Here is a 72,089-nt window from a genome sequence, read left to right on the forward strand (position 1 = left end):
TAGGCAGAAGCTGACATACTGCTATTTTTCGGCCGCAGCGACTCTAATTTCTCCCAAACTATCTGACGCTCGGATGTCATGGGCCAAAAATAGTATACTTGCTACTGTCATAGACAACTTCTACGTTGTTGGTGGTTCTACAGAAGAACTAGTAAACCTTATCAAACTGGTAAAGAAGTATGTTTTCTTTTCCTTTATAAATTCCTGTTTTGAATCTGATGTAGTAGTACAAGTTGGGCTTGTTTGTGATCTAGACCGTTAATCTAATTGGACATCTTAGATGGGGGTTCCCCAAAATTTTACCCATTTTAAGATCTTAACCATCCAATCCTTGGATGAAAAATGTGTCACCAATTGTATCAGGACCCACTAAATCTACTCCACTTGATTGAAATTTTCACTGAAAAGAAAGTTGTAATGTATTGCACTGGCCCATAGGTGGGATGGAATGTCAGCAACTGATTGTTGCTCTGAACAAGTCGCAATCATATTTTCTGCACTTCACAGCATGATTAATGAAATTGGAGCAAAGGCATCCGCACGGCAGGAGCGTAGTGTCATGCACCACATAATTGAGACAGTGAGATCTAATGTCATTTATTTTTATTTTTTTCCTTAGTTCTCTGTCTGAGAGGGGGTGACCTGTGCTGTTTTTTCAATGGCAGTGGCTATCTTTTCTCAAATCTGCAATGAGAGAGGCAGAGTGGACTCGAATGAGGTTGCTGCCAACAATGGATGAATATATGATGAACAGTTATGTATCATCTGCATTAGGACCCATTGTTCTCCCGACGCTTTATTTTGTGGGGCCGAAGCTTTCAGAGAATGTTGTTGAAAATCCAGAGTACCATAATCTATTCAAGCTTATAGGCACATGTGGTCATCTTCTCAACGACATACAAAGCTTCCAGGTAGAGTTTTTCTAGCATCCCATGCTTCATGTGACCTGCATTCTAGTAATGGCATTACTAAGTTATAAGAACTATCTTTGGAAGAAGCAATATGGCTGGAAAAGCTCGAAATCATTCATGTTTTAGAAATAGGCATTGGTAATGCATTTAACTGTTGGAAAACGCTCCAGGTCTTTTTACACTGCCTATGTCAGATCGTGGGGCTTGGTTGGTTGGCCATGGGTTGATGACTAGTCCAAGTTGGATGCAACTTGTCCAAGTTAACCCAAACTCATTGAATCTGATCTAGTTCCGTGCCAAGAGTCAGCATTGAAAAATGGATGACTCGACTAAGTCATGACTCTATTAAGTATTGAATGATTCGTTCAAAGTCATGGGTTTGATGCCAACAACATTGTAAGAAGTCTACTGAACCTTATCATCTACTAGAAGGAGAAGCTTCCATGCTCAAGGGTCTCATCTGGTGGGAGCTTTGCCATGGCCAATTCCATAAACCCATTGACATGATTAAGGTTTGTGTCTAATGGGCATCTGATCAATTTTCCAATGGAGTATTTAAAAACAAACCCCAAAATTGCATTGAGAATGCCCTTTTCTTTTACACACAAACCCACCCCCCACCTGGGCACTCGAACCCATGACCTTAGTGTTGAAACGCACTCTATCTACCACTGAGCCATGGGTTGGAACCCACAACGAAAAATGCTAAACGACTATTTGGATGCCAGTTAAAAATGAGCTCATCTCATTTTAGTTAATCTTAATTAGCTATTAGAGATCACGATTGTTGGTTACCAAGATCATTTTCAATCTCCAGTAAAAATAAATATGATTTCTAATACTATGATTAACTAAAATGAGATGGACACATTTGTAAGTGGCACCCAAATAGGCCCTTAAGATGATGATGACAATTGATGCAAAACCCATTAGCAAGGATGGAGGCCTAGGCATGACCCGGGCTAGGTATCTACACCCCATGATTTCAAATACAACGGACCATCTGGTATGGCCATTAAGCTTGCATTGGGGCCACACTTAACCCAATCATCTAGCAAGAAACCACAAGTTTGGGCCTGGCCCCTAGGCCTTTAGTATCATCCCGAAGCTAGATCAAGGCGGATGGGGCTGACCACCCTTAATTGCATGGTAGCTTGTGATGTGGGTAGTGTGATGTATCCATCCTAAAACCTTAGTGACTTGATTCTGAACTCGGCTGACATAGGGATGGACGTGATGAGGTTGATCGCCATCTTCCTCAAGGGGATAATTACTCCGAATCCACGGGGCTTCTCTGGACTCCTCATAGAGATTCCTCGAATCCAAGAGGAGAGATAGAAAATAGAAAGAAATTCTAATAAATTCGAAAATAGATTAATTAATGATAAAAATGAATTTATAATCCTTTAAATAGTGATACCAAACCTAAAAAGAAGTTTAAGAATCAAACTCCCTAAAATTCGTGACTTACTATAAATAGTAAACTTACTATTTATAGACGGTCATGATTCCTACTAGACATCATGGTTTTCGGCGACAAATAGTAAGTATCCTATTTGGCCTAACCACATTATTCTCCTAAATTTTCTAAGCACTTCTCATTTTGGGCACAACTCCTAAAGCTCAAAAGATGACAAGTTATGATAGAACTAAAACTTGCTATAAATAGTAAAAACGAAATTAAAAAGGATTTTCGACTGTCAATCCGATGGAATCTAGAAAATTCAGCGTGGGCAACCCGGTATAAAGGGTTGGGTGGCTAAAGTAGCTTCTCCTACCCCAAAATCATATATGGTAAGTCGAATAACTCATTCCAGTTTGCGAGATATCACTTCCGCCTCCGATCAGGCATCCTCTGGTCCATCTTGGACATGAAAGTGTCCACGACCCACTCTACATCATCGGCCAAGTCAACTTGACTCAGCTGGGTTTTGGGGCGAGTTGTCCGGTAAATTCAGAATGTATGAGACTCTATTCACCTTTGACTCAGTTTATTTGCCTTTAACTCAATCAACTTATACTCAGTAATCAATTGTAAGATGCTTCTTTGGCAAAAAAAGGATTTGATCTCATGCCATTCCTAGAAGAAGAGACTGCTTTGACTTTAGCTATGATGAGATGGAGAAAATCTTTTAGAAGTAATTTTGCAAATCTTAAGATCCTTTGTTGAAATCACAAAGAGACTAATTACTTTCTAATTTTAACCATGATGGTTTCTTTTTATGTATGTACATATATACATGTGTATATGTGTGCATGTGTACACAAATATGAGAATGAATGTATATATATATATATATATATAGGGTAAAGGCACTATGCGCTCGACCTCACGATTAGCTCCCGTGAGGTCGAGCTGTGTGGGCCCCACCGTGATGCGTGTCGACCATCAACACCGTGCATTTGATGGGTACCCTCTAAATTATGGGTTATCCCAAATCAGCCGTATACGGAACTCAGGTGGGCCATACCATCTAAAATCATGTGAAACACCGTTAAAACATATAAAAGCACTTGGTGGGGCCCACCTGAGTTTTGAATTCTACTGAAACTTGGTCTGAACCCTCATGCAAGTGGGACACACATAATGTGGGCTGGATTTGCAAACCACATCTTTGTGGGCCCAAAAAACTGATTATGAATGTTTTAATGGTGCACGGCCCCTCCCCACTTGTATGTGGTGTGGCCCACACAAGTCACGGATTGACTTGATTTTTGAGACCTAGGCCCACGATGGAATGATGCATCTGACTGATGGGTTAGATGTTCGAAATGCATCACAGTGGAGCCCACACAGCTCGACCTCATGGGACGGACTCGTGAGGTTGAGCGCATAGTACCTTTTCCCATATATATGTGTGTGTGTGTGTGTGTGTGCACCAACTAGGTAGCATGTGGGGCCCATCATCATGTTTGTATGACATCTCGCTCATCTTGCAAGGTTGTCCCATCATGAAAATGGTATATGTGCTTAAAAAATCAAGGGATCGAACTTTCAGGTGGAGCACATCATAGAAAACCATGAACAACCGTCCAAAAAACTCCACATTCACATGGGCATCCCATTTTCATGATTGGATCGACCTGAATTTTGGGCAGCCCATTTTGACAGTGGGACAACTTTACTTGTTGAGTGGAGTGAGTCAAGTAAATACTTATCCCAGCCATCGAATCAACTATACCTGGCTGGACATCGAATCAAGCCCGAGTTTCCAGCTTCCAAACCATGAATGGATCAACATGGGACCAAAACCATTAAAATGTTATAATTAAGAAAGCGATTTAACACGAGTAGTTGGTCCATCCATCCATAATAACTGCTTGGGATGTTATTATGATTTTGTCACAGAGAGAAGCCAATGAAGGGAAAATGAATGGCGTGTCGCTGCGAATGGGAAGGGTGGAGTCACCAAGGAAGACGCTGTGAAAGAGATGAGGAGTGTCATCAACAGTAGTAGGAGAGAACTGCTGAGGTTGGTGCTGCAGACAAAGGGAAGTGTTGTTCCAAGAGCTTGCAAGGATGTGTTTTGGAAGATGAGTAGGATATTGCACCTTTTCTACATGAGGAATGATGGGTTCACTTCTCCACAGGAAATGGTTAGTGCCGTGAATAATGTCCTACATGACCCACTCAAAATCCACCATCCATTTGACAGAAAATATTAGAAACACCACATAGGAGTTGCTCAAAATGGAAGCATGGGTCTTTAATTGCTATGTTATATTCATCCATTGTAAGCCACACATGTAACTGGCCCAACTGACGCAGGGATGGACATGATGAGGTCGATCACCGTCTTCCTCAGGGGATAATTACTCCAAATCCATGGAGCTTCTCTGGACTCGTCACATAGATTCCTTGAATCCACAAGAAAAAATAGAAAATTAGAAATAAATTCTAATAAATTCGAAAATAAATTGATTGATGATAAAAACGAATTTACAATCCTTTAAATAGTGATATCAAACAGCGAAGTGTCAACTGACAGTGTTGTGTACTAACAAGCTAACTAAAAAAAACACTTAGGAAGAAGTTTCAGAATCAAACTCCAACTCAGACTCCCTAAAAACGTGACTTACTATAAATAGTAAACTTACTAATTATATATTGTCATGATTTCTACTAGACTTGATGGTTTTCAGTCAAAAATAGTGAGTTTCCAATTTGGCCTAACCATGTTATTCTCCTAATTTTTCCAAGCCCTTTTCATGTCAGGCATGACTCCTAAAGCTCAAAGGATCAAGATTTATGATTGAACTAAAACTTACTATAAATAGTAAAAACGAAATTAAAATGGACTTTCGACCATCGATCTGATAGAATCTCGCAAATACATAATGGGCAATCTAGCGTAGCGGGGTTGGTTAGATAAAGTAGCTTTGCCTACCCCAAAATGATATATTGTAGGTCAAATAACTCATTCCAGTTTACGAGATACAACTGCTTTAGGGTTCCGACTGTCCTAATCACTTCTGCCTCCGATCAGGCCTTCTCTAGTCCATCTTGGCCATGAAAGTTTCTACGACCCGCTCTACATCACCAACTTATCACAATCACCTGATAGTGGTGACTAATCAATACCAGAAAACACTGAACAATGAATATTCTTGTGTGGAGTGCAATGCACCTACGATTGCTTGCATTTGACTTTCACATGGAACCCAGATCACTAGATAATGTGTCAAGAGTGTGGGAAATCTGACCGTGCATAAGGTGTGCCCCACATGTGTGTTGAGTACGACTGTTGGTGAATGTGATACAAACAGTCCATTTTCTGCAGTGTCGGCACTTGTTAGTGATCTGGCCTTCATGGTGGGCCACTCAGATATCCCACACACTTGATCTTCCTATCTGCAGTTTAGGAATGATTTGAAGCACAGAAAACCATTAAAAATACAAACAAATAGCAAATTGTTAATTTAGACTGTCGTTGGGCACAAGATTGTTTAAAACCTAGAAAAATTTTGACTCGAGCGTGATTTTATTGTGATCAATGTAAAACTCGACCCCATTGTGACTCAGTCAAGACCCGAAAGAAAGACCTGATCCAAAAAAAAGACTCTAAAAGGAAATTAAATAATTTGACAAAATACAAAAAGGACACACACACATATATAAACCAACTCCGTAATACTTGTATGTTTACGTATTTTATGTTGAAATGTATAACCCTTTTAGTCCAATGAATTATATATTTTTTACCATTAATGCTTTGTTATTGTGCATGCACACAATGCATAACATTTTAGACGAATTTTGTTGAGAGACTCTTTTAAGGTCTCATTATTCTTGGAAAATGAAGTATAACAAATTCAACGACGTATGTTATGTAGCCTATCATTTACTATGCATGGGGTGATTGTTGGATGTATAGTGAGTCCCTACCATGGGATATATGTGGTGTGTGCATGCATACACTATTGGGGGTCACATAGAAGCAAACCCAAATTCAAACTAACAAGACGAAATTAAACAAAAGCAAAACACACATAAAACACATAAGTTTTAAGTGAAAAAAACCACCTCACAAAACAACAAACAATCCACTATGAAAGAAATATTACAAGAGATGGATGGACTTACTGATCCAAACAGCATCAAAAACCTCTTCGGAAACCCTAGCAATGCTCTTAAACCCTTAAGAACGTCTTAAAGAACCCTAACCATACCATAATCCCGATTACATTTGGTAGATATACTACCAAAATCGGAATAGGAAACAAATCACACTAACGCAGTTCTGCACACGCCTTCTATGGCATTGACACCCATCGAGGACCAGTCGATGACATCGAAGAAACTTCAATGTCATCGAGTAGCAACCTCCAAAACTGTCTAGCAATCAACTATGATTTTTCAAAATTTTCTCGATAGAATCGAGTGGTCTATCGATGACATCAATAGACTCTATTATAGACAGATTTAAGACAATAGGCAACCATCTCTACCATGTCTTCAATCTTCTCACTCCATTGCTCCTTGCCACCACCATCTCTAATCGCCTTTCATCATACATTCATTGTCGCTTCTCGTTCACACTGTCTTCATTAAGCCTTCGCCAAGCTCAGAGAAGTTGCACAGAACTTGAACTTCTCTGTAAGAACTACATTTGTAAGAATGCCAACCAGATTCACACTTGTGTAAATATTCTCTAGAGTCACGCCTCCTTCCTCAAGAACATGTCGGATAAGATGATGATGAACATCAATATGTTTACTGCGTGAGTGATAAAAAGAGTTCTTCGCCAAATTAATCACACTTTCGCTGTCACGATTAACTGGCACAGCGTCCTATTGAAGCCCAGTCTGATTTATCATCCCTCTCAACCAAACATCTTCCTTGAATGCTTCCGTCACTACCATGTACTCAACTTCAGTTATTGAAAGAGCTACTAAAGACTGAAGCTTCAACATTCAACTAATCGCTCCACCCACTAATATAAACGAGTAACCGAAAGTCGACCTCCTATTATCCACATTGCTCGCATAATCCGAATCAACATAGCTTATCAACTCGTCCTTTGACTTTTCAAACGTCAAGACATAGTCCAGTGTACCTCGAATATACCAAACTAACTATTTCACTACCTCTCAATGTTGCTTGCCAGAGTTAGCCGTGTATCTACTCACAACACCCACTACATGTGAAATATCTAGTCTCGTAGAAACCATGGCATACATCAAACCACCAACAACGCTCGAATAGAGTACAAGAGATATCACTTGCTTCTCTTCATCCGTAGTAGGGCATTGTTCAGAAGAAAGCTTAAAGCGAGCAGCATGGCATATGCTAATTGGTTTCGCCTTGTCCATATCAAACTTAACCAATAACTTCTCAAGGTATTCTGCCTATGATAACTATAACGTGCTCATTTGTCTATCTCTGTGAATATATATACATACATATATATATATATATATATATATCGAGAATCTTCTTTGCAGCCCCCAAATCTTTCATTTCAAATGTCCATGACAATTGAGCCTTCAACGTATCGATTTCAGACATGTTATGGCTAGCGATAAGCATGTCATCTGCGTACATCACCAGTACAATAAACTATCCATCATCCAATGTCTTAAAATAGACACAATAATCATATTTACTCCTGTTAAACCTCTGACTCATCATGAATGTATTAAATCTTTTGTACCATTGCCTATGCAACTGTTTCAGGACATATAACAATCTCGTCAACCTACAAACTTTATTCTCAACCCATTTTACTTCAAACCCTTCTAGTTACTTCATGTAAATCTGCTCCCCCAACTCTCCACGTAGGAAAGCAGCATTCACATCCATCTGTTCCAATTTTAGGTTGTATTGGATTACCAATGTCAATACAAATCTAATAGACACGCTTGGCTACAGGCGCGAAAATCTCGTTGAAGTCGACACCCTCCTTCTGCGCATACCATTTCATGACCAATCTTGCTTTGTATCTATCATGCTTCTTCTTGAAGATCCACTTACACTCAATCACTTTACACCCCATTGGAAGCTCCACCAGCTCCCATGTCTCATTCTTATGCAAAGAGTCTATCTCATCATGCATGGTCGTTGTCCACTTCTCATCATCAAAATCATCTAATGCTTCCTGGGAAGAAGACGGATCCCCCTCATCCATAATGAGGTAAAATACAACAATCGAGTTATCTCTGTATCTGACTAGTAATCCGCAATCTCTCAACGAATTTCTTCTAAGAGGTGGTTGCTTCACCCGCTCTTGTACCTCTGTTTACAAGTCAGTTTCAAATTATGTATCACCCCTTTCAATTTCAATGTCGATTACTGCCGATTTCTCTAGTTCCTTACTTTCATCCTTGCAGAATAAGGAATCCTCATCAAATTTGATATCGTGGCTAAGTGATTTTTCGAGTGACCTAGTCGTACAATATGTACCCCTTCACACCATCACCATAGCCCACAAAGGTAAGTTTCTTCACTCTTTGATCTAACTTATCTCTCTCAACTGACAGTAGAGGGTAAGCATCGCAACCAAAGACATGTAACCCTGAGTAGTCAACATCATGACCGTTACACACTTCTTTATGAATTTTACAATCTATCAGCTTAGACGAGGACCTATTCACCAAATAACATGCCGTATTCACGACTTCATTCTATAGCTCTTTGCCCAATTCAACATTACTTACATCTTTGGGCTCTCTCCAAAATAGTCTGATTCATGCATTCTTCTACACTATTTTGTTCATGTGTATGCCTCACTGTATTGTGCCTTATAATCACTTCATCATTACAAAACTAATTGAATTCCCTTAAAGTGAATTCACTTCCATTATTTGTCCTCGGAACCTTTAGTTTCTACCATGTCTACTTCTCAACCATTGCTTTTCACACCTTGAATGTGGCAAATACATCAGATTTACTTTTCAGGAAATAAACCAATACTTTCCTGAAGTGGTCATTTATAAATGAAACAAAAAATGATGACCCTTCAATGGAAACAACGGGCCTTATACATCTAAATGCACATACTTAAGCACTCTTTTACATGTATGCCTTTCATTCTTAAAAGTTAGCCGAGATTGTTTACCATATATGCAATGTTCACATATATGAAAATCAACGCTTTTAAAAATAAGAATCATGCTAAGATCAGAAAGTGCCTTCATACCGCTCTTGCTCATGTGACATAGACAAGCATGCCACAAACGTGCCAATGTGAGCACTACTACAGCCGTTACAGCTCCAACCGATACAGTATTCCTGAACAACCTATAAAGATTGTTATTCTACTGAGCTTTCATCATTACGAGAGCCCATTTAGAAACTTTAAGGACTCAATTAAAACCAGTGAACTTCTACCCAAGTGCCCCCCAATTAAGAGAGATAATATTCTTCCTAAGGTCAGTAACGTGTCTCACATCCATCAGAATATGTTCCACTCCATCAAACATACTTATCACACCGAACCAATACCAATCACCTTACAGGCAATGCCATTACCCATAAAAATCTATCCACCATCATTCTTGTTGTAGCTGGTGAACCAATCTTTATAAGAAATCATGTGGTACAAGACTCCCGAATCTAAAATCCAGTTATTACTGAGGTAACCAGATTTAGATGTAGTCAAGACATCACCACCATCAACCTCCTCGCTAGATTGTGTTGTATTGTTCTCTTTCGTCATATTATCAGACATTTTTTTTCCTTTTGAGCCTTATGATTCTAACAATCCTTCTTCATGTATCCCGTCATCCCATTATTCCAACACTTCATTTTGCCATTCACTTTCGATTTGGACCGCGATCGAGAATTACCATTTTCCGATTTAGAATTCCTTCCCTTGGCAACCAATGCATCTGTAGAGGTACCTTCGCTAATGTCTTTCTTTCTCAGTTGCTTCTCATGAAGGAGCTGAGATGACAGTTTCAACATCGATGGTATCTCAACCATGGATCAGCGTGTCTACCAGATTCTTGAAAGATAGTGGGGAGCGAATTCAAGAGAATCAAGGTTTGATCTTCTTCTTTGATCTTAACCTTCGCACTCGTCAGTTTGTAGAGCAATTCATTAAAAGCACTCATGTGTACATTGATATCAGACCCCTCTATCATCTTAAGATTATAGAATTGTTTGTTAACATACAGACGATTGTCAAGGGATTTCTTCATGTACAAATTATCAAATTTTGTCCATACCCCTACGGTGGTCTTTTGATCTAGGACATTATAGGGAACATTGCCTGCTAGACACAACTGAATTGAGGTTGTAGCCCTCTCATTGAGTTCATCTCACTTTCATCATTCATAAATGCAAGATCCTTCGCCTTGCTAAGGAGAACATGTTGCAATCCTTGTTGAACTAAAAGGCATCTCATCTTCACCTTCTACAGTTCAAAATTATTTTTACCTGTAAACTTCTCCATTTCATATTTCATGTTAGATCCCTTCGTCGACATGTTTCAATTTAAAACTCAAAACCCCAACAATAGCTCTGATACCACTTATTAGAAGTTGTGCGGAAGCAAACTCAAATTTAAATTAACAAGACAAAATTAAACGAAAGAAAAACGCACAAAGAATATTCTAGTTTTACATGTGAAAGAAATACTGCAAGAGATGGGTAGACTTACCGATCCAAACAATCCCAAAAAACTTCCTTAAAAACCCTAGCAATGCTCTTAAACCCTTAAGAATGTTTTAGAGAACCCTAAACATACCCTAATCCCAATTACATCCAGTATATATACTACCACAACCAAAATATGAAACAATTCATGCAATTCTATGCACGTCTTCAATGAGACCTTCGATGGCATCAACACCCATCGAGGACTAGTCGATGATATCGAAGAACTTTCACTGCCATCAAGTAGCACCCTCCAAAATTGTCCAGTAATCAACTAAGATTTTTTCAAATTTTTCCAAAGGGATCGAGCATCTATCGATGACATTGACAGGTGCTCGATGGAATTGAGTGGTCCATCGATGACATCAACAAACTCTATTACAGACATATTTAAGACATTATGCAACATACACATTGAATAGATTTAGGAAGTCAAGCTAGGTTGTCTAGGATTAGTCTATACTTCCTATGCTTATCACACTTATCCTCAAGTTGAATAGACCTAGGGTCATAGTGAGAACTTGATTGATTACTTTGAGTCACCAATATGTGAGTCTTTTACGCAAATCATGGTGAGTTGGGTTGTCGATCAAGTTTTGTCTGCTAGGACTAGGATTCTCAATGAAGGATATATGGCCCTTACTTTATGTGACCAATATGTGATCTTTATATCAAAAATAAAAATATTGACTAACATTGTCAGCCAAACTTGCTTTTATAAATTATTTTGATTAACAACTTATTTGAAAATCATTGTATGCATTGTCATGTAAAACAAATGGTTTTGATTTATTTTAGATGATCAATCATGGTCAAGAGATATAGTGGGCCCTATGTAGAGGGATATGTCCCTAATAAGACATACATATTTGAGCGGTGCATATGAGAAAATGTCCAAATTTAACAAGTATAATTAATTTGATGAGTTTGACTTAGTCAAAGTCCTTACTTATTCATGTGAGTATATTGTGTATTACTTGCAAATGAACTAACGTATAAGAATTATCCCAAAGAGATTCCTTGTGATAAGAAAAGCTGTGTACTAATAAACTGTAAAAATATGAATAAGTGGCGAAGGAAGTCCTAAAGAGTACTACACTTCAAGAAGGTTTCTTTGACAGTGTAAAACTTTAAGAATAGCTTACTGCAGCATTCACCAGGAAAAAGGAAAAAATTTATTATCAATCGTTTTCCAAACTCCATTGGAGGCACAATTTTACATTTGTATTAAATCATGCATGCTTAGAAGTCAATCTAAATTTCTTTCGAAGTGGTATCAAATCCATTTAGGTTTATACACATCTTTTAAAAAATTGAAAGAACATGGAAAAAGGTGTACCTTCTTAGATTTAAGGAAATGACCAATCAAGCCTATTGAGGCTAGGATTCACACTCCTTATGTGCAAGTATTCTGCATATGGCCCAGTTAACTAGTTTTCTAGTTGGTTCAGCTCCTTGGCCAGACTCGTGCACACATACAACTAGAGTGTAGCGTAAGTGTATCCACAACATTAAATGGAAAATGAACCTTTATAGGCATGACCAACTCTAAAGCTTGTTCTTACTTCAAGACATTTACACCTCTTTATATATATATATATATATATATATATATATATATATAAAGACATTTACTCCTCTTATTTCAGTTAACATTAAACATGCATATGGTATTTTGTATATGGTTTGATTATATTACATGATTATCCACTATATTTTGATATTCATAATTGCGGAGAATGGTTTTAAGGGTTTTCATTAAGAGCTTTGATCATGCTGGAACCATTTTCACTTGAAGTGCAAGAAAGATGTCTCAACTTCGATTCACTAAATCTTGTAGATCACGAATCCAATGAGTGTGAAATTTTAACCATAGTTTTTACCATGGGTCTAGATTCTTTCGAAAAACTTCAGCCCAATCCAACATATAGATCAGCTGCAAGTACGTTTTTACAGACTGTCTGCATAATCTAAACTAGAAATTACATTGTGTAATATCTTCCAAAATATGTATATGATGATTGCAAAAATTTGTATTCAAATACGAATATTTGTCTAGAATAAGCATGAAACATTTTGGCAAAATCCAATGGCCCGATTGATTCAGTCAGTTTTTAGTTTTCTGCAAGTAAAATCAACAGCAATAAGTTCAACTTTGTAAATCCAGTAATAGGTGGATCTGAAGAATGTGAAATTTGGACTATGGTGGACATGTTACTGGAGAAGAAGCCTTTAAAATTTCATATAAATCCGACGGTTGGTAAAAACCTGCAGGTACCTCTACGTGTAGTCTGCATAATAGAATCCCATTTTCATGATGATCCAGGGATGAAGATGGACACAAATCTAATTCTTTTGATGCAGGAATTAATAACAGTCCCCAAATAAGAAGGAAGCCTTAAGAGGATTCTATGATTTGTGAACTTTGTGGATATGGATGTTTCCTATTATGATTGATGATCTTATGGCCCACATCAATAATCAATTGACAAGTTAGTTTTTTCCACGCTTCTCGTTGGCAATCCTAGCATTAATGTTGAATGGGTCAATGGAAGTTCAAGATTATTCCTTGAGTGATTTTGCACTTAATGTTACTGGCTAAAGCCAGGGTAGTGGCATAGTAAAATGTTATGCTAAGATTACAGCAGATTATATATTAGACATTGGTTATTCTTGTGTAGTACATTGTGTAATTAACAATATTGGATGGCCAATTGATGATTGTTGTGTGCGTCGTATGGAGTTCATAGATCCATCTCAATTTTAGAACGTGGGATTAGGTGGTATGGAATCGCATTTGGTCTGATGTAAATTCTATCTAGCGTTTGGAAACAAAAAGAAGAAATGGATTAATCTAGGTATCATATCATCATCCACACCGTCCATCAATATGGGCCCTTTACTCATGATAATCAAGTTGCACATGCGTACATGTAACCGGCATGAAATCTAGTTCGTTGATTACAATCCTCATTCTACCACGCTAAGTTCCACTTAATAGTGCTTTACCTTGAGAAAGAATTTAATCCCAAATGTGGGATTGGATAGTCCAAAAAACGATGGTATTTCTAGACATATAATCATTATGCAATAATAGAGTTAATTCCACCTAATGTAATTCCATATCATTTAATCATGCATTCCAAACAAGCCCTTGAATGAGGTGGAATATACAAGACAAAACATGGAAAATTTTCTCCGAGGAACCGTTTAAATAACTCATCCCATGTGTTGCATACATGCAATCTAGGCATCCTTCATACAGCTTAGATCCCAATAATCGATTACCCGTCCCAGCTGGCACAATGATTACATGTCCCAGCAGGCAGGAATGATTTCAGTCTGAATACAAGTCCTAAGAATAATTATTGTCTGATTATAGATCTTGGAAATGATTACGGTCTGAATAAAAATCCTGACAACTACTAATTACAGGTCCCATGAACAATTACGGTCCGATTAAAAATCCCAGGAATAATTTGGAAATCAGGCTATTTTACAACTCAGGTGGATGCCAGTGAAAATCATGTCCATCCAGGCGACGTGCAAAAAACACATTCATGTGACACATCTGTTGCATTGGATGTCTTGTGCATTTGCAACTCACAAAACTTATTTAAGGACCGGTTCCTAGAAGATCATTACCTACAAAACATAGTGATAGTTGGCCCATCTACAATGTAGAAGGTTTATAATAGCAGGCATCTGCAACCCGGCTGTTCCCTGTGGCATGGCCCACCTGAGTTTTGAATTGGACTGGTTTTTGGGTGCCAATGGTAATAATATGGAGGGCACACGATGAGCGGATTGGATATTAAAACGTTACAGTGGGACCCACATGTCGATATGCTCATTTGAGTTTAACATTTCATCATTTGTATTGGATCCAGCCTTCCCTTAAGATGTCCATTTGCATGCCACTAAAAAGACAGCTAAGACACCCTGAAAACTGTGATTTTTGAGATATGGCCCCTTCATGTGGTGGCCCACAAGCGCCACAATCTCAAACGTGGTGCTCCCAGAGACTAACAAGCATTCAAAACCCCGAATCTAATCAGAATCATGCTCAATTCCTTTTAATTGAAAAATGGATGGTGGGATAAAAACAACAAAGGGACTTTTTTCTTTTTCTTTTTTTTAACTTCCCCAAAAGCTTTAGTTGAGAGTATCATCTACCACTCTTGTAACCAAAGAGAAACTATGATCCTCAATGCATATGCATGGTTGGGTTTTCAGTCGGTACAAGTAGGGCCTGCAATCCACTCATCCAGACCATTGATCTGTTGGACCACACCATAATCTTAGCCCCCAATCTCTGGCCCCTTCCACTTCAATGTGGCCCATCATTGTATTTCTCGTCTGAACCTTCACAAACTCAAAGCTGCAAGGATTGTCTAGCAAGGATACTTGTCCCGTATGGTCCATCCGCCAAATGGGCCAACGAATCCTTTCTAAAAGTCCATCACTGAACCATGGGCCCTACTTATACATACTGAAAATCCAGTCACGATCACAATATGCATATACTTCTCAGGTAGAGGATCCTATAATTGCTTGTAATGATCAGCAGCATTTACTGCATTTGCTCCGAGGCTTGTTCGCTCGTGAGCCATGCCTGTGCGGCCACTAGATCGGGGAAGACAGGCGCACCAGATTTCCGCCAGTTCTCCGCATCCGGGGTCTTGAATCTGTCCAGCAGCAATGCTTGCATGCCCACACTCCTCGCAGGGATGTAGTCCTTCCGCATGCTGTCCCCAATGTGCAAAGCTTCGTCCGGTGCAATATTTCCAGCTTTCTCGAGTGCAATCTCATATATTCTCGGGTTTGGCTTTTCTACTCCTTCAAGACCCGAGAAGACACCAAAATCCCAATCCAATCCCTGGTTTACCAAACACCATATAGAAGAAAGTCTCAGATTTCCACAGGCGCAAGCACGCCTGCATGAAAGAAGAGTTATCTGCTATGGCTCGCAATTTGGCGCATACCAAATTGTGAAATCCAAGCCATCCAACAGGTGGGCCGCACCACACATGCGCCACTGCCAATATTAAGATTGGTGCACTCATCAAGTGGGCAGCATGTTCCTCAAATGGCAACCACCAGTAAAGTATTCTAACTATCCATTTCCCTACGCCCACATGGCCAAAGCAGCCCGACTTTTCGGTCATGGTACAAACACTGTGGGGCCCACCTGAAGAATGACCCAGATCTCAGAAGCACATGTGAAGAGTGGGATTGTTAATGAACTGTTGGGCCAATCAAAAGTACAGCCAGGTTCTCACATTCGTGGGGACGGTATGTTTTGAAATCCTACTGCTGCAGGCCATTGGGTTTTCTCAATCGTTTTTATTACCTGGTTCAATCCTAAGGCAGGCAGAATGACGTCCCGATATCGATACTCTGCATTGCTGACAATCCCAACAATGAGACCCTGTTCACGGGCCCATCTCAGGAACGGTTGTGAATCTGGAAAGATGGTATATGGTGCAGAAGATCCAAAGGTGGAGTATATGCGCCTGAACACCTTCTCAAAGGTTTCCTCGTCGTAATCATAGCCTGCCTGTCACAAAACAAAACCTTCTACTTACAGCAATGCAGGAAAAACACACACGCAAGGCTCACCACATAACCATGCATTTTGCTCTCTACCTTCTTACCATGTCCAACATCCACATGGCATGCGTCTAAGGTGATCAGGAATGTTGATTCGATGGGCCACCAAGTTGATAAACCATAACTCAAAATATCACCGGATTCAACGACAACTGTCTGATTTCTGCAATTTTTGTAATCAACCATAACAGTCCAATCTCCCTGATTTTTTTGGCTATGGATCATCTTCATGGTAGCCCACTATGTTAAGGCATGTGCTCCAGTGATAACATGAAGATGTGGGGCCAACGTAATGCATGCTTGAAATGCAAACCATCCATCATATGAGTCACATGTTACCTCCAGGGACCTCAAATCACACTGATCCATGAATTAGGTGGGTCATATCACAGGGAACAAGTTGGAAGGGAACGCCCCCCCTTGATTTGCTTGGAGGGCCCACTGGGTTGCATATATGAAATCCAGGCTATTCCAACGGTCATAAAGGGTTGGGTAAAAATCATGCTGTTTTGAAATTCAGTTGGACCACTGTGTAAAGCAAGGGTGGGCGTCCCCTATCACATTGTTCACTGTGTTGTGGCCCCCTCGAATGTTGGATCAGGCTGATTTTTTGCTCCCGCAGGTTATTCAAGAGGACACAGCAGATGGATGGGTTAGATGGCTTCATACATCACATAGGCCCCACATCTGCCTGGTGCCACAGTAAGCTTATAGCAGTACAGGTGCCACCCTATATTAACAGTCCTGATCACCCTGGATATAAGCCACCATATTAGAAGTCAATATGGAAAATCAGGAGAGCAAAATGGTCAGTTAAGGTCGTGATCCTTGCAAACGAACTTCTTAGTGAAAACATGGATGCATGGATCAAGAGAAATGGACAGTAGATACCCTGACAAATGAGTCCTTCACACACATCTTCCACCACTTGATATTGGGCATTTTCGCCGCATGACCAAAACAGGGATACCGTTTTGCCATGTCTTGATATGCGCCCTTGAATCCTTCGTGCATGCGTTTGTAGTCAGGACAGGGCAATCCAACGGCTTTGGCTGCCATGCAGTAGTAGTCTCCAAGCTCCCCCTTGTAAGCTATCAGCGTGCCTGTGACATCAATAGTCACACATCGCAACCTCGACAAGATTGACATTTGTGGCAAGACAATCCCACTGCTGTTGCTGCTCGGAAATCAGTACTTCAGTTCCGTTGTAATGTAACTCCTCTTGTAAGAGAAAGTTCCAACAGGAATAGCAATTTTCACCTGATCATCTCCCTTCAGCTACACGCATCAATAAATCTTGCAGTCCTCGTACAAGCATGCACGAAAAATCCTGCATCCCACAAACATTGAATCTTCTGGGGTTAAAATTGGAGGGCAGGTAGCATTCAATATGATATGATGATGATGATGATGATGATGATCTAGATTTTGAGTTAAGTCATCTACATGGTGGGGCCAACTTTAGTTGCACGAAGCATGACACGCAGCAGCAGCAGATTCGTGCGGGACCAGGGAAGTGTCCATTTCAATATGTTAGCAAGTATAAGCAGTTAGGAATCAGGAATGGGAGCATGAGTCTGAAGCGTGTTTCAGAGCAGGAGTGAAACCTGTTTAGAAGGATCGTGCAACTAAAGGAGCCAACCTAATACATGACAATGGATATCACATACACAAGCGAGATTGGAATGTGTGTTCATGCGAGATGCACGAGGGTTTAGCAAAACTCATCCATATAGATGAATATATTCTATACTAGAATGTTTTATGGTCAAACTACTATATTGATAAAACAAAAGATATAAGCTTACTGCTCACTAGAGTGTCAAAGACATCATTTGCCTCATGGAGAACAAATACACAATCAATAGATTATAATTGGTGTCTATAATTTTTTCATCAACAATGCAACCAGATTGCCACAACCAAAATTAGATTTCAAAACCAAACAGTAAATTAACCGAATCTCCATCCCTAACGAGATCCCTGCCCAAAGAATCCTTGAACGACTCCATGCCTGCAAGCAATGCCTTCAACTCAGCCTCATCCGAATCTCTACCTCTAATTGGACCAGATAAAGCATATCTAACCATATCAGTTCTAGAAAGATTCTCTCAATGACAAATATCCTAGGGGTGGTAACTTTATCCAAACTTCTTCCAAAATAAATCACCATAAAAATCCATTCTCCACACCGAACTAGTACAAAGACCATTGCCTTCAATACAAGTGAGGCAGATCAACTAGAAACATAATTCCATGGTGATCAATAGTCACCAATATAATCTTTTGAACCTCAAGCAGCTAGGGAAAACACACACACACACACACACACACACACACACACACACACACAAGCATTTCTGGATAATCACATCAAAACCTGCATCACTCGCTAGACCGCTTACAACCAATTTCATGTGGTACGGTGGTAGTGTGACCACATCTACTTTAATTGTACAAAAATGTAAAAAGGAGTGGCAATGGATTCGAGTGCAGCCAGAAATGCGAACACCTAGGAAGCAGGAACATGAACAAGACTCCAATCAAGAAGCGAACTGATGCATGACCGATGCATGAACCAAACAACATATGAGATCAAGAAGCCAAATTAAGATATTTAACAAAAAAAAAAAAAAAAAAAATACAAACATCGCTATAATCATCACAAATATCATGAAAATTTAAAATTTAAAAAAAAAAAAATATATCATATATAATCCTAGACTAAACTACGAACATCGTAACACAAGATCATTAAATAAAAAGAAACTAGGATCAAATGGATGTAGGAACATCCAATTAGCATAGGATATAGTCTATTTCAAAATAGAAAACCTAATACAACCTAAGATGAAAATTAGGGTTTTGGTAATTTGAGAAAGTAGGAAAATTAGGAATTTTAGGTTTAGGGTTAGGATTTCGGGGATGAAAGAAAGGGGTTTTGATATAATGATGATGGGAAATCAAAAAGGGACAAGATGGGATTCACACGTGTGGTTGCACGGTCACACGTGTGGCGTGGGGTGGATGGGCTAAGGTCGGTTAGGGATTGGATTGTGGATGGGTATGGGAAAGTTGGATTTGAGAGAAGACGAATATATGGGATGGGAGAATGAAGAACCTGAAGAAAATACCTGGATGGGGGAGAAAAGAGAAGATGGTGTGAGGATAGATGGAAACCTCACACTTCCGTTGATGAAGATTAGCATCGAACCAATCTCCCTTCCAAATCGCATGGGAGTATTTTCAAATCGCATGAAGATGGAAGAAGAAAGGAAGAGCTTCTCTTCTTTTTTTAATCACAAAATCTAATGAGAGAGCTCACATGCGCCCCTCCCCCCCCCTTTTTATAAATTCAAGAAGTTTCAAAAATTACAATAATCCCCATGTCTTATGAATCTTAACGAAAATAGTCATAGTCTGAATAAAATCAACCAAAACACTCATAATGTGTCCAAATATAAAATAATGAAAAACTAAATCCTAAAAGATGATAAAGTCTAAAATTGATGTGGACGATAAACGATCAATGGCCCGATCATGTGATCCATGTGATCTAATGGCCCAATCATCGCGTCCCTCCAATTCAACGGTCTGGATCACTCTATAAACAAGCCCATGTGCATCTTCCCAGTATGGGGTCTTCCAGATACTCGCACATGCACATGGGGTCTTCAGCACGATCACGGATACTCGCCTAGCCATAGGAAAATCGGTGTGGCCCACCTCCTCCTCTGATACGTACGCAAGGGTGTACGTGAAGTGATGTCCTCAGCAACTCTCCTCGGCTGAGAAGAGTTCGCCTCTAGTAGACTAAAACTCATGTAGCACTCCAAAATGTTTGGATCTAAATGTTGTAGCTCGTCCTTTATAATCCACGTATTGTCTAAAATCGGCCTGGTACATGGTCTCCATCTTATCCTCACACCTTCTCTTTTTATAGATCCAATAAATTTCAAAATTTATAACAATCCCCCATCTCGTGAATCTTAACGAAAATATCCCTAATCTAAATAAAATCAACCAAAACACTCATAATGTGTCCAAATATAAAATAATCAAAAACTAAATCCTAAAAGATGATAAAGTCTAAAACTGATGTGGACGATCAACGATCAATGGCCCAATCATGTGATCCATGCGATCCAATGGCCGGATCGTCGCATCCCTCCAATCCAACTGTTTGCATCACTCCATAAAGCAACCCATGTGCATCTTCGCAATGTGGGGTCTTCCAGATGCTCGCACATGCACATAGGGTCTTCAGCACAATCACAGATACTCGCCTAGCCACAGGGAAATTGGTGTGGTCCGCCTCCTCTGATACGTATGCAAGACTGTACATGAAGTAATGTCCTCATCACAAACACTTTTGGACAAAGGTTCCTTCCATGGTTTTAAGACTTGGATGAGTCTAATGCAACTCACCCAAGTCAACTCCGTCTTGATCAGACCTGATCTGGTTCAATACCACGTCACCCCTCCAGCAAGTTGGGCCTAGTCAACCCCAACTTGGGTGAGTCCCAACTCGACTGAGGACCAAACAAGTCGGTCCAAGTTTTCAAGTCTTTCCTCAACTAAGCATCTCATGTATGGTTCTAGTTGTCTTTATGAAGCATTCCTTTCAGAAAGTGCTTTCAACATTTTATAACAAAATTTAATGCGTTATTAGCAATCACAAATGCATGGGGTTATAACAGAAGCAAAATGTCGGTTATAGTTTTTAAAACAGTACACCATGCGAGGTATTAAGAATCAGCAACTTGGACAAACTCGTTCAGTCCTGAGTCAAGTCATGACTCAGCCAAATCGGAGGGTGTCGCCGACCTGGCTATGCCACCCCATATTTTCAATACTAACTTGTGGTCTAGACCAGATCAGACCCGATTGAGTCCTAGTTGACTCAGACAAAGCATCAATCCTTCATAACATGAGGTCAATGTTGCTTAATGATGTTCGAGGTGGTAGATCAAAGCATTCATTTTATTCACTGTGGTCCTCAATGTTGAATGTTTCCCAAGGGGTTTTTTGAAAAACGAACGAAAAACAAAGGCATTCAGTAGGGAGATCCTTCAGCATCATTCATCTTTACAAGTGCCCCAGAATCTCTTCAATCACTTGCATCCGAGTAGCTGACATTAGGTGGCAAGTGGATTTGATGTCCGTAAATTGGTGTTGAGTATTACTTTTACCTTTAATATTTGAAGGATGGTTTACTCTTGGGTGGTGATTTACTGGAGGAAGCCCAGCATCGAGGCTGCCATTAAGTGTTATCAGGCAATGTGATCCAAAGAAAAATCTAGCTAGTACTATGGTGATGGGGGTTAATATGGAAATTGGGAGGATCACTAGAACCTAATGGTTAATATGGATATTCAAGTCTAAACAATACCCAGAATCCCTGAAAACAAGCTACAGGAGTTCGGGGCCATTTTTCCCAACAATACCTAAAATCCCAAAACTGAGCCCAAGGCTATATATATATATATATATATATATATATATATATATATATATATATATATATATATATATATATATATATATATATAATTCCCCCTTTGGGGGTCGTTTTTCACTTTTCCCCATTTTTCCTTCTCTTTTTTGACATTTTTACTTCTTGAGATTATTTTTAACCAATTTTTTACTAGATTTGTACAAGTTTTGTAATATTAAAACACAAGATTTAAGCCATTTTGGAATAATCAAATATCTAAGGCTGGAATTAGGAAAAAATCAAAAAATTTGTTTTTTTTTAATGCTGTAAATGTATTAATTCGACATTATATTACCAAACCGACCAAATCTTGCTAGATTTGTGTTCAATTTGGCCATATTTGTATAATATATTTTTTTTGTATTCAAGTAACTTTTTATATAATTTCCAACAATTTTCATTTTTTTTGGGTTTTCTATTTGGGTAATAGATTGTTCGAGGGATTTTGACCAAAGTAACCTCGTGGTAATGCCAAACGCCCCAAAAATCTGGACTTTCAAAAAAATGCCCTAGATGGCCCCCTAACAGTTTTTTTTTTTTTTTTAATGGCATGAAATTGCCCCTGCTTGGAGGCTAGTGCCTGTACAGACTTTCTTCTTTTTCCTTTTGTTGTTTTCCTAGGACTATTCTTCTTCCTTTTCAAGCATGTCTTCCAGGGACCCACCACCACCCCCTCTGATTGCATTTTCGGGCATACGATCACCACCATCAACTTTCCCGACGTATGGGCACCACCACAACTTCTACGGCCCTAAAAACGAGTGTTATTTTTGCTCTGAAGACCACATTTCTTAGAGATGGAAGCCATTGATAAGTGGAAGACATTTTGGTTGTGGATAGAGAGGGATGGTCGTGGTTGTTGTCGTGGGGAGAAGTGATTGTCGAAAGGAATTTGAGGTGGAGATGGATGGTCGTGTTTATCATGTGGAAGACAATGAAGGAGATAGAATTTGGATTTTATAATGTATTGACTTAGAAGACAATGAACATATATCATTTGTTAAGGGTCAAAGTTGTCATGTGTTAAGGGTCGAGGATGTCATGTATCAAGGGTCTGGGTCGTGGTTGTCATATTAAGGGTCGAGGTTGTCAGGGTCTGGGTCAAGGTTGTTATGTGCAAAGGGTCGAGGTTGTTACGTGCAAAGGGTCAAGGTTGTCATGTGTCAAGGGTCTGGATTGTGGTTGTCATGTGTTGAAGGTTGATGTTGTCATGTACAAAGGGTTGAGATTGTCATGCGTGTAAGGGTCTGGGTCGTGGCTGTCACTTGTCATGTGTTAAGGGTCGAGGTTGTTATGTGTTAAGGGTTGTGGGCCCACCATGGGATGTATCAAATATACTCCGTCCATTGGATTCAAATTTTAATTCAACGTCGTGGGCCAAAGAATGAGTTACATCTAAAAATTATATGGCCCCAAAGAAGTTTTCAATGGTAGGTTTTCAACCTCACTGTATTTTGTGGTGTGGTCCACTTGAGCCTTTGATAAGCCTCATTTTTGGGTTCATACCCTAAAATGATCTTTCAAAATGGATGGACGGTGTGGATAAAATACATACATCACAATGGGCCCCACAGAACCATTGATGCAGGGAAGGATGTGATGAGGTCGATCACCGTCTTCCTCAAGGATAACTACTCCAAATCCACGGAGCTTCTCTAGACTCCTTAGAGATTCCTCGAATCCACAAGGGAAAATAGAAAAAATATATATATAAATAAATTCTAATAAATTCAAAAAATAGATTGATTGATGATAAAAACAAATTTACAACCCTTTAAATAGTGATACCAACTCAAAATCCCTAAAATAGTGATAAAAACGAATTTACAACCTAGGAAGAAGTTTCAGAATCAAACTCCAACTCAAACTCCCTAAAATTCATGATTTACTATAAATAGTAAACTTACTATTTATATATGGTCATGATTCCAACTAGAATTCATGGTTTTTGGCCAAAAATAGTGAGTGTTCTATTTGGCCTAACCACGTTATTCTCCTAAATTTTCTAAGCCCTTTTCATGTTGGGCACAACTCCTGAAACTCAAAGGATTAACAGTTATGATCGAATTAAAACTTACTATAAATAGTAAAAACGAAATTAAAATGGACTTTCAACCGTCGATCTAATGGAATCTCGCAAATTCGGCATGGGCAACCCGGTGTAGCGGGGTTGGGCGGCTAAAGTAGCTTCTCTTACCCCAAAATCATATATGGCACGTCGAATAACTCATTCCGGTTTCCGAGATATGCCTATTTTAGGGTTCTGACGGTCCTGATCACTTCTGCCTCTAATCAGGCCTTCTCTGGTCCATCTTGGACATGAATGTGTCCGCGACCCGCTCTACATCAGTTCCCTCCACTTCAAAAGAACTCGTCCTCGAGTTCTCGTCCTACTTTGGTTCATGATACTCGGTTAGGTCTGCAACATTGTAAGTACGTGAGATCTCCATGTCATCTGGAAGATCAACAACATAACCGTTGTCATTAATCTTTCAAATGATCGGTACTGGTTCGATCTTCTTATTCTTCAACTTGTTGTAGGTCCCAGTTGGAAATCTCTCATTGCGTAGATGGACCATAACATGGTTGCCCACCTCGAACACCTTTTGTCGTCGATGTTTGTCGGCTTACTCCTTGTACTTGTCGTTCAAGGCATGCAACTTGGCTTGTACATCCGCATGAATGCCCACGATTCGGTCCGTCATATGTTATGTTGTAATACTCATGTCCGGGATCTTGGGCAAAGGGACCAAGTCAAGTGTGTGGCGACACACTCGACCATAAACAATCTGATATGGGGACTTCCTTGTCGAGTAGTTCACCGTGTTATTGAATACAAATTTCGCTTAAGACAAGGCCAAATCCCATTGCCTCGATCTGTCATCCAAAATACATCAAAGGAGGTTTCCTAACGTGCGATTCACAAATTCAGTATGCCATCGGTCCGTGGGTGGTAGGCACTGCTGAACTGAAATTGTGTACCCAACCAACTCCACAAATGTAACACCCCATACTTTTCAATATTCGAGTGTTACCATGGAGATCTAAGTTAGCTTACGCGTGTGGGAACACACGTAACTTGCATTACACATCATCATCCAGTGATTCCCAATCTATCCATCTCAACCGTCTAGGTCAATCTTCATTCATATATCAAGTCATTTGTCTGTTGATTCTCGAAGATAAACAATCATCTCACCATGAAATTGGTATTGATCCTAAGAAACCAATTGCATGCTAGGATCCCAAGGGCGATGAAAGTCTAAACCTTGCCCCATTAGATAGATTGAACCATACATTACCAATCTTGGGTCTTAGATCATCAGATCCACCATTCATCAGATCCACAACATCCAACTTAAAGGTCTGCCACCTGATCATCACACTTAGACCATTGGACCACTAATTCAACCATGGATCTTTATTTAGACAAACTCTAAGACCCTTAGGATCATTGGAAGTAATCTTTACCCATGGAGGAAGCCATCAATCCATTATTTTTGGATGGACCACCACATCGGTGGAAAAGTCTATTTATAATTTTAATCAACTTGTTAGACAGGTAAAGCCATACGCCATCATCTTCGAGGCCCGGATCACAAGATCCGTTGTCTATCAGTCCATGATGTTTGGTCAGCCAAAACCCCCATTTAAACATAACAAATTGTCCGTTCAGTTCGACGTGGACTGTCAGATCATGTGAAATTAGTCCTCGAGACCTTGGATCGTTAGCTAAATCTTTTATGAAAAGATCTTACCATCGAATCTTCAAGGATCGCCGGGTATCACTAAGTGGAACAAAAAATCTAGAAAGTATGGCCCACCTAAGCTGTGGATCTGCCTCATCTCCAGTCAGATGTCCAAATTGGACCCTTAGGATCAGATGGTTGGAGCAGATTTCTCACAAGCATCACTGTGGGGCCCATTACAGTTGTGTGTGTACACAGTGCAGGAATACCAGCAGTGCACCATACTGCGAACCCGATCAAACCGAGTTTAACCTGCACCTGAAGAGGAAATTCCTCTTCCTCTTTTCCAGTCGAGCGATGTTCGTTTGATCGAGATGGGGCCACCATTATGGCCCAGCAGCAAAATCCAAACCATCCATCCGATGGAGAACCCTCATCCGACCAAAACCATGTCGTTCGTGCGAATTCATGCACAAGACAACGGGCACAGTGGAGTTGTGCGCGATCGAGAGTTTCCAAAAATGGGAATTTTCGTTTGACAAGCTGGCAATCCGCGTCCTTTTGCATCTGTCCATCCTAGTCGTCCATTTAGTTAGATCCCAACCCTCCGTTGCACCCCGGTTTAGGATTTTTCTTCCGTAATGAAACAAAAATAGCTACTGGTTTTATGTTACCGGCTGTATGTGAGAGATGTTGTAAAGTAAATCAAATTTGGGTCATTAAATCTCAATCTGATGGCCCTGAGAGCATTTAGGGTATGATATAAGAAAAGAGAGTCGAGTGCCAATGGGTCTCTCTCTCACGTCTTGCGGCAGCTCGAAAAATAGCCGTTTTCTTCTTCATTTGAGCCCACCACCTAAACCTCCCAGAAGCTTCTAAAGATCACCTCCACGAGCTCCTATGGACTAATTCGAGGTGTTCAATAGAAGCAAAATGAAGAAGAAACCAATGTAGCAAGATCCGCCGTTAATGGCAGGTCTTCTTCTTCATCAAAAAGCCATTGATCACAAGATGTGGTGAACCGCAGATTTCAAATCTGTTTTGCTCATCAAGTGGGCCATCTCAGCAACACCCTATCATGCAGATTGAGGACAAGAAACTCCTTGGTTGCTGTGTCCGAAGATTCAATGGAGAGAGTGCAAGCTCACTTGTGTCGCGTCAACGTCGAGTTCTACCAAGTCAAGTAAGTTTGGAGCGAGGCTGGTTCAGTCCAGGTCACCCCAAGGAAGATTTTTTGTTTTTTTTTTTTTAAAAAAAAAAAGACAAGAAAAAGAAAGAGAGAGAAAATGGGTGTGTCAAACTGAACCAAGTCTGGACCAAGTTGGGTGTGGGACTGGTCCAATCCAGACACCGCCTGGTCCAAAGGAAGAGGAGTAGAAGAAGAAGAGGGAGAGGGAGGAGAAAGGGAGAAGAGAGAGAGGAAGACAAACAAGAGAGAGGGCGTTGGGTCGTTGGTTGCTGCCAAGTCAACTCAGCTGAAACCCACCAAGTCCAACTGGGTTGAGCTAGGCTTAGGACTAGTTCGGGCCTTGCTGGAGTTCCAGCAAAAGAAGAAAGGAAGGAAAAAGGGGAGAGAAGGAGAGAATGAAAGGAAAACAAGAGAGAGAGAGAAAGAGAGAGGAAAGCTGCAGTCGAGTTGCAACCGAGTCAACTCGATTGAGTCATGCGTAGGTGGCAATTTGGGACGAGCTAGGTTAAGTTTAGAGGGTTAGGTGTTGTTGTTGGGCCTCCAACGGATGTAGATGTGAGGAGGAAGAAGAGGAAGTGGCGATGCTAGATTGATTTGTCGGTTTCAATCAAGTTCAGCCCTAGGGCTGTTCACGAGTCGAGCTAGCTCGAAAAACTCGCTCGACTCGGCTCGAGTCAGCTCGGATTGACTTGGCTTGAATGGCCGATTCAAGCCAAGCCAAGCTAATTATTTGAAGCTCGAGTTGAGTTCAAGCCACGTTCGACCAGGGGGCATTTCAACTCGACTCGACTCGACACGATTAATATATGTGTGTGTGTGTGTGTTTTAAGTTTAAACTTTAAAAAAAAAAAAAACCCTAGTCTCTACCCGACCGCACGTACCCCCTTTCCCTTTCCCTTTCTTCTCTTTCTCTACCCACTGCCAGCCGCCCGCCCGCCTGAACCACCACCACCAGTTTTCATTTTAGCTCCACAATAGTATGATTTCAATCTCTCTTGAGATCTACTTCTTGGGCGAGAAACCCAAGAAATCCGAGATGGGTTCTTCTCAAATTTGTTAGAGCTTCAAGGAAATCCAATGATTTGATTGGCTAGAGCTCTTTACTTGGATTTCTGATCTGTGTTCTGCTCTGTTTCTTTTCTAGTACTTGGATTTCTGCTGGTGAAAGAAGATCAAGAACAGATCGGTTCTTATAGGTTTCCTCATCCGATTCAAAGCTTTGTTTGGTTTTTTCATCGGGTTTTGCTTTGATTCTCTTAAGATTTTTGAATTTTTCATCAATGGAGGAGGATCAAGAACAAAATCCATTACGCTCTCACCCAACAAGCGCGAGCTCGACTCGAGGTAAACTCGACTCGACTCGAACCACTAGCTCGACTCGAACTCGACTCGACAGCTTTGGCAAACAAGCCAAGCTTCAATGTTGAGCTCGAGGCCGAGCTCGAGCTCGAGCTCAAAATCGAGTACATCGTGGACAAGCCGAGCCGAGCTTAGCCCACCTCGACTCCACTCAGCTCGATGCCCACCTCTATTCAGCCCAGTGCAGTTGAGTCTAGGCAAGTTCAGCTGAGTCCGGTCAAATGACATTAGAGCGCGGAGTTCGAATCGAGGTCGGGTCAAGTTACTGATTGAACTAACGCGGTTGGTCGAGGATTCGAATCTAAGGGTGCGCGCACTTCCTAGCAACATTATAGGCGATTCAAAACATAAGGTGACGACTTCTTCCCCGTGAGCTTTCCACTTTCATGTTAGCTAAAGTGATAGTTTCTATTTTAATTTCAACTGAAAATTAATATCTCTATTTCATGATTACTTGTGTTAGTTATTGGAATTAATCTTCAAATTACATGCTCAATATTTGTCTTGTATAAACATCTATATGTTGCACTTATATATATTCTCATATTTGTTGATTAGTTGTGGAACTAAAATTGTTATATCTATTAGTGGAAAACCCCACTTGTATATGTACATCCGGACTTAGGATGCAGCTTGATTGATTGAGATTATATTGGACCCTCGATCTAGTGGCTACTTCGACTGATAGATTAAATGAAATATTGATGTGGGCTTACCATTCATAGATTGTTGTGCCCTCTGTGACTTTGATTTGATATTTGCCCTTTGCGGGCCTAATTTGATATGCCCCATGTGACTTCGATTGCATATTTGCCCTAAGTGACTTGATGGATTATTTTTATGTAAGCATGCGATGGTAAGTCCCCCTTATTAAACTGTGATTGGCCACTGGTTGAGGAGGATACTATTAAACATCCTAATGTTGGAGTCTCATGAGCCGGGGATGGTGGTATGGGACACTATGCCCGAGCTATCGGCCTACGTTGGGTAGCGAGCCCCCTATAGTGACCTTTGAGCTTTCTTAAATTAGTTGGTTACAATTTGAATAATAATAGTTGGGCTAATAATGCATTCGTAGCATATGTGCGATGACAGGTGGCTAATTCTGGATGTTGTAGCACATGCCCTTAGTCCTGGTATCATTTTGCTAGCTCCCCGACCATTGACAATCGACCCACTTTTGGTGAGCTTGGTCACTACGCACATACTGAATGTACTTTCGTTGGTGGCTAGCCACATGCATGGGTTTCGCCCAAAAGCCAACTGGATGAGCATCCTCAGTTAATGTGCATCCATGCATTTAAATAAGATTGCATTGTGTACTGTTTTGGATGTTTTCTTATTTAGACTATGCTTAACTAATGTGGTGGTGTGTAATCTTGAAGGGAATTCACAGAGTTGGTCACTCATTCATCGAATACATAACCGTATAAGTAGTGCAGGTGGTTTAAATGATATCCATGTTTAGATTGATGAAGAGCAGGCTACAACTATCAGGGATGCATGCCTGCATCTGCTAAGAAAAGTTACGTGTGTGTATATATATGTGTGTGTGTGTGTGTATGCATATATATACGTGAAATTTAGCTATCTTTTAAGGTTAACACTCGAGTTTTGCAAAACGGGTCGTATACTCATGTTTCGAAAACCGAGGCGTTACAACAAAATCCGCCAAAGTGGCTCATGAACTTCATGTCATGGTCGGAAGTAATGGTCTTGGGAACCCCATTTAGCCACACGACATCTTTGTTGTATCGAGTCTTCTTGCATGGGATAAAGTGCGCCATTTTTTAGAAACAATATACCACCATGAACACTGAATCTATGCGGCGTTGTGTTCGTGGGAGACCAAGCACGAAGTCCATAGATAAATCCTCCCAAGGATCATCAGGCATAGGTAACGAGCTGTAGAGGCCCATATTATGAGATTGCCATTTGAAGATCTGACAAACATGACAGCGATGCACTGCTTTACCCACGTGACGTACCAATTGCGACCAGTAATACCGCTCCTCCACAAGAGCCCGTGTCTTGTCTCACCCAAGGTGTCCGCCAAGGCCATCTCCATGCAGCTCTTGAATAATCTACTCCCTCAGAAAACTTTGGGAAATGCACAGTCGATTCCCTTTAGTGCCCCCTTCGTTAATGGTCAAGTGGGTTGCGAGGCGTCGAGGGCAGGTGTTTAATAAGTGGCCCAGTTGGCCACAGCGGTAACAAGTGTTCAGCCTTGGCCGACCATAAGGATTTGGAATCTTACTCGGGCCTGCTGTTGTGGGTGCTACACGTTGAGGCTTAGATGAGCCGCTCCCTATTTCACGATTTATGGTTGCAGGAGATTAAGGGCGTCCTCCTACTAGTTCTTTTCCTCGTACCAACATTGAATCCTGCGTGGGACCCGTCATGGAGGGTCAAGTTGAAAGATAAGGCCGAGTAAGGACTTTTGCAAGCTACGTTTCTGCCCTACCTGCCAACTGAACCGCTTCACCATGGTCTCGACCAGGTACATCTGAACTTAGTCCTGAATCAACGATCCTAACCACTTATAAATTGTGCTACCTTCTGCAATTAGATTTCTAACGGGTCATTCTGTATTGCCAACCGTTGGAATTCTTCAATGTAATCATTGACAGTTCGATTCCCCTGTCGGCAATTTTGGTATTGCTGGAACGATAACTGCTCATAAAGTCACTAGGGAGGAATCGTGATTGAAGAAGGCGTTTCATCAGTAGCCATGATCGGATATACATTTTGTTCTGTCTGGCATGTGAGAGTTGTAATTGCTCCCACCATGCAGAAGTTCCAGATTTTAATTTTAACGCTACTAATTTCACCCTTTTATGTTCCGGTACTTACGTGTAATCAAAATATCATTTTACTTTGGCTAACTAGTCGAGGAAATCTTTTATACATAATACGCCATTAAAACTAGGAAGTTCAGCCCACGATAGTCTCTTTCAACACGATCTAGTCGATCCCCTCCATGGACTGGTCGTCAGGCAAAGCCGCCATCGATGTCTTCATCGCTATAGCTCGACTCATCTAGGGTAGCCCTACGATTCACCACTGGTAATGCCCTACGGAAATCTAAGTTGTGTCGTACAGCAACCACGAGCGGCTCAGCATCGCCTTGGGCTCGAGGAGGAATTAACATATCCGCAAGACAATCGAGGGTTGCCTACAGCCCTTACATGGTCAACTGACTCTCCCGGTGGAAAGCTTCCATTCTTTCCAAAAGATAATGAATCCCTAGATCACCGTCTACAAGATTTTGGTCCATACCGTCGTTATTTACCATCGATCTGAGGGGAGTCCTCGCTTTGATACCAATTAACGCAAGGATGGACGTGATGAGGTCAATCACCGTCTTCCTCAAGGACTACTCCGAATCCACGAAGCTTCTCTGGACTCCTCATAGAGATTCCTCGAATCCATAAGGGAAAATAGCAAAAAATATATAAATAAATTCAAAAAATAGATTGATTGATGATAAAAACAAATTTACAACTGTTTAAATAGTGATACCAAACCTAGGAAGAAGTTTCAGAATCAAACTCCAACTCAAACTCCCTAAAATTCGTGACTTACTATAAATAGTAAACTCATTATTTATCGACAGTCATGATTCCTACTGGACTTCATGGTTTTCAACCAAAAATAGTAAGTGTCCTATTTGGCCTAACCACGTTATTCTCCTAAATTTTCTAAGCCTTTTTCATGTTGGGCACAACTCCTAAAACTCAAAGGATGAAGAGTTATGATCGTATTAAAACTTACTATAAATAGTAAAAACGAAATTAAAATGGACTTTCAACCATCAATCTAATGGAATCTTGCAAATTCGGCGTGGGCAACCCGACGAGGCGGGTTGGGTGGCTAAAGTAGCTTCTCCTACCACAAAATCATATATGGTACGTCGAATACCTCATTCCGGTTTGCGAGATATGCCTGTTTTAGGGTTCTGACGGTCCTGATCACTTCTGCCTCCCATCGGGCCTTCTCTAGTCCATCTTGGACACGAACATGTCCGCTACCTGCTCTACATCAACCATCCATCTCTAGCTAGGTCCTACTACCCAAACCACATCAAGTCACGTTGACGCGGATTTCAAGCAAAAGCCTTTTACAAGAAATTCATGCCACTGAAAGCTATGTTGGGCCCACCAGGATATTTGTGGGAAATCTACTCCATCCATCTGTTTTGGAAGATCATGTTAAGACATGAGACCAAAAATTAGACAAATCTGAAACTCAAGTGAGGCGCACGACTAAACCATGGAAAGGGGTTGCGTACCGTTAAAACCTTTCTAGGCTCCACTATGATGTTTATATGCAATTCAAACCGTTCATAAAGTGGCTCAAATGCTCATAAGGTCCTTACCATGGGGATGAACTAAAAGAATAAAAATATTAGCCTGATCTAGGGGTGTACACGAACCGAATTAGCTCAGTTAGCTCGCTTGACTCAACTCAAAAAAGCTCAATTCGACTCAGTTCGAAGTTGAGTTCGAGCCGAGTCGAGCTGATTTTTTTAGCTCAAAAAAATTTTGAACTGAGTTCGAGCTTGCCTGAGCTCGACTCAACTCGAATCGAACCCCTACTCGAATCAAACTCAGATCGAACTAGTTTGGTGATTTGTTACTCTGATATTGATGTTGCTCACCAAGTGTTTGATGAAATGACTCAATGAAGTGTCGGCTAGTGGCAAGGAAGGTATGTATATGAAACAAATACCATTTATCCTTGATTTTGATGTTGCCTATAAGGTGTTTGATGAAATACTTGTAAACAGCTACTGTTGTTTTACATACAGTGAGAAATTGAAAGTGCACTGCATGTGTTTGTGAAAATGCCGCAGAGGCTCAATTATGGCTCGAACTGGCCCGAGCTACTGACTGAACCAAGCCGAGCTGGCCAGTCAAGCTCAAGGACCGAGCCGAGCTGAGTTCCAGCTGGGGTCAGCTGGTGACTGAGCTGAGGCCAGCTCGACTCGGTGTACACCCCTAGCCTAATCCAAAGCTTCTGCAGCCCCATGAAATTTCAACAATGGGCATACAATCTCCACTGTTTTCTATTGTGTAGCCCACTTGAGCATTAGATCTACCTCATTTTTGGGCTCATGTCATAAAATGGCTTGGCAAAACATGTGAACAGTGTGAATTTCTCACAAACACCATAGCGGGCCCCATAGCGTTTACCCCATCCAAATCCCTCCTGCCATCACGCGTTGGGCTCAACGCAAAAGGTATTCATGGGCAATTTTGTCCCAAAATTTTTGAAAAAGCTGTCAGGGGGTTATTGCCAAAAAATTTTTAATAGTTCCGAATTTTGGGGTGTTTGGCATTACCATGAGGCTACTTTGGTCAAAATCCTCCTTTAAAAAATCTCACCTTTTTTCCACAAGATTTTGACTAAAGTGGCCTCATTGTAATGGCAACCACCCCAAAAATTGGGACTTTTAACAAAATTTCCGACGATAGCCCCCCTGACGGTTTTTTTCAAAATTTTTGGGACAAAATTGCCCCTAAATGCCTTTTGTGTTGAGCCCAGTACATGATGGCGGGAGGGATTTGGATGGGGTAAACATTGTGGGGGCCCACTATGGTGTTTGTGAGAAATCTATACCGTTCACATATTTTGCCAAATCATTTTATGACATGAGCCCAAATATGAGGTAGATCCAAAGCTCAAGTGGGCCACACAAGCCCACGGTTCAAACATTCATGGGGCTGCAAAAGCATTGGATCAGGCTAATATTTCTATTCTTCCAATTCATCCCTGTGATAAGGACCTTATGAACATTTGGGCCACTTTATGAATGGTTTGGATTGCATATAAACATCAAGGTGGAGCCTAGAAAGGTACGCAACCCCTTTCCACTATTTCCAGTCATGTGGCCCACTTGAGTTTCAGATCTGTCTAATTTTCAGTCTTATGTCTTAATATGATCTTCCAAAACAAATGAATGAAATGGATTTCCCACAAGTATCATGGTGGGCTCGACATAGCTTCCGATTACAGGAAATTCCTGAAAAAGGCTTTTGCTCAAAATTTGCGTCAACTTAATGGGACGTGACGCGGATTGGGTAGCAAAACCTAGCTAGAGACAGATGGTCCTATGGGGTATTTTATCCATGCCTTCCATACACTTTGAAAGATCATTTTAGGCTATGAGCCCAAAACTGAGGCATATCAAAGGCTCAAGTGGACCACACCACAAAATGCAATGAGATTGAAAACCTAACCTTAAAACTTGTATTTTATACACGCCGTCCATCCATTTTGAAAGATCATTTTTAGGCTCAAGTGGACCACACTACAAAAAGCAGTGAGATTGAAAACTTCTTGGGGGCCATAGAATTTTTTAATGTAACTCAATTCTTTGGCCTATGACGTTAAATTAAATTATGAATCCAATGTACAAAGTAGATTCAACACATTCCACGGTGGGCCCCACAACCCTTAACACTTGACAACCTAGACCCTTAACATATGACAACCACGACCCACACCCTTAACACATGACAACCTTGACCCTTAACAAATGATATATGTTCATTGTCTTCCAAGGCAATACATTATAAAATCCAAATTGTAAATCCTTCATTGTCTTCCACATGACAAACACAACCATCCATCTCCACCTCAAATCCCTTCCGAAAATTACTTCTCCCCACAACAACAACAACCACGGCTATCCCTCTCTATCCACAACCAAAAGTGGCTTATATCTCTAAGAAAATGATATTCTGCAAAAAAATAAAATAAAAAATCCATTCAAAATGTCTTCCACCTATCAGTGGCTTCTATCTCTAAGAAATGTGGTCGTCGAAACAAAACCAACAAATGTTTTTAGGGCCATACAAGTTGTTGGTGATGCCCATATGCTGGAGAAGTTGACGGTGGTGACTTACACCAGAAAATGCAGTTGGAGGGGGGGTGGTGGATCCCCAAAAGACATGCTTGAAAAGGAAGAAGAAGAGTCCTAGGAAAACAACGAAGGAAGAAGAAGAAGGTCTGTACAGGCACTAAGCTCCAAGCAAGGGCAATTTTGTCCCAAATTTTTTTCAAATCTATCAGGGGCCATAATGCAAGGGCATTTTCACACTGGGCTCGAGTGGGGTCGCCTGTGGGATGCAGGGGCACACTTGGGGTGGGTGACCCATGCGATTTGGGGCCCACGAGGGAGGTCTCATATTCGAGACTCCTTAGCAGGGGTGATTAATGCGCATTTCACACCGGGCTCGAGTGGGATAGCCCGTGAGATGCGGGCGGCCCATGTGAGGGGCCTGCGAAGGGAGTTTGGTCAAGGTCCTAACCCATGAGATGTGGGGCTTGGGCTATGAGATAAAGGGATTAATTCACCATACTGTAACAATTCGAGCTTTTAGAGCAAGTGGTTAATTATCCTGCATCAAATTGGTATCAGAGTAGGAGGTCTCGTGTTCGAGACTCCTCACTGGGGGTGATTAAAGCAGGGGCATTTTCACACCGGGCTCGAGTGGGGTCGCCTGTGGGATGCAGGGGCATACTCGAGGTGGGTGACCCATGTGATTTGGGGCCCACGGGGGAGGTATCGTGTTCGAGACTCTTTACTGGGAGTGATTAATGCACATTTCACACCGGGCTCGAGTGGGGTAGCCCGTGAGATGCAGGGACACTCGGGGTGGGCGGCCCATGTGATTTGGAGCCCACGAAGGGGGTTCGGCCAAGGTCCTAACCCATGAGATGTGGGGCCTGGGCTATGAGATAAAGGGATTAAGTCGTCATACTCTAATAGTTCGAGCTTTTAGAGCAAGTGGTTAATTGTCCTGCATCAGGCCATTTAGGGCATTTTTTTTAAGTCCCAATTTTTAGAGCGTTTGGCATTACCACGAGGCTACTTGGGTCAAAATCCTATTGTTCGAATACATGTATAGAGTTTAGATATACACATGAATGGAGGTTAGATATACACATGCATGCACTAAATCAGTGTTTTTCATCTCTTTTTCTTCTTTTTTTTTGGTAATTTCTGGTTTTTTTAATTAATAGTGACTAATTTTTTTCTCAAAATTATTATGAGGAATGACATTAAATGCTTAGGGATATGAATTGGTGGGATGTCTCGGATTGCGTGAATTTCAACACATTGAGTGGTCCCAAATCGGCCCAACGCTATTCATCCGAATTTAATTTTAACTTCTTTTCCTCAAATTTCTTGGGGCATTCAAGTGTGTACCCAAATCAGCCAAACCATGTTCATCCAAATTTAATCTTAAAATTTTTTTCCTCAAATTGATATTAAATCATTGATATTAAATATTCAGAATACTAAATATAAAAGTTTTAAATGCAATCCAAGCTTCTCAGGTTAATAATATCATCAAGTAGCCCAAGACAACATTCTTACCAAAGAATGGACTATTACACCATCCTAAAAATGTTCAAAACCAAAAAAGAGTATATATTTGGAATCATCTCTTCTTACTTTTCTTTTTCTTTATTCTTTTTTTCTTTTTATGAATTTTTCTAATATTTTTTTTCTTTTAAAAAAAATGATTGTTGTAAGGAACGTAACATCCATTATGGCCAATAAAGCAATGACCTAACAATAAAGCAATGGTCTAACACACAGCCATTACCATTACCCTAATTGAATACCTTAGTTCTATCCTTTGTTTGTTAGACACCCTGGAACATGGATGGGATAAATTATGACAAGTGTAGGGAACTTAAAGATTGGTTGGTGGCACATTTACACACGTGCATGTGCACATTTGGCAACACATTGGCACATGCCACTATTCGAGTACTTGAAGATTGATGGTCGCACATAGGCACATGTAGGATGCTTGAATTTAGACGGTTGCACACATTGGAACATGTCACGCATATGCAAAGATAAGTGTCATTAACAAGTAGTTCCACCTCTCCACAAGAGGCAATCCATGGCCATGACTACTTGGCCAAAAGTGCATTGGTTCTTGTGCACAAGGGTGTTGACAAACCATGCTACTTGTTGTGACACAACTTTGCCCAAATCCAAACAGCCCCATAAGGAATAACTTTCATCTGTCAGTACAATAATCAATAACAAGGTTGAATGTGTATTCATATGATCGATTTTAGGGTTGAAAGTATCTTCGCAATATAACACATGCTTCGGCAAACAATGCATGCAAATGAGTGGTCTGATTGTATACACTAAGCTACATTTCAATGTGTGTTTGTTGATGAATCAAAAGCCAAAAAGTATGAGTAGTCTGATTGGATTCCAAGAACAAAGGATCCCTAAGATTGTTTTAGGTCCAGTTGAGGAAATGCACTGCAATGGGAAAGAGGTTTGGCCATTTTTCATGGGCTCATACAATTTCCGGCTAATCGCATCAGTAATTCAAAGAGTATTTTGGTCAACAAGTAAGAAGTTTGAAGATCATTAGCACTAGATTGCTTAAACAAAACTCATGATTTATGTGAGGAATTGCATGTTACATCCCACTAATGAGCGCACGGGGCTATCTATGACCATGGCCGCGGGCGAGACATCAAGGTTAGTGAGTTCATTCTCAATGGCTCTTGGTCTCTCCCCCCTCCAACCTCAGCCAACCTTATGGAAATATTTGATGGCATTTATAGCATCCCTATCTTTGATATGGAAGATGAAATTGTTTGGACCAATGACCCCTCTGGGAAACCTACTCTTTCTTCCATTATTGGTGCATTTAAGCCCTGCTCCCAGGATGTTCCTTGGCATGATCTTGTACGGTTTAAGGGGTCATATCCACAAACACTCTAGTATTGCATGAATGGTCTTCCTTGGTAGGCTCAAAACAAAGGATTGGATTTCTTTATGTGGCATTCATGTGGATGATGGTTATGCTTTATGTACTTCGCCTGTTGAAACTATTGACCACCTTTTCTTTTATTGTTCCCTTGTCCATTGGATCTGGAACCAATTGTATTCTAGGCTGGGGCTCCAAGCGCCCTAATACGCCCTTTTATAGAATCTATTAGACATCTTGTTGGGAGTCTTCCTCTAAATCCAAGGTGTAACTTGCTAACCAACCTCTTGTTCTCAGCCCTTGTCTGGCACATTTGGAAAAGGAGGAATTCAAGGATTTTTTCAAGAAAGTCGTCATCTAAGGAGTTCATTCTCCGTTCTATCATTGGGGATATTAGAGCTAGAGTTATATTTATCATGGGTTCTTCCATTGTATCAGATATACCTAGCTCTATTTCGGCCCTTTGGGATTTCCATATTGCATTCTCTAGGGGTCACAGGCTTTTCGCTCCTCCTAGCTCATCCCAGCCTCCTTGGGTTGAGAAGTGGCAGCTTGTCGGTTCTCATACCCTTGGCAGTGTCATGGAGCTCCTTTGTTTTCCCCCCTCTTCCCATTTTGCCCATTGGGGTTTTACCCTTCAAGATTTAGACCCTGACCCCCCCTGATAAATGTCTAAAGATTCTATATATTGGCCTTTCTAAATTGACATCTGCGGATATTTCAGGTATTTCCCCTCAAAGTGCATAACACTCAAGCTGCTAAAGCCAACGAAGACCCTTCTGCCTCTTCTTGGAGAGTGAGGCAGTATGCAAGATCTATCTCCACTCGCCTCACTAGCCTATATTTCTCTGTTTGCACTGCCTTAGGGTGTCATCGGCACGTTATCACCGACCTTCGCAGATTGCATTGTCTTGGACCGGTTGCTCAACTTCATTCTGACATTGAGATTGCCGCCATATCCTCAGCGGCTACTTGACTTTGGGTGTACAAAGTGCTTTGTTGTGATCTCCCCTTCTGTTCCAGTGTTTTGGGTGTTTGTCTCTGGTTTTGGTCTTCCTCTTGACCCGGGATGTGGGCCTTTCCTAGTGTTGTTCTCCTCCCCAGGATGTGGGGCCTTTCGTTTTTTCTTTCTTGCTCTCCCAATGTTTTAGGAGAAATCTTTGCCTTGCTTTTTTCTTGATGCTAGTAGCTCCTCTATGTATTTATCCGCTTTTTGCCTCTTGGAAGTAATAAATTCTAAGCTTAACATCCAAAAAAAAAAAAATTTTAAATGAAGCAACATAGAGGATGATGTTCTATACAGAGAGGTAGTTTCTTGCCCAACATTAGTAAAGGGGGGCTCTTTTCCTTTGTTGTAATTAAGACCCATTTGTTAGTTTTTCCTATATTATGATCCCCTTTTCTCACTTTCACAATAACTGCTTCTATTATTGATGTGGAAAAACATCTTCTACAGCTCACCAAAAGATGGTAACTTCAGCAAGGTAATGACTTGAGAAGAATAAAGAGAGTTTTTTATCAAGGGAAAAGAAAGACCAAATACAAACCATGTCAGTATGTCAATAGAACAAGGACAAAGGAAAATAATTTAAGTGGAGTATGGGTTGATTCAAAAAGGTGATGAGGCCTTTACTTACGCCATGGATGGGAGTTCTCCAATCCTCATTAGCGAAGCTTTCATTCAGCATTCAAAAACCAGCAAAGATATTGGCCACAATGTTGTGGCATCTCAGACTGAATTGTTTTCAGCAGATATTTGATAGAATATTTTTTCCCTTATTGAAGAGGGAATCATAGTGCAAAAACCCAAAAAACTCAATTCAACTCAATGTCCAGCTGAGTTGGGTCAATCCAAAGACTTGACCAAGTCTTCACTTGATGGTGTTTAATACTTAAAAGCACTTAAAAGAGTAATAAATATTTAAAATAATTATTTTAGTTAAAATACATAAAATAGCTAAAATAAATAAACATATAGCCATGGCACACTGGTATAGATGTTGGCTTCCTTGTGCCTGTATGCCTTTGCTAAACTAAGCTTTTCTAGCTGCTTTACATTTTTATAAGCAATTTTGTTATGACTTGAGTATGTTTGGATAACATAAAGTAATTGCTAATTGGAATCATGGTCCCAATACCATCTATTAACTTCTGATTAAAACATGAGCTTTGATGATCCCACACACATGTATACAGAAGGCCATCTACACGCCACCACATGTGCCATTGCTCTCATCGGATAGATGTGGCTTCCAAAAAAACTAGAGTGACCCTTCCATCATTAGCAGCTACTAGTACATATAAATGAACCTCGCTGGCAGAGATGGCAGGGAGGGGCATTATGCTGTCATGATCCCCATGTTCATCTGCTACTCCATACCCACCCACCCAATGTGAAAACCAATCCTTTTCTCGATTCCCCTTTGATCCGATGTGTACTTACCTAGGATAAAGGCAACCAGTAGTCCATGGCTGTCCTTATGATAGAGTAATATGTTACAAGGACAGCTCGGAAAAATTCAGACATGTCTCTTTAGCTATCCATTTGTTCATAAACTGTGGCCCACCTGGTCAGTCAACAGGCCTGATTTTTGGTCCATGGCATCCACACTAGTGGACCCAAACTGATGGATGGATTGGATCTCGCCCCCATTATTAACATCAACCATCAACAAATCATGATTCAGTCACCATTTACTAACTTCTGACTACAAAATAGGAGGTTTGCTGACCCAACAGATGCATATAAGGCAGCCGATCTAAACGCCACTGCACAGGTAAACTTGGCACACAGAGTGCAAATCCAAGCCATCCATCAGTTGGGTCTCACTGGATGGGTGCCCTGATAAAAAAAAAACTCAGGGTTGTCCATTCATCATGTGGTCCACAATGTTACACAAATGGCACAGAAAAGCTCACCCATGTCGTTTTGCTGTCCATTTGTTTTGGAACCTATGGCCCACCAGGTCAGTCAACTGGTCCCATTGTTGGGCCATGCCATCCACATTAAAGTACCCCAAATGCCTGAATGCTTGGATCTCACACCCGTTGGCAGTGAGCAGACAAGCCACCATATACATGGGTGTAGGATGAGCAAGCCTCTCCCAAATAGCAAAAATTCAAGCATATAACTACCCATCCTCAGACAATCAAGTCCCAAAATCTTCACATGGAGTTTCATTATATTTCATTGAGAGGGAGTGGGGAGATGGAACCCAAAAAGCAACCCTCCCCAGAGGGCAGAAATTCAAGCATAAGACCACATGTCCTTCGACACCAAAATCTTCAAATAGTATGATTACATTCATATATATATATATATATGGAGAGAGAGAGAGAGAGAGAGAGTGCCCAAAAAGCAAGCATCTCCCAAACAGCAGAAATTCAAGTATGAAATCGCACATCCTCAGACACCCAGATACCAAAATCTTCAAATAGAGTTTTTCACTGAAAGAGAAAGAAAGAGAGCCCATACTCCCAAACAGCAGAAATTCAAACATGAAACACCACATCCTTAGACACCCAAGTACCAAAATCATCAAATAGAGTTCCATTAACATTTCATTGAGAGAAAAGGAGAGAGCCCAGAAAGGCAAGCATCTCCCAAACAGCAGAAACTCAAGTCTAAAGCCACACATCATCAGACACACAAATCCCAAAATCTTCAAATAGAATTTCATTACATTTCATTGAGAGAGAAAAGAGAGAGAACCCAAAAGGTGAAGCAGATTCTATGGCAGTTACAAAGCAGTATTTAGGCAAACACATTGCATGAGAACAGAACAGAACCAGCAATCAGGAGAAGCAGAAATCACAACCCAAATGCATTCAAATCGTGAAATGAGAGGATTTCGAACATTACCCAAATCCTGAAATCTTCCAATATCGCAGCTTCGTTGAATACGATGTTGGTTTTTAAGATTTTGAAGATTCATAATTTACTCGAGCAGCGATCCCTGCCTTTTCAATTAAGAAAAGTATAAAAAATAATAATACAAGAAATCCAAAACCGGTGGACCGCAGCGGTATTAATTAAACAGCCGGTAGGGTTTGGTAGTCAGAGGAGTACGGAGATTTATGTAATCCCATCTCCATTGGCGGCAGACCTGTGACTGGGACCCACTATTTCTTTCCTCTGGCAAATGGTGCTGGACTAGATACCAGCTGACTTGGCCGAGTCGAGTCGAGGTAGGCCAAGATCGGCTTGAATCGTCCCCGCTGTATATGAGTTTGAGCTTCGGCTTGAGCTCGCCCTCGAGCACAACATGGGAGCTTGGCTTATTTGTCAAAGCTTTCGAGCCGATTTACTGTATTGAGTTGAGTTGAACTTACCTTGAGTCGAGTCAAGATTGTTCCAACCTGGCCCAACCCAGCACCCAACTCAGTGCCCAACCTACACCTGACTCAAGCTAGCACCCAATCCGACCCAACCTACATCCGACTCAAGCCAAGCTAACACCCAACCACCTGACCCAACCCAACCTAGACCCAACCCAAATCCAACAAAAATTAAAAATTAAATATAAAAATTTAAATAAATAACATAAATTATTTAAATATTCATTAATAGATGAAAGTAACCTACCTTTGTGGTGGGTGTTGACTACTAAGAGAGAATGTGACAGCGCTAGAGTGAGTGGCCGATTTCTGAGTCGAGGAAATGCCGGACGAGTGACCGAGTGAGGATAAGGACAAGACAGGAGAAGGAGACGAGTGCAGGATGGCGACCGGTGGGCTAGATAAGGGAAAGAGAGGAAAAGAAAGAGAGGATAGGGTTGGGACGGGTATGGTTTTATTTTAAATATTTTAATTATATATATATATATATATATATATATATATATATATATATAATATTCGAGTCAAGTCGAGTCGAGTCAAGCTGCACTTTGCTCAAACTTGGCTCGTTTTCAAATCGAGTTAGGTAGTATGGAGCTTAACTCACCCCAATTCATCCTTCAAGTCAAGTCAATTCAAGCTAACTTGAGTCGAGTCGAGCAAGCTTTTCGAGCCAACTCAACTCATGTACAACCCTAATTGAAGTTGAGCCTCAAGAACCATGGTCTAGATTGTAAGTTTGCATAGAAGTCGTCCATAAGTGGGCCTAAGTTGAGAGTGTCTTGTTGGCACCACTGACTCAACTTGACTCGTTCTGCCACGAGTCAAGTTGCGAGTCACCCAAGTCAAGGACAAGTCGCCCAACTCATTTGAGCGGAGGGTGATGTGGTATCGAACCAGATTGGGTCCTATTGAGTCCGAGTTGACTCAGATGAGTCACATCAGACTCCTCTAACTTTTAAATCATAATGTTTATTGGGCTTAGGCAAAAAAATGTCCAATCATCTGGCACCGTGAATTTTGCAGGGATTCAAGGGTATTCCGAATGAATCTGTATCATTTACCTACCACAAACAGAAATTTTCCACTTGTTGCAATGTGAATGGGCCACATTATTATAGATTGCATTTAAGGCAATAGTGATGACAATGTCATTGATGACATGGATCAATCCCAGTGTAGAAAAATAGAATCTCTACTCATAGCAAGCAGAGGCCAATTCATCAGCAGTTTAACTGGGTGGATTGGAGGTTATTTTCAATCAGGGATTTCAAATCCTCACTTTGGATTAGTCAATCCTTCCCTTCAATCCTCTTCTTTTCTTTTTCTTTTTCTTTTATTTTTGGCTTTATACTTATTTTTAAAAGTAGAAGATTCTGATGTGTAACCTATGGTTGCTAGGCTATTAATTTATTGTACACATGGCCTACTAACAATATTCAAAACTAATCAAATTATCAACTGCATCACTAAAATTATTGTAGTAGAATGATTTGATCAATTCAAAATTTGGCAATGTAAATCAACGGTTAAAAACGCTGGTTAGTCTCTTAGTTGTGATCCAATGCTTGTGGCCTATTTAAGACTTGGAATTTCATCATTTTTTGCGAAAGAATATATTTCAATAGGTTTATTACAACTACTATGTCAAATAACACATATACACTAATTAAGGATATTAAAATTGATTTAGTAATTAAATTCAAACTCATGTACATAATTTAAGTGCATAGATATTTTTGAATTGCTAGGATTTTGAATATAGGGCGTCAAACAGAATTGGAGAATTCTAAATCCAGGGTATTCCAAATCCAAGGGATTTTCAATATAGATATTCCAAATTTATGATACCAAACGAGTCCTTAACTCTAGGTTGGCTCTAGCCAAGCCTCTTTCCACCATATGTAGGGGCTAATAATGTTTCGTGCTAATTCTGAGCTTTCAGGCTGGTCCACTTAAAGGCTAGGCTTGGACTTGATTATTGGACCGCGCTATGTGATCAAGAGCCCATTATGCCAAATTCGGCCATTTCGGCCCGTATGTGGCATTTTTGTAATATATACCATATACATGATGCACTTGCCTATTTTCATAACAAAAGTTTCCATGCTTTGGTAGATACGGTTGGGCACTTCAAAATTGCACGTGGAGAAAACTTGTAGACATTTTACCCCTACTTTTCGTGAAAGCCTATTGCATAGTGTGTTGACTTCACCAAGTTATTTGGACCCCACCATGATGTATGTGTTGTATCCACACCGTCCATCCATTTTGTGAGATTATTTTAGGGCATAAGCCTAAAAATGAGATAAATCCAAAGCTAAAGTGAACCACACTGTAAAAAAGTAGTAGAGATTGAACACCTGCCATTGAAAACTTCCCGAGGGCCATAGAAGTCTAGGATCAAGCTGATATTATAAGGTTCCAACAGTGGATGTCATGGTGGGCCCTTTGAAAGGTTTCAACATTGGATGTCAATGCCCTCACCAATTTCTGTTGTGTGATTGGGTGAGCTTTGGATCTGCCTCATTTTCTGATCCATGCCCTAAAATGATCTCGAAAAATATATACATAGTGTAGAGAAAACGCATACATCACAGTAGGCCTGCAGAACCAGGTAAGGTGTCAAAGGATATGAAAAACATTAATCTCCTAAGTAAAGGTATTTTACTAACTAGAGCATGTGGCTGCTATTAGTGGAAAGGTTTAGATTTTACTCACAAAAAGCTCGCATTGGCTTATCTTTTACCAGTAAAAAATAGGATTTTTTAATACGAGTGACCCGCTTTCCTCTTCAAGCTTATACCTATGGTACTATTATGGGGTCTTCAAACAAAAGCTATAAAAAGCACACATGATAATTGTGTGAAATTTTGTGTACATCTATTTGCATCATTTCATGTTATGATGCTAATCTTAAAATGAGATAGATTTAAAACTCAAATGTATCATAGCATTGGAGAAAGTGGTGAAGGATTGCTTACTATTGAATGTATAACATGTATCTGCACTCTTTCGCTGCATGTTTCTCCTTTTTTTCACTTCATTCCTATCTCCATGTGCATTGCACATGCCTTGCCGGTTAGGAAAAGTAATCCCTTCTCAACCACATACGATATTGATCAAAAGAAGAAGGGGGGAGAGAGAGAGAGGATGCAAACCAAAGCACAACAATTTATATGATTCTATTAGCACTCGGTTTGTTTTTTGTCACATGGGGTGTGTGTGGACGTGCCAGAACTAATTAGTGCAACTCGATTCAAACCAAACAACTTTGACCCCAAGCACCAAGATAAGCAAATACATCGAATGTGATCGTATATGATTGAGACTTGAGAAGATCGATGGCCTATTCAACCACTCGCACAAGATTCTTATAAGAATATTAGGCGACTATCAAATGGTGAGGTTCTTCCTTCAAAGATAGGTTGTACTCTGCCTTCCATACAAAAGGACTTTTTGTATAACAATCAATTAGAAACAATCATACAGAAAAGGAATACTTACAATTGATCACAAGGCAAGACTGCAAAGAGCCTTTTTAAATTAAGAACCATTTGTATTGAAATAGTTCAACGTAAGAGCATAGACTTGGATTACAACTAAAGATTATCATTACTCCTAAGATAGATATAAAGATATAATAAGGAAAGATAAAGTGATTAGTTTGTTAGATTGGTATAAGACGATTTATTCTATTGATTTTCCCTTATATTTATAGGCTTCCTTACTACGTAGATAATCTGCATCAGTTTTTATTTTTTACTTAAACTATTATGGCAGTTGAATTGTTGTCACGTCTGTCTTCCAGATCCTTTTATCTTTTCGTGTCCCTCTAACAATTCTTTTCCACTCAACTGCTTTCCACCCCTTGTATTTCTCTCAGCTACATCTTGCCTCTCGGTCACGGCTCGACATCAGATGAAGTGTATCATCTAGATCAGTGCCATATGTACTCATGTGAAAAGCATTCTAATTATCTCTAAAGATCTTTTGCATGTTATTTCTTTTCTGTGCAATGACATGTGTCCTTTCCTCATTAGTTATTTCAAGAACAATCACAAATAAGGTACAACATTGCCCCCATGTTGCCTCGCCTTTAGACAAAAAAGTAAGAGTAACGTTGGCTCTTTGTTCAATGCAATAAATGTGATTGCTCGATCGGATAAAAACATCAAATTTGACCACCTTGGTCAAACTCGGCTATCTCAATAAAAAAAACATCAAATTTGTCCATCTTGGTTGAACTCGACTATCTTGGTTGAAAAACATCAAATTCGATAATCTTTGTTGAAAAACATCAAAGTCGACCATCTAGGTCAAACTTAGCCATCTTAGTCGAAAAATATCAAAGTTGGTCATCATAGTCAAACTCTGATATCTTGATTGAAAAACATCAAAATCGCCCATCTTGGTCAAATTCAATCATATTATTAAAAAAATATATATCAAATTTGTCTACAACAATGGAGATTGCCAGTCAATCTATTCCGAATAAGGCTTATGGTAGACCAAGGTGGTAGTTCGACTAAGAATTTAGCCTGCCACCTCTTGGACCACTTGTAAAATTTGGTCACGGTCCACATGGCGAAATTCGATCATCAAAAGTGGCTCAAGACCTACATGGTATTATTCCCCGTTGTGATGTATATTCTTAGGAAAAGGTTTTCTCTAAGGTATTCCCTAATTCCTGACCTCAAAAAATATTCTTGTTATCTCGTTCAAGTCATCTAACCTCAAGAGATTGATGAATATTCCACACTTCTTGTACCGGAGCAGAATGTGTGTTCCATTGTAATACAGGTATTGGTGGTACTGTCGATGCTGGTGCCAGATTTCTAACAAAACTTATCTCAACAGTTTGCTAAGGCATAGTCGGCGAAAGTATTGTTTACTTAGGCATAGTGGGCATTCTTTTAATGAAAATTTTCATCATCCAATTCAAGCTTTCAGTTTAACTGGTCATCCACCTATTGAAAGTTTTAGCTTGAATTCGAGACTGCTCGACCTAAGCTCATGACTATTCTGCAATATGTTGAATCTGCATTTGCATATCGTGTAATCCAGCCGACATTATGCGACTATATTCAAATTAAACTTTAACCCCCTAAGTGTCAAGATAGGCAGATACATCTAATGCGATCGTATATGACGGAGACATGAGAAGATCGGTTGCCTATTCAACCACTCGCACAAGATTATTACAAGATGATCAAATGGCTATTGGAGGTGAGGTTCTTTCTCCAGAGATGGGTTGCACTTTGCCTTCTATATGAAAAGACATTTGGTATACTAGTTAATCATAAACAATCACACAGAAATGGAATACTTACAATCGAACATAGGGTGAGACTTCAATGAGCCTTTTTAAATGAAGAATTGTTTGTATTGAAATAGAAATAGTCCAGTGTAAGAGCATAGACTTTGATTACAAATAAAGTTTACCGCTAAAAATTATCGTTACTCTTAAGATAGGGCTAAATATATGATAATGAAAGACAAAGTGATTAGTTTATATGGTTGGTATGAGACAATTTGTTCTATTAATTTTTCCTTCTATTTATAAGATTTATTATTATATATATACTCTGCATCTATTTTTGTTCTTTACTTTAGCTTTCATGATAGAAAAATCATTGTCACGTCTTGTTGTCAGAAGATGTCTTAAATCTTCTGTCCACGCTGCTCGAGCAGTCGAGAGGCCTGCTCGACTAGTCGAAGCTCCCTTCAATCGGTCGAAGTCCAATAACGATGTATTTAGAGTTCTGAAGTGCTCGACCAGTCGAGGGACTGCCTCGACTAGTCGAAGGTCCCTTCAACTGATCAAAGCCCTCCTTCAACTACTTGAGTGTTACGCATATGGTGCACGGATTCCGCACGGACTGCGTAAATTTGAGGAGGTTTTTAGGGAGGTGTGTACGTCGGGTTTCTCCACTTATAAATATGAGTCCCTAGGGCCATTCTCATGTATTATAAGGCTTCCTAAAGGTATTCCAAGGGTTTCTAAAGGGGTTCTAGGGTTATCAAATGGTGTAGCAAGGGTAAGATTCGAGGTTATTCAAATCGGGTAAGTCGTCTCTTTTTGTAATTTTTATTTTCATAGCAAAAGATTTGTCGCTTTGTGCCGTAGTTTTTTCCCGTAAGGGTTTTTCACGTTAAATCTTTGTGTTTTCTTGAGTTTGCTTGGCACTCTTGGATTGCTATCCTATATCTAAATCCGTGTGATTCTGCGACATAAATCCCAACAAGTGGTATTAGAGCAATCGTTGGAGCACAAATCTGAGTCTGAGGGATAAGCAATAATGGTAAGCACTACGTATGATATTGAGAAGTACTCAAGGAAAAATAATTTTGAGTTATGGAAGATCAAGATAATCAGTTTCTTAATTAAGCAAGGAGAAGGTGCTCTTGAGGAGCGAAAGTCTACTATGACTGATGATGATTGGAATACTCTTGATAAGAAGGCCTTATCATCGATCCATTTATGTCTCACGGATGAGGTTCTTTACAATGTCATGAGAGAGAAAATTGCGGCTAAGTTGTGAGCGAAGTTAGAAGATGTCTATGTGAAAAAATCCTCTGAAAATCGCTTACACTTGAAACAGTAGTGGTATAACTTCAAGATGGCAAATGGTGGAGATCTGGAGGCTCACATCATCAACTTTAATAAATTGGTTTGCAAATTACTAGATATAAATGAAGTGATGAAAAATAAAGAACAAGCATGAGTCATTCAAGGACACAAAGTGCACCATAAATAAAACTTTGAATGTTGACACCGTCATCTCAGCCCTTCAAGGGAAAGCCATGAGAAAGCCTAACGACGACATGATGATATTTTCTGATGCACTGTTTACGAGAGACAAGAATTCTTAGTAAGATACAGAGTCTTCGAGGTCAAGATCCAAATCCAAGGACAAAGGCAAAAGAAAGTTAAAATACTGAAATTGTGGGATGAGAGGACATGTGAAGAAGGATTGTACAAATCCTAAATCTAAGGGAGAAGATTCTGAGGCTTCATACAGGGAGGCCAATCTACCATGTTAGATGGATCGAGTGGATGTGATGGTGATATTTTGTCTATGCCTACGATCAGACATTTTTACGATGATCGTAAGGATGAGTGAATTTTAAACATAAGGGCATCTATTCACATTACTCCTCATCGGAGTTGGTTCGCCAGTTACAGAGAATGTGATGGTGGACAGTTTTTTATGGACAATGGTATTGCCTGTAATGTTATGGCTATTGGTATGGTGCACATCAAGATGTTTGATGGGGTGGAGCGTACCTTGACTGATGTTAGGCACGTTCCTGATTTGAAGAAGAGTTTGATTTCTCTTGATATACTTAAGGCAATGGGCTGCAAGTTCACAGGTATTGATGATGCTCTTAAAGTATCTAAGGGGGCACGAGTAATTATGAAAGCGCAGCGACTCGGTAACATGTACAGGTTGATCGGGAGCACTTCAAAAGGTGGAGCTGCAGTGGCTGTAGTGGATTCCACCTTTGCACATGTGTGGATATTGGGCATAACCGCATGAGCGGGCAGGACATGAAGGCTAAGACGCACGGACAAAGATACAAAGCAAGTGGAGCAGCCACCTGTAAGAAGAATCACATGGCATAGTCGTAGGATATCGGTAAGGTACATGGACGACTCCAATATCGCAAGGGATCCGTCCTCTATTCAGATGGCTCTAGGTAAGCCTGGTGTTGAGAAGTGGAAGGTGACTATGGGGCGATGTGATGAACTTATTATACCTGATCAGCACATGCGAGTTGGTGGAGCTTTTAGTGAGCCGAAAAATAATTAGATGCAAGTGGATCTTCAAAAGGATACAACGTAAATACAGAGCGAGGCTATTAGAGAAGGGTTATGATCAGAGAGAAGGGATCGACTTCTTAGAGATATTCGTGCCAATGATATAACAAGTGTCTATTAGATCCGTGATTGGTGCTGGTTGGTCAATGCGATTTCGAGCTGGAAGGATGGATGTGGAGTCTACACTTCTATATGAGAATTGGAAGAGCAGATTTACATGAAGCAACTAGAGTGGTTCGAAGTTAAAGGGGCTGAGAAAAGAATTTGCAAGAGGTCGTGGTACGACGTGTCGCCTAGGCAGTGGTATAAAATTTGATTCCTTCATGGTGAGTTATGAATTGGATGTTAACGACATATAGATCGTCAATTATGACATATTTGAAATCAATGTACTGAAGACTCGGTTAAGTGGGACATTCAAGATGAAGGATCAGGGGCTGCAAAGATGGTTCTCGGTATTGAGACTGAAAGAGGAATAGGCATTGGTTATCTCAGGCAGAATACCTTAGGTAGGTATTGATCAAGTATATGATGAACTAAACAAAGCCGGAGAGCGTTCTCTATGTGTCTCTCCTCAAGTTTTTCTCGGGAACATGTCCCAAAATAGATGAAGAAAAGCAGGATATGTCTCATGAGCCTTATTCGAATGCGGTTGACAGTGTATAGGCTATCAGTGTTGTGAGTAAATACCCCAGTAAGCAATATTAGGTAGCGGTGAGATGGTAAGAAGACTACATCTTTACTTTTGGGAAGACATGGATAAAGTTGGAAGGATATGTAGATTCAGATTATGCAGGCAGTGTGGATTCCAGGAAGTCGACTTCAGGTTACTCGTTTGTACTAGCGGTGGAGCAATTAGTTGAATGTTTATATTTTCCGACAGGTGCTTGAGGAATGAGGCGTAGCTCTGACGAAGATTCACACCAGCGTGAATCCGGATGACATGATCACCAAGGTCATTCCTACAGAGAAGTTCAAGTTCTGTGTAATTTCTCTAGGCTTGGCGATGACGTAAAAGAAGGACGGAGTGTACACGAGAAGAGTTGACTCAAGCTATGATGCGATGTAGAGATAAGAGAAGAGGTTAAATAGCTACATGATTAAAGATTGAAGATATGGTGGAGAATGTTGTCAGAAGATGTCTTAAATCTTCTGTCTGCGCTACTTGACCAGTCGAGAGGCTTGCTCAACTAGTCAAAGCTCCCTTCGACCGGTCGAAGTTCAACAACGATGTATTTGGAGTTTCGAGGTACTCAACCAGTCGAGGGATTGGCTCGACTAATCGAAGGTCCCTTTGACTAGTCGAAGCCCTCCTTCGATTAGTCGAGGGTTACAGAGACGGTGCGAGGATTACGTAAATTTGAGGCTGTTTTTAGGGAGGTGTGTAAGTGGGGTTTTCTCACTTATAAATAGGAGTCCCTAGGCCATTCTCATGTATTCTAAGGCTTCCTAAAGGATTCCAAGGGTTTTTAAAAGAGTTCTAGGGTTATCAAATGGTGTAGCAAGGGTAAGATTCGAGGTTGTTCGAATCGGGTAAGTCTCTCTTTGTAATTTCTATTTTCATAGTGGAAGATCATGCAAGAGTTTTCCACATTAAATTTTGTATTCTCTTGAGTTTGCTTGGCGCTCTTGAATTGCTATCCTAGATCCAAATCTGCGTGATTCCTCAGCACAAATCCCAACACACCTGTCTTACAGATCCTTCTATCTCTTCATGTCTCTCTAACTGTTCTTTTCTGCTTGATTACTTTTCACCTCATGGATTTCTCTTGGCCAAATCTTGCCTATCGATCGTGCCTCGTCATTAGATGACATGTACCATCTAACTCAGTGTTAATTGTACTGTGAAAAGCACGCTCTAAATATCTTTGAAGATATTTGGCATGCTATTTCTTTCTCGTGCAATAACATGTGTCATTTCCTCAATGACTATTTTAGAAATGGTCATAAATAGGATATAAATAATTTCTTTTTGGTATGTCCACATATTCACACCGATCCACCATACTCAAGGGCAAAAAATGAAGAAACACCTCTTAATATAGTGATGACTCTTTCTATCTACAAAATTATATTACCTAAATGACATAAGGTGTCATATGACTCAGGCCCTCAGGAAGGGGAACAATCCCCCGTGACCCAACGAGCTCAGTGCGAAGCCCCCACTTGCGGTGGTACATTTACGGTGATCATGCTTGGTAGTTTCTAATATTACCCTGTTCTCAAATAATTCAAATTAAACCACCCCACCGCGGGAAAAATTAAAATTATTTAATTACCTCACTATTTTGGATGATTAAAAATGAAAATGTCCGATGGCCTTGCTTCAACAAGCATCCATGAACTAAATGTAATAATTGTCTAACAAGGTAAAATTTTGCACATGGCTTGGCAGCACCGGGCTCCAAAATTTAGATGGTTTGGCTTGAATTCATGCATTCTGCATTCAAAGTTTTCCAAGGGCATGTATCAAGCGTCATACACTGTCGGAGCATTAAATGACTCCCCACCATGCATGCACGGTGGAGCACACCTCAGGACTGATCCGAGCCTTGCACAAAAGTAGGCTATAAGATATTCTGTAGGGCCCACCGTGATATAAGTATATTATCTACACCGTTCATCCATTTTTCAGCTCATTTTAAGGCATGAAATCAAAATTGAAGGCTATCCAAAGCTCACGTGCACCACACTACAGGAACAGTGGAAATCATTACCCCACTGTGTGTTCCACTTAAGATTTTGATACGCTTTTTAGGCTCATGGAAAAACGGATGAACGGCGTGGATAAAATACATACATCCACGGTGGGCCCCAAAGAGTATCCTCACTACAGAATCCGCCAAACCGCGGCCTCCCCTGACAGTCGTCCTGTGTCCGCTGCAAGTGCTGCCGCCGGTATTTCGGATAAGGTGTGGTTTTCTCTTTTTTGTAATCCGCGGATTACCGAGCCCTTGGTATCTTCGAAACCAGGATACCAGATAAACCCGCACGCATCTCTTTACACGCGGCGACGCGTGCCCAACTCGCACGTTTGCTTTTCATCACAACAGTACGGACGTGGATTGCGTCCTAACCTGCCCGGACGGTAATCCGTCCGGTACCGTCCGGGCAGGGATCTGTGGGGACCACCGTGATGTAATTGTTTTATCCACACCGTTCATCGTTTTTCTCATATTATTTTAAGATATGACACAAAAATAGGCATGTCGAGAGCTAAAGTGGACCAAAAAATGGATATTGAACTTCCACCGTTAAAAACTCCCTGGGGAGCTGGAGAAGTTACAGATCAAGCTGATATTTTTGTTTTCACTTCATCCACGTCTACATGACCTTATCAATAGGTTGAATGATAGAATAAACATCATGGTGGCCTTTAGAAAGGTTTCAACGGTGGGTGTCATTATCACTGCACCTTCCTTTGGGGCGGTCCATTGAAGCGTTGCACTTGCCTCCTTTTTTATCTATATTTTAAAATGACATCTGATAAAAGTGATGAATCGGAGTGGATAAAAAAAATAATATCAGGGTGGCCCCAAGTGTATGGACGCAGATAGCGTCCTGCCCACCTGTTTCTAGCCCCAAACGGGAAGTTCCGTAGGCTGGCCCACCGTGATGTATTTATTTATCCATGCTGTCTATTACTCTTCTCAGTTCATTTTATGGCATTAACACAAAAATTAGGAAGATCCAATGCTAAAGTGGACCGCACTAAATAATAAGCTTGTTCCATTGAATGCACGAGGCATTAAATGCCGGTTACATTAAGTGAAGAGTCACATGTGGTGTTGTCCATTTAAAAATATGGACGGCATGGATAAACAGATAAATCAAGGTGGGACCGCTTGCAGAACTGGCCGTTCGGGGCTAGAGACGAGCCAGTTCAGGACGCAATCCGCGTCCCAATTGTACTAGGTGTGATGTACATTTCAAGTCGCCTGGTGCATATTCGAGGCATGTCGTAGTCCACACGTGTACCAAATAGATGGACGGTTTAGAAAAGTTTGTGAATGGTTCATGTTCAAATTACACGTGTGAATTCCAGATAAGTAAAAAGGCGGATTTTTGGTCCACGTGATGGTTAAGATTCGGACCACCTGATTGACGGATTGAATTTTTCGCAGCTGAACAGATGCGTGTGGGCTAGAAATCCTGCCAAAAAAACACAAAGACTACTTTCAGCCGCATATCTGCAGACACTAAAAGCAAGCGCCTACCCGTGCCAAAGAGAGAAGCGTGTCTGAAATCCACATCGTTCAATCCGTACTCACCTATGAATCTAACCTATTTCGAAAATCAGGCCTTCCACTCATCCAAACGACCACACTTTTATATTGAATCCGAACCGTTTGCAGATAATGTCTATTTTCTTAATATCTGAGACTCCAATGATCAAAAGACTCAGTAAATTTCCATAAGTGACTCTAAAAATATGGACCCCACCCTATGAACGGTCCTGATGTTATGCTTATTTTCTTTTCTGGCATATGTAGGAGGCTACGTTTGGCGCTTGCAGATGCACGCCTGCGAGAAGCGTTTCTTTGGAAATACCACATATGGGCCGTTTTTATTTCAAACCCACTTTTCAGCAGTTTTCAGTTGGATTCGGAAAAAAGACAAAGAGGTGATATTTGGTACGATGATAGTGTATGATGTTCACGTACAAATCCAATGTATATAGAGAATTTATTGCATTATTTAGTTCAATCTAAACCGTTAAAATAATGGTTTACTATAGATAGATCATAACAAAAATATAGATTTAATTTTTTTAAAAACTACACATTAATCAGTGTTTAAATCATCAAACTGATATGATTTTAAGCATAGCCATATAGATTGGGCCACGTGATTGGGATGTTTTGGGTTGAGGTACATGTAATCCACGTGTAAAGTTGCTGTGTATGTGCATACGATATTCATTCTCCGCAAGCGTATCCTGGTTTTCTCTAGTTAGGATTTAGGAATACGTGTCCACGCGTACAGAAGAATGCGTTACAAGAAATTGAAATATTTTATTGGGAAATTTGCGACTGTGGTCCCCACCTTTTATCCAGCGGTTTTATGAAGCAATGCAAACTTACTTTGTGGACCTAGACTTGCACGTGCGGAGACATCTTCCAGGACGAAAATACCCCCTCCCTCCTTTTTATTGCCGTGGCTTTTCCTCTCCCTTTCCACTTTGCTTTTCCTCTCCCTTTCCACTGCTACTTTTATTGCCGTTGCTTTCACCCCCTTTCCTCACTCCGGAAAGTTTCCGGTAGAAAGACCAAAAAAATCCATTTTGTGGGTCCCCTTATCAGCATTTTGTCTTTTTCTAAAAATGGTCGGTCCAGTGAAGAAAGCACGCACAACAAGTATATTTTAAACTCAATTGGGCCCACATTGAATGTATGTAGCATAGGAAATGGATTGGCTACTCCCCCTAACACCAGTCCTGTGGCTGGTGGTCGTGCTCTGTGGGCCCCACCATGATGTATGTGTTTCATCCATTCCGTTCATCCATTTTTTAAGATCATTTTAGGGCTTTATCCTAAAAATAAGAGGGATATAGATCTTAGATGTACCACATTAAAGGAAAACAATAGTGATTGGATATCCATCATTTAAATCCTCCTGAGGCCCACTGTACTGTTTATCTGAAATCCAATCTGTTTATTAGGTCATAAAGACCCAGATGAAGGCTAAAAACAAAGATCATCTTGATCTAATACTTTTATGGCCCCCAAAAAGTTTTTAATGGTCGATGTTCATTAAACACTGTTTCCTGTAATGTGGTCTAATTAAGATCAGGATATACCTCATTTTTTTTGTATAATATCATAAAATGATCTATAAAAATTGTAACATTCTGAAAATCGGGGGTCGAGCATCGGCCCAACTCCCGAGTTCTAACGCATCACTTATGCAACATGTATAATAGTGATTAAATGTTGTCCGTATTAGTGCATTTAACATGAATGAGATTATACCAAAACAGCATATCATACTCCGGAGACAGTTACATTACGCAAGCGGAAGACTGTGATAAGTATATAAAGTATGTAAGTGATTGTGAGTCTCCCAAGTATGATCATGTTACCAGGTCGAATAGTTATGAGTATTATTTCAAAATACAAAATGTCAAAATGTGGTGGTCCACTACAAAGTATCAGTCCTGAAGCCCCGTCGATTTAGAACGGTTTACGTAAACCCGCCTGAATACTGCATGAATGAGAATGCCTCCTCATCATCCTCAAAGTCTAGCTCTGCCTCGCAGGCTGCGCCATCATCTGAAACTACAACAGGGTCTGGTTGCTGTTTAAAACACCGTCCCATAACGTGGGAGTGAGTGATCAACTCAGTGGAGCTATAAAGCAAAGGTTTACATGTTATCAATTCAGTCAAGCAGTAATGATAAAGCAGTGTAATCAAACATCTCTAAATACTCTGATTAATGCAAGAACGATATGAAATAATGATGCATGCCTTCGCCTACTCTCCCTCAGCGACTTCATCTCACGATCGCGGCATGCAATCCTTCCTCAGTGCTTGACCTGCTACGCCAATCGCACACGTAATGCGGTGCATGAACGTGATTACTGAGTTCTTATTAGACCTTCTTCATACAGTAAGATTAAGAAGCTAAGGTACCTCCCTTATATCAATTCCCAACGATGATCCATTCTAGGGTCATCAGTCCTAGTAAATCTCATATGATGTTACGGTTCTAGGTCACTACAAAGGGCCCATCACCTGATCAGTACAGGCCTAGTATGTACTCTTGTTGTTACATAAAGGCTCGTCGCCTCGACGCGGTCTTAGATTATGCTCGAGGTCACTACAAAGGACTCGTGACCTTATCATTGTAGGCCGACAACTCGAATACAGTGTCCCATACCATCGTATTCGGCTCACGAGACTGTGTTGCTCACTGGATACTACGGGGAGGCTCGTCACCCCAACGTAGGCCGGCAGCTCGATCACGGTGTCTCATACCACCATGTCCGGCTCATGAGACTTAGCAGATCGAGGTACTAAGGTTAACGAGATTTCTAGTGGTAAGTTGGTACCTTAGGTTCAAGCAGTAGCGTCCATGCATGGTGAACATACATCGGGTCAATCGGATTACTTGATGAGCTCGACTAGTACGAGCGTAAATCGAATTGATCGACATGAAGTGCACGAGCACTCCGTATGGCCTAATCACTGTCGACAACCAAAGTACGGCTCAGACTCATCGAATATGTCCTGTGGGCTAAAAACAACTTCAGCCACCAAATCAGGGCCTGTTACCGATTGCCTGGACTATATCATAGTCCCAAGCGCATTCAACTTCAGCAGATAATCATATGAGAAGATCAAGGCAACAATGAATCAATAATTTAATTTATACAATCATTTGAGCATATTAGGAAATACAACTTAAACATGAATTCACACATATACATTCCATACCTAAACAGACACTATAGTATAAATGCATTGAGGAAATCATACACATAATTAAGGTAGTTGAGAATCATATCTCAACAATCATATAAAGTACAATTTACTAACTACTAGTTCATTCGAACATTTTTACAAACACTTAAGCTACACTTTTTAATATACACGACGTATGTTGGCCATAACATGTATTAGGGCAAATCCTTTTGCCAAGGAGTTGTTACACATACAACTAGTATAAACACATAGCAGTTAATCATGGTAAACATATTTTCAAATTCCATACGTATACGACCCTTTCTACAAATACATGGAATACACTAAACTCAATATAGTTCATATATATCTGAAACGCGAAGCAAACATCGTATTTGGCATGTGAAATAGCACCCACGTCAGTAATAAATCATTAACCGACATTGAAAGCCTTGAAAACCATAACCTATACGTTTATAGTCCGCACCTTATGCCGGTAAACACGTAACAGATTCGTTTTAGACACTTAGTCTTTGTTAACGGTGGATTGGCAACCTATAGCATGAATTAGGTTAGCTATTTCATAACTTACACTATCTGAAACCGTAAAACAAATTAGGATTAGGTTTTCTTAACTAAGTACGTTGTCGAAAATATCGGATTTGTGATACAGATAGGGTGGCTAAGTGCGTGGAGCAACGGGATCAAATCCTATGATGAATCTCCAACTCTTTCTCTCTTTCTTTCTCTTTCCTTTCCTTTTTCCCTCCTCTCTTTATTAGGGTTTAAAATTCGTATGGAATATAAGAGAGAGGGTTTAAGGCCCTTATATAGGCCCAGAACTGATGGGAATGGCCCCAGGGCCATGGTATACTTAGGTTATGTCCAAAGATCGGCTGTTCCAATCCAACGGAGCACTTCTGGAGCTCCCTTTTTTGCGTGCAATTGGACTTAAGCTCCCTGACATTGGATCTACGTCATGCTGAGTTTTTGCTCCGATCGAGTTTACAGATCGACCGTGGCGGACCAGTTTCAGTTCAATGGTCACCGTCACTCGATCAGGGCCACAAGTACATGGCCATGTATGAGAAATTTCTCCTGATTCGAGGGTGTATTTGGGTCAGATTCTGATGGTCTGAATCCTTATATTTGGCTCGCAAGCGACACGACTCAGTTTACTTAAATTCAGATTTTATTTCTAAAGATATTCACGTTTCTCACATACTTTGCTCTGGGCTCAAGTTGTGCATTTCTAGACACAATTAAGACTTGATTTTCGAGGGGGTTGTCAAGTCCAGTAATGCGGTCATAGCTGTATAGTTTTGCGGTTATCGGACTTTCGATGTGCGGTCCAGGTCTGATATGGAGTTTTGGTGTGCTCCCGAGAGCAACCAGGTTTAGGGATGGATTCTAAATTTTAGGATAATGTAGCGTCAATGACTCTACACGTTTCGAGTCTTGCAGATCATATTTAAAGTGATTAGTGCTAATTTCACAAGTACTCTAGTTTAACACTTACTAATCTTAACCTAATTGCTAAAGGTTCTGGTCTTGGGTGATTTCCGCCTGAGGTGGTACTCGGGTCCTTATACGAATTTTTCTGAGATGTTACAATCTACCCCCCTTAAAGAAAAATTTCGTCCTCAAAATTAGTACCTTTTCGTACTCCTCGAGAATCTGAGGGTAGTTCTTTCGGACCTCGGCTTCTGTTTCCCAAGTAGCCTCTTCCTCAGTGCGATGTGTCCACAGTACCTTCACAAGTGGGATGACCTTGCAATGCAATACCTACTCCTTCCTGTCTAGGATACGCGTCGGTCGCAGTATATATGTAGCGTCCTCGCTCAACTGTACCTGCTCCCATTTGATAATGTGGGAAGGATCGGGAACGTATTTCTTCAGCATGGATACATGAAATACGTCGTGCATGGCTACGAGTGGTGTGGGCAAAGCAAGGCGGTATGCTACCACCTCCACTCGATCAAGTATTTGGAATGGGCTAATGAATCTAAGCGTGAGCTTCCCCTTCTTCCTAAACAGGAGGACTCCCTTCATTGGGAAAACTTTCAAAAATACATGGTCCCTAACCTCGAACTCTAACGGTCGTTGTCTCGTATCGGTGTAGCTCTTCTATCTGCTCTGTGCTGCCAAAAGTCGGCGCCTGATAATGTCGACTTTCTCTGAAGTCGCCTGAACTAACTCTGGGCCAATCAGGCTCTTCTCGCCAACCTTTGCCTAGTAATGCGGTGCCTTACACGGACGCCCATACAGTGCCTTGTAAGGAGCCATGCCAATACTCACCTGGAAGCTGTTGTTATAGGCGAACTCTGCATAAGGAAGACAGTCATCCCAACTGTCCTTGAAATCCAGTACACAGGCTCGCAACATATCCTCCAACACCTGATTTACCCGTTCCATCTGCCCGTCAGTCTATGGGTGGAACGCGGTACTGAACTTCAACTTCACACCCATTACTTCCTGGATACAAGTCTAGAAGATAGATGTGAATCGCATGTCTCGGTCCGACACGATCTCCAATGGAACTCCATGCAGACGCACAATCTCCTTGATGTACAACCTAGCCAACTCATCTGCAAAGTTTAAAACTCTGATAGGGAGGAAATGAGCCGATTTCGTCAACTGGTCCACGATCACCCATATGGAGTCATACCCCTTTCTCGTCTTCGGTAGCCCTGAGATGAAATCCATAGAGATGAAGTCCCACTTCCATTCAGCAATGGGCATGGGCTGAAGCAGTTCAGGAGGTCGGCGATGTTCGGCCTTGACCTACCGGCACGTGAGACAGCGTGATACATACTCTGCTATGTGGGCCTTTATGTTGTCCCACCAGTATGACCTTTTCACGTCGCGATACATCTTCGTACTGCCAGGATGCATTGCCATCCTTGAATTGTGAGCAGCCTCGAGAACTTTCTTCCTCAAGTTAGGAAGGTTCGGGACGTATAGGCGACCCTGGTAACGTAAGCCGTACCAACTCTCCATTCGGTGTCCTCATTGCTGCTAGCCTGTTCTCTCATCTTCGCCAATAGCTCATCGTCTTTCTGTGCGATGATCCTATCATCAATAAGGGGCCGTACCTGAATATGCGTGATACCCTCATACGGCTCCTCCACCGTGAGTTTCTGCTCAAAGTCTCACACAAACTCTATCATGTCCCACTTTACTATCATCAGCGGAGCTGCAAATGTCAATGCCTTCTTGCGGCTCAACGCGTCTGCCACAAGGTTGGCCTTGCCAGGATGGTAAGAGACTTCGAACTTGAAGTCTTTCAGGGTCTCCATCCATTGTCGCTGCCTCATATTCAAATCCCTCTGCGTGAATATGTACCTAAGGCTCTTGTGGTCGCAAAAGAACTTGAATTCTTCTCTGTAGAGGTAATGTCTCCAGAGCTTCCGTACAAAGATGACATCTGCCAACTCTAAGTCGTGTGTAAGGTAGTTCTCCTCGTGTTTCCTCAACTGTCTCGAGGCGTAAGCAATCACCCTGTCCTTTTGCATAAGGACACAACTCAGACTAACGCAAGACGCGTCGGTGTATATAGTATACTTAACCCCTTACTCTGACAATACTAGCACAGGGGCGGACGTTAGCTTGTCCTTCAGCTCCTGGAAAGCTGTTTCCGCCTTCTCATTCTAGGCGAATTTCAGATCCTTCCGTGTCAACTGAGATAACGGTCTAACAATCTTGGAGAAGTCCCTAATAAATCAACGGTAGTACCGTGCCAGACCAAAAAAGCTCCTCACCTCAGTAACCAAACTAGGCTGTTCTCAGTCTTGAACCATGACTACCTTAGCGAGGTCAACTGCTATCCCTTCCTTAGACACCACATGTCCCAGGAACTTGACTTCTTTCTTCTAGAAGTCGCACTTCTTGTACTGTGCAAACAACTGGTTCTTCCTGAGTGTATCGAAGACTGCCCGTAGGTGCTCCTCGTGATCTTCCCGACTCTTAGAGTATATCAAAATGTCATCTACAAACACGATGACGAATCGGAACAAAAACGACCGAAACACCCTGTTCATCAAGTCCATGAATACGGCCGGTGCGTTCGTAAGGCGAACGACATGACGAGAAACTCATAGTGCCCAAAACAGGTCCTGAAGGCCGTCTTCTGCACATCTTCATTCCTGACGCACAACTGGTGATACCCTGACTGTAAATCGATCTTCGTGAAGTATTGTGCCCCCTTCAACTGATCAAACAAATCGTCTATCCTGGGCAAAGGATACTTGTTCTTCACCATCACCAGGTTTAACCTGCGATAATTAATGCACAATTGCAGCGACCCATCCTTCTTCTTCACAAACAACAAGGGTACTCCCCAAGGAGACACTTGGCCGTATGAAGCCAGCATCTAACAGATCGTCGATCTGTTTCCTCAGTTCCTCCATCTCAAACGGAGGCATGCGATACGTCGGCAATGAAATAGGTGTCGCACCAGGCACATGGTCGATAGTGAAGTCGATCTTGGGCCGAGGAGGTAGTCCAGGTATCTTATTGAACACGTCCTCAAACTCTCAAACCACTAGTGTGTTTTCAAGTACCAGGCCATCAACATTCTTCAGTAAGGAAGCATAACAAAGAACTCGAAAAGGGCAACTGACCTGCACGGGAAACGTAAAGGGCGTGCCCTCAGGCATGCGAGCTGTCACTAGTCAGGTCTCACAGTCAATCTCGACCCTCACTTCAGTTAGCCAATCCATACTAAGGATGACGTCGAAATGGTATATTGTGGTGACAATTAGGTCAATGCATATCGTCGAAAGTCTGATTAACGCAAAACTATATGATTATGATTGCCTTATTGGGCTTGATGACCATCTCGAAAATCAAGTCCAAATAGTATCCCGAAACGCACAACTTGAGCCCGGAGCGAAGTGTGTGAGAAACGTGAATGTCTCTAGAAAATAGACTCAACTTAAGTGAATTGGGCCGTTCGCTTGCAGGCCAAATTTAAGGTTTCAAACCATCAGATTCTGACCCAATTAAACCCTTGGATCAGGAAAAATTTCCAACACATGTCAGTGTACTTGTGGCTATGATCGAGTGACGACGACCGTTGAACTAAAACTGGTCCTCTGCGGTTGATCCGTAAATCCGACCAGATCGAAAACTTAACCTGACATAGATCCATTGTTAGAAAACTTTCTCTGTACCGTATGCAGAAAGTGGGCCTCTAGATGAACTCTGTTGGATCGAAATAGCCACTCTTTGGCTACAACCTAAGTATACCATGGCCCTGGGGCCATTCTCATCAGTTCTGGGCTTATATAAGGACCTTAACCCACCCCTCTCTCATTCTATATGAATTCCCTAAACCCTTGGAGAGAGAAGAGAGAAAAGAGAAGGAAAGAGTGAGGAGAAGTGAGAGAAAGTGAGAGAGAGTTGCTGGGATTCATTCCCACCGCTCTACGTGCTAAATCGCCTATCCCGTGTCGCTACACCAGTGATTCTGATTCCGTTGTTGGGTAAGAAATCCTAGCCCTAACATGTTTTAGGTATCCAAGTAGAAGAATCGATGAAATAGTTAACCTATTTCGTGATTCAGGTAGTCATTGTGCCGTAAGCGAAGGCATAGTGTTCGAACTGAGTTCGATACGAGTTTACCGGCGGAAGGTGCGGACTATAAACGTTTAGGTTATGGTTTTCAAGGCTTTCAATGTTAGTTAATGATTTATGACTGACTTGATTGCTATCACATGTGCTTAGATGCGATATTATCCTTATATTACATATATATGTGTATTATGTTGTTTTAATGCATTATATGTGTTTGTTGAAATGTTTGATTCAATATGAAATTATGATTAGTGCTTTCCATGATTATTGATTGATAATATATGATTGTTGTATGTGTGGCAACTCCTTTGTGAAAGGATTTGCTATAATATGAGTTATAACTAATTTATTACATGTATGTTAATGTGTAGCCTAAGCATTTGATAAAATGCCTGAATGAGAAAATGCTTGTTGAAATGGATTTAATGAGGGTGTGGAGATAGGATTCTCAATCCCCTCATCTATAGTTACCGTTTCCTTTAGGTAACCTATCTTAATACTATGTGATTTGTGGATGAAATGCCTATATGTGATAACATGTGTATTATTTATTTGTTGAGATGCTCAAGTGAGATTTATATTTAAATTGGTTGTCACATGTTGTCTTTGACTACCACATGTGAATGCTACTGTTTGGAGTGTGATTGAGGCTACGATGTAGTCTAGGCAATCGGTAATAGTTTACGATCGGTGGCCGAACTATTTAGCCACGACGGATACGTTCGATGAATCTGAATCGTATGGTGATTATTGACAGTGGTTAGGCCACGAGGAATGTGTATGCGCTCCATGTTGATTAATTCAACGTACGCTCGTACCAGTCGAGCTTGTCAAGTAACCCGATTGGCCTAATGTATGTTCACCATGTATGGACGCTACTGCTTGAATCTAAGGTACCAACTTACCAATAAAAAGTCCATTTAACCTTGGTACCACGATCCGCTAAGACTCATAAGCTGGACATGGTGGTATGGGATACCGTGGTCGAGCTGTCGGCCTATGCTGAGATGACGAGCCTCCTCGTAGTGTCTAGTGAGCAAACCAAACTCGTGAGCCGAATACAGTGGTATGGGACATTGTATTCGAGTTGTCGGCTTACGATCAGGTGATGAGCCTCTCGTAGTGACCTCGAGTATACACTAGGATTATGTTAAGGTGACGAGCCTTTCCGTAGTAACTTCGAGTATAAACCAGGCCTGCGCTGAGGTGACGAGCCTCTCCGTAGTGACCTAAAATTGTCATCGTATGTGAGTAACTAGGATTGACGACCCTAGATGGATTATTGTTTGGGTAAATGATATAAAGGGAGGTGCCTTAGCTTCTCAACCTACTGTATGAATAAGACTAATTAAGAACTTCGCTAATCACAATCATGCACCGCATTGCATGTGCCTTTGGTGTAGGAGTTTAGCACAGTGGAAGGGATGCATGCCACGATCGTGAGATGATGTCGCAGAGGGAGTGTAGGCGAGGGCATGCATCATTAACACATATCATTCTTGCATTAACCAGAGTACCTAGGAATGCTTGTTGTATTGCTTTATCATTACTGCTTGACTGAATTGATAACATGTTAACCTTTGCCTTATACCTCTACTGAGTTGATCACTCACTCCCACTCTAGGACAGTGCTTTAAAACACCAACCCAACTTTATTGTAGTTGCAGATGATGGCGATGCTGACGAAGTGAAGCCTGACTTATATGATGATGAAGAGGAGTTCTCCTATATATAACTCTCGGGCGGGTCATGTAGACCTAGAGTTGCGCCATCGGGGATATAGGGATATGGACTAGATGACATTACACTTGATCATTTTGTAAATTTTGGTATAGTACATGTAACTATTTGACCTAGTGACGTTCATACTCTGGGGACTTACAGTCACTTATATGCTTATATGTACTTATCACAGTCTTCCACTTGCATAATTTAACTATCTCTGGAGTATGATATGTTGATTTGGTATAATATCACTCATGTTTAATGCACTAATATAGACAACATTTAATCATCATTATCTATGTTGCATAAGTGATGTGTTGGAACTCAGGAGTTGGGCTCCTGATCGACCTCCAATTTTCAGGGCGTTACAAAATGATCCTTCCATTTTTCCGCAGTTTGGATACCACTTGAAGGATTTTCCATGCCCCACAAAGTTTGGATCATCATAAAGGAAAAATAACCTTCAATATTTAGCTATGATGTAACCACATCACCAAGGGTATCTTAAACGCAAACAATGCCTTTGAACTGCGAGTGTGGCTTACCTAATCATTTTTGTTCTGTTTGGCTAGTTTCAAATTTGATTTTACTTCCACATGGAATATCTATAGATGATGATGGATTTTAATAATGTATGCTCAGTTAACACAGGTGAGTTACAAGGTCCTGTCAGGCATAGTCTGTCCAAGTAAGGCCCATGGTTTTATGACCTAGATCATGGTTTGATGGGACCTGCCGTGGATGAAGCTGCCACATTAATCTTCCATATTGGAGGATAGCCATCCAATCTTTTGGCTTTTTAAACTTATTCCATCCATAGTGGGACCTGTCAGATCTAAAGTTTGAAACAATGAAACATGTGTCTTGCTTCATACAGGTTGAGCACATTGGACTGGAACATTGGTGTCGCACCCATGTCGAACATTTCAAGATAACATGGAAAAGTCTAACAAGCATTTTCTCACCAAGTATGACTATCTTTGAAATGTCATGGTACAGGATTATTTGGACTACAAGATCAAAGCAGACCATAGAGCAGGATCTAACAAGTTATGTTCAACAAATTGGGAATCATTTATCAATAGAATTTTATCTTCCATTTGAACTTATTTCTATAATTCTTTTAGTTGTTTTGATAGGTGTAATTACTGCAGGTCAATACTAATAAATTGTTAGAATTAGAAATCCACAATCAAATAAGATAAATAAGGCATTGTAGACCCTTTTAAAGTAACTAGAAATTAGAAATCAGAACATTTCCATCACTAAAGTCTTATTAAGGTTACATTTCTAAGATGCCCTTTCATGTTTCGTACTGAGAGATGTCTTTTGCATTATAATGTGCATGGATAGAAGAAACTGAGCTACTGAGCTTGAAAAAAGGGGACATGTATCAAGCACTTCCAGTGAAATTGAAAATCCTAACAAAAACACATCTGATTTAATTCCCAAGCACTAGAAGACATCCAAATACACCTTCTCACAGTTACTGATGAAGAAGGGAAAACTACTCTAACATGCATGACTCTTAAGAATTTTCAATGAGACTGCCAGAATCATTTTTTGGTTGTGTGAATAGATGTGAATGGAGCTGATTTCATATAGAAGTGGCATGTTCGTAGGAAGTATGGTATGGTACCACAAGTTATGCTACCTTGCCCATACAGAGTTCTTCACTCAATCGCTAGATGATTTATATAGATACATCAGTTCACTATTCAATGATAAATCATGAATTGGCCGGATATATAGATTTTTCGAGTTTATGTTATCATTTCCTTTGTTTGAAAAAGACACTATCATCTCAACAATCATAATGCCTAAGGATAAAGGAAAAAGGGCTACAGTTGGAGAGTCCTCCAGGGGAGATCGCATAAAACTCTGATCAAGACTTAGATCGGAACAGGCAGAGGAACGGACTTCCCCGACCGAATCGCCGGCTAGGCGAACTCATACTCAAAGGAGTGCTCCCATTCAGGATCCTCCTCCAATCCAACCAGAACAATTGATCCCACGGTTTCTCCTCTGCCTGCGAACATGTACGACAAATATCGCGTCTAAAAAATAGTATACGAGAAAAAGGTCGATCGAGTGTGCATCCAGCAATTTAGGATTTCACAAATATTGGAGAAAGTTGGGTGGAGTAACCTCCTAGATTTTGGAGGGATGGTTAGAAATGAGCAAGCGATCATATTTCTATCATACTGTCACTTGCCGGTATTGCACCCTGCTTCATTTGTGGTGACCATTGGAGAAACCTCCACCACCATTAATCATGGGATAGTTGCACAACTTTTAGGGATTCCAGCCATAAATCGAGGCTTAACTGATCATGGCATTGATTCCCTAGATGTACAAATAGAAATGACCAAGTATTTTTGTAACAGACAGAATGTTCTGTGGCATCAGGGTAATGCACTGAGAGCAACGAACATGGAAGACAAGTACAAGGTGCTACACAGTATCTTCTGCTTGAATTTTATTCGAGGGACTCGAATAAGTCTGACGTTACTTCGTATATGTTAGATATTCTATACAACATCTGTTATGGTATTCCTCTGTGTCTTCCCACCATCATTACTCAATTAATTGCCGATTGCATATCAAGCACGAGAAGCATGACCATTCCATTCCCACACTTATTATGTTTACTCTACCGTCATGTTGGTCTGATGTCCACCACTGACCAACCCAGACCCGTGAAAATGTTTACACAAAACAACATCAAGCACATGAAACTGGGGATGAAAGGGGCATCGACATCAGTAAGGCGTAGTGAAGATTTTATGGGAGAGATAGAAGTAGAGGCAGCGGTGACAGAGGTTGCAGAGACGGACACAGTTGAAACAGAGGCAGCCGACACCGACTATCTTATAGAGGGAGAGCAGTGTGAGGGGCCACGACCCTCATATGGTCATACTAGTCGAAGGATGCCACACCGTAACCGTAGGGAATTCATTATTAGGCACATGGATGAGCAGGACAGATGACTTGCGCAACTAGAGTGGCTTTCTGAGGCCATCCAGAAGGGTATCGAGCGGGTCGAGTGTAAGATTGACACCATTATTACCACAATCACCTGCCGGCGTGATGATGTCGCTCCACCGGATGGCGGTCCATCCAGCTAGACTGGATTTAGTCATGTCTATTGGCTTGTGCATCAAATATCTTTTTGGGATGCCAAGCCTATCGGATATTATTTTTGAACTGGCTTTAGATAATGGCGTGAATTTTACTTTGACTGATACAGGGGACATTGATTTTAGTACCCAAACTTGGGGTACTTATTTTGATTATAGTATATGGTGTTATGATGAAATTTATTTATGCACTTCATGTTATGTTGCATGTTCTCAATTTCATTTACCTTTCAAATGTTGATGGATTTCAATAGTGTACATTATGCCACGGTAATTTTGCTCCCATATTGAGCGATATGGCATGTTGATGAGACTTGATTGATTGAGTTTTTCCAAGTTTTTACATTATGATTTGATTAGACAGTTTTGTCATTGAAAAATCTTTGAACTGGGGGTTATTTTAAAAATCTAAACGTGATGGGATGTTGAAAATCTTTGAATTTTGGATAAGAAACAAAAAATCAGAACATGATGGGACCCACGACAACAACACATCATTTTGGGCTATTGTGCTAAGCTCATGTTATTTTTATAATACATCAAAGATAGTGCTTTTGTTGAATTTGTCAAAAGAGGGGTGGATTTAATACTTCATTCTTTTATACGCTTTTTCACCTCATTCCTCTCTTTTGGTGGATACATGCTTTATTTGCTACTCGTTGGACAACTTCTATTGCTTTATCGAGTGGACTGCCACAGCTACAAGTACTTTGGTACGCAGGTCGTTAGAAATTACTCGTAAATTGAATATGTGGCATAATTACAAACGATGTATAATACAAAGTACATAAATTACACAGTATGCTATACACTGGGTATAAGAAACTTGCACGTCCGACGATTATACCCTGTTTGTTTGCATCGCCCACACTTTACTGTTTTCGATTCCTCTCCACGCGATGGAATTCTAAGCTTTTTGGGTCTTCCAGCTGATCTCCTTTGTCATGGGGGTTTAATCTGCGCACAATACTCCTTCATCTCTGCTGAAATTTTCCACTTGCTATTGTCGCGTACTGGGTACACCGATTCGCTATATGTGGCCAGGTAATTATGCACCATGTAGAATGGGGAGCAGTTTGAGTAGTGAGGAAGATTGTAGTTTATGCATGTTGACCGGACATGCATACAAGGGTACCCGTTCACGCCAAACTCACGACATGAACACGAAAACTCACTGAGCTTCACTATATCGTTATAATCTCCAACAACATAGTACTCATCTCGAGAAATAACATGACAGTGAACATCTCACGCCTTCTGCATGAGATCATTTAACTGTTTCTCCGCCCATGGTGTTAATGGACCCACAAATGATGCCGCAGATTCTCTTCTCTTGTAAAACAATTCCTGTATCTTGAATATTACTGTAAAACTTGTATCCTAGCTTGTATCGTTTCGTAGGCTTTCGCGGTCCTCCCGGTCGAATTTTGATGACCCGTGACCTGTAACCGACGTTTGCGCGCGAGCCTAAGCCGAGTCCTACATATCTGAGTTGACTCGACCTGAGATTTGTACTAGCGCGACTGCGCCGTCGCAACGGTTCCAGCGTCGCATCTCGCGCGCTGAGGCGATACCCGAGCCAGGAGATATGACTTGCGTTTAGTTCGAGGAAAGCACCGTGCATTGTAATTCCGAGAGAATCTCTATGACATGTTACATCAATCAATTAAGGTACAACCCATCACTCCATCCCATCCCCAAGTACAACCACCCTCTCCAAAAGTCATCACTCTCTCTTACACAAGTACACATCCATCACTCACCCATTCCTCTCTCTTTCTTACACCTCTCTCTCTCATTTTCTCCCAAGCAACCCACGTCCAAGCAAGCTCCATGAAAGAGCTTTGTGTGGACCACTTCCTATCTCCCATCCCCACCCTCCAAAACCAATCTCAACCGTTGAAGTTCGTCTTTTGGAGCTCTAGGATGCTTTAACAGAAGGAGGAGGAGAAGATCAAAGGTGGGTGATTTATGATTTGACTTTGATGATTTGAGGGCTCACTTGTGGTGGGACCCATCTTGATATATGCATTGTATAGAGGGGCCCATAGTGGCGGGGCCCCTTCTCCATCCGCTCTCTCTCTCTCTCTTGATGTGTGGCCCACTAATGATGCATGCATTTCATCTATGCTGTGGGGCCAGCCATGATGGATGAGCCTGTCCACACCATCTAGAAATTGGACGTGTGGGAACCACCCTGATGCATATGTTTTGCCCCAGCCATCCATCTGTGTGGGTCCTGCCTTGATGTACCTGTTGAATAAGCGTGAACCCCACCATGGCAGTGTGTGGGGCCCACCTTGTATGATATGTGCATTATCCCCACCGTCTAGCAATGGGATGGTGGGATTCACCCACCTGCAGCATGTAGGTTCTCCTTGATGTATGTATTTTATACATTCCAGCCGGCCGTTTTGAAATGGGACGTGGCCCACCCCACACGTGTGGGATGGGACCCACCTTGATGAATGTATTTTATATCCTTGCTGTCCACATGGCCCACATGGTATGTGTTGCATCCAACCATCCATCTGTTGGACAAGCAGCAACAGCAACTGCTGTGCAACGTCATCCAGTTCCATAGGTCTATATGAGGTATGTGTTATGTATCCTACACCGTTCGTGTGGGACTCACTCCACACGTGCTACACATGTGGAGGTGGGGCCCACTAAATGTTTGCATTTCATCCATGCAGTCCATTGTCCAGATATGGACAGTGGGACCCATACAATATGTGTGTTCTATCATACTGTCTACCCACCTTTCAACATATATAAAGTATTAGTAATAATAATAATAATAATAATAATAATAAATATAAATATTATTATATATATAAGTGGTGGGCCATGTGTATGTGGGACCCACCTCTTTGATGTGTGAGATCCACACCGTCCACTGCTGTGTGGCACCCACCATGATGTATGGGTCTCACCTGCACCGTCTAAACCCACCATGAAATATGTGTTTTATCCCAGCCGTCCACTTTTTGGACGGTGGGCCAACAGGCCACATCAGCAGCTGCAGTTGCTGCATTAACGTCAGCCAGTTCCGTGGGTCTTGTATGATGTATGTGATAATCCAAACCGCACATCTGCTTGGACAGCAGCTATGTGGGCCTGATCATGTGGTAACTGTTAATCCAAACCGTCCACCCACCTTGGATGTATGTATTGTACAACCATGTCGTCCATCTGTTTTGTTGGGGGCCATCCTAATGAGGAGTTGTATATTCGTACCATCCAGTCTAGTCCGCTGGACGTTGACTCCGCCTTGATGTAAGTGTTGTATTCACACCATCTGTCCATTTTGATGGACGTGTGGTCCACCTTGATGTATGATTTCACCCACGCCGTCTAGGGACGGGAGACCACCTTGATGTATGTTCTTGTCCACATCATCCATGGGACGTGAACCCCACACAATGTATGTTTTATCCACACTGTCCGTGGGACGTGTGACCCACCCCTGATGTATTTATTCTATATCCACGTGGTCTATCAGGTGGACCACACTGCAACCAGTGAGGGATTGAACGTCTACCATTGAAACCCTTTTGGGAGTGCAGAAGTTTTGGATCAATATGATAATTGTTTTGTTATTCAGGTCTTTGTGACCGTACGAACAGGTTGGATAGAAAATAATGTTATGGTGGGCCCTACCTTAATGGCACATGTGGCCCACCTTGTATGTTTGTATTGTGTATCTACGCCGCCTATTGATGTGTCCCACTTGATGTATAAGGGGCCCATTGGTGCGGCCCATTAATGCGGCCCACCTGTTATGTATTTGAGACCCGTGTGATATATTTGAGGCCCAGGTCCAGAGCCCACCTGTTTTGTATTTGAAGCCTGTGTGATGCAGCCCATTATGATGTGTTTCCATCCCATGTATGCGGCCCATTGCGATGTGTATGGTGATGTATAGAAGCGGCCCATTATGATGTATTTCTGGCCCATAT

The 72,089-nt window shown here is 41.0% G+C and overlaps 1 protein-coding gene and 1 pseudogene across 2 annotated transcripts; one reads left to right on the forward strand and one right to left on the reverse strand.

Annotated features, from left to right (window-relative positions):
- The window catches only part of LOC131219984 (ent-kaurene synthase TSP4, chloroplastic-like), a 10,457-nt pseudogene extending 5,693 nt beyond the window's left edge, over positions 1 to 4,764 (forward strand).
- A 10,297-nt stretch (positions 4,765 to 15,061) lies between these two features.
- Positions 15,062 to 42,136, reverse strand: LOC131221116 (uncharacterized). Of its 2 annotated transcripts, none has more exons than XM_058216242.1 (5): positions 41,981 to 42,136; positions 17,884 to 17,953; positions 17,515 to 17,800; positions 16,364 to 16,570; positions 15,062 to 15,889 (listed from the first exon to the last, which is right to left on the reverse strand). In XM_058216242.1, exons 2-5 carry the CDS (start codon positions 17,889 to 17,891, stop codon positions 15,584 to 15,586), a joined length of 807 nt encoding a protein of 268 aa, XP_058072225.1. In that variant the 5' UTR covers positions 17,892 to 17,953; positions 41,981 to 42,136; the 3' UTR covers positions 15,062 to 15,583. The 2 variants fall into 2 exon arrangements, with proteins under 2 accessions (XP_058072225.1, XP_058072224.1); XM_058216241.1 differs by having other exon boundaries at positions 17,515 to 17,803.
- Between the last annotated feature and the right edge of the window lie 29,953 nt (positions 42,137 to 72,089).

The sequence above is a fragment of the Magnolia sinica genome, chromosome 12, assembly GCF_029962835.1.
Source record: "Magnolia sinica isolate HGM2019 chromosome 12, MsV1, whole genome shotgun sequence".
NCBI lineage: Eukaryota > Viridiplantae > Streptophyta > Magnoliopsida > Magnoliales > Magnoliaceae > Magnolia > Magnolia sinica.

What these genes read in the sequence shown, in the direction of transcription:
- LOC131221116 (XM_058216241.1), bottom strand. An exon ending in TGAAGGACTCATTTGTCAGG is followed by an intron (nt 16,571 to 17,514) that starts GTATCTACTGTC and finishes GTTTTGTGACAG; the next exon opens with GCAGGCTATGATTACGACGA. An exon ending in CTGCCTTAGGATTGAACCAG is followed by an intron (nt 15,890 to 16,363) that starts GTAATAAAAACG and finishes TTGGTAAACCAG; the next exon opens with GGATTGGATTGGGATTTTGG.